The following is a 71,900-nucleotide window of genomic DNA, read 5'->3' as shown; positions in this document are numbered from 1 at the left end:
ATTTTGTATTAGTTAAGCTAAACGATTCAGATCTTTAGACTACAACCACCATAATTTAGTATCCTAACAGAAATGAGCCTATCTGGTCTTCACCATCTTGTGATTTGAAAAACTCATCAAACCTCTTTACTTTCAGAGTACGGCCTTTGCTCGGTCTCCTTGAACAATAAGCTTTATCTGGTCGGCGGTCAGACCACCATCATAGACTGCTACGATCCCGAGCGAGATGAGTGGAGACAGATGTGTGCGATGAAGGAGAGAAGGATGGAGTGTGGCGCAGCTGTTATAAATGGATGCATCTATGTAGCAGGTGGGTATTCATACTCTAAAGGGACGTATCTGCAGAATATAGAGAGGTATGACCCTGAGATAGACTGCTGGGAGATTGTGGGAAACCTCCCATCGGCTGCGCGCTCACACGGCTGCGTTTGTGTGTTCAGCGTGTGAAATCACAGCACAATCACTGTCTGTAGTGCCATGTCCAGTGGGGTCTAAAAGTCTGAGAAAAAATTTATTTAAACATGGATGTAGTGTTAACGCAGATGTTGTAAAGTGAAAAGGCAATACTTAAGTTTCCGAATGAATTCAGGGTTCCTACATATTTTCCATTTCAAAATTCCATACTTTTCCGGGTATGGATTTCTCCATGGATCTTTCCATACTATCTTTTTTCAGACCGTGAATGTATTTAAAATCCGGCTGCTAACATGTTGACTACATATGCTATTATGCTGCCAAATAATTGTCGGAATATTGTAGTCATGTACACTACCAGTCAAACGTTTTTGAACAGTAAGATTTGTAATGTTTATAAAAGAAGTTTCTTCTGCTCACCAAGCCTGGATTTATTTGATCTGAAGCACAGCAAAAACAGTAAAGTTCTGAAATATTTTTACTATTTAAAGTAACTGTTTTCTATTTGAATATATGTTAAAATGTAATTTATTCCTGTGATTTCAAAGCTGAATCTTTAGCATCATTACTCCACTCACATGATCCCTCAGAAATCATTCTAATAATAGCTGAGCAGATTTGTAACATTATAAATGTCTTTATTATCAGTTTTGATCAATTTAAAGCATCCTTGCTAAATAAGCTTTTGAATGGTATAGTGTATAATGCTACAAAATATTTTTATTTCAGATAAATACTGATCTTTGGATCTTTATATTCAAACAATCCTAAGAAAAAAAGTACTCCACTGTTTTAAATACTGATAATAATAATGAAAAATGTTTTTGAACAGCAAATCAGCATATTGGTATGATTTCTGACAGTGTCATGTGACACTGAAAATTTAGCTTTGATCACAGGAATAAATTACATTTTAAAATGCATTCAAATAGAAAGCAGCTATTTTAAATAGTAAAAATATTTCACAATATTACTGCTTTTGCTGTATTTTGAATCAAATAAATGCAGGGTTTGTGAAAAAAGAGAATTCTTTAAAAAAAAAAAAAAAAAATTAAAATCTTTAAAAGTGCACTTTAGCTCATACAAATGAATAGACACCAAACTCAAAATCTGCAGCATTTCATTAAAACTGAAATGACAAAATACAGGATTATTTCTATTTTAAATGCATATTGTAAATTAAACTAAATACAAAATTATAATATTGTCACTAAACATTGTCACTGATTACATGACAATGAGAAAATATTATTTTCAAAATAATGGCAGAATATGCTATCCAGTATAATGTTTGCTATACTACAGATTTACTGATTGAATCATTTATTATCACTCCATGTCCTCACCCACAATGTATTCATCCATATAATATTATTTTAGTTATTTTAGCATTATTTTAAACTTATAGTGTAATCATTTGTCAGTATTCATTTTTAAATACCCAAGCATTGTAAATCCGCTTTCACTTTTACTAAACTGCTCCAAACACCATAAAAAAGCACTCTGCTTATGACAAATTTTTTTTAGAAATCATCCATTTTATATTTTAGAAAACAAAATTGGGGCAATAGTATGAAAACACAATTTTTCCATGCTTATTCAGACATGGAAATTAGTAAAATCAAATTCCATTACTCCATAGGAACCCTGCAAATTTCTTATGTGGATCATGTGCCTCTTTAGATGGTAAGATGTCCGTACATTGCTCTTTGGATCATCTCAACTCATGCTGGAGAACATGGGCATCAGGTCTGCTCACATCAGCTCCAAACAGGAGACAAACCAATAAGAATTCTTCATTTTCAGTTCAATTTATCACTTGAATTTTTATCCTGAAAATCTCAGACTTTTGGATGCTGCTTATAATTCTAAACTGGTGAGTGTGATGTCAATATGATATAATATTTGTAAACACAGTTTATATGTTATTACTGCTAGACGATAAAGGGCTGTTTCTAAATATATACCGAACAGCACAATAGATTACAGCACTTCACTTTTTGCACAGTACCTTTTTGTAGAGTGTAATATTTTGAACTGTTTTGGTGTTTTAAATCAAGAGATTTATTTATTCCTTAATCAGTATTATTTATATTTATTCAGATTGATTTTGTATTTGTAATACTGTCGTGAACCGAGGTTTTACTATAAATGTGTGTCATGTTTAATTTATTGTTTTTAGTTGTGATGTTTTATTTACTGTGTATGCTGCCAAAAATGTGAAAAGCACAAATTTAAATAAAGTTCCAATGATGGTGTGTTTGTAAATCCTACATTGACGCAGGCATCCACACAAAAATGATACAGTATGTTCATTTATAAAATTTATTTTGAAGAACAGTGTATTTTTTATATACATAAAAACCCTTAAAATTTTGCAAAGCAACACAAAATCCTTTTTGCCCAACACGTTTACGTTGGAGTGAATCGAATGAAGTCCACTTGAATATCAACCTAAAAAATCAGGTGGAAAAACAATGTAAGCAATTTATCATTGCAAAGTCTGAAAAGTGTCTACATGTGTCCAGTGCAATATTTTTATAGCATTTTTTTATGAAACAGGTTTGTAGCAAAACATAGACTTACGGACTTCTTTTTGTGGAACTTATAAGATGCTGGCAGGTCGTATCTGAGCTCTGTGAGGGAGACAACAACAGTTGAGGATAAATGACATACTATAAGTTTATTACAACCTTTATGCTCTTGGTGTTTAAACAATAAAACCTACACCACTATTCAAAGGTTTTGGGTTGATAAGATTAATTTTTGTCTTTGAAGACAAAAATTGATGCTCATTGAGGCCGCATATATTTGATAAAATTGTAAAATATTATTACAATTTAAAATAGCTGTTTTTTATTTGAACATTTTTAAATTGTACTTTATTTCTGTGATGCAAAGCTGAATTTTCAGCATCATTACTCCAGTCTTCAGTGTCACATGACCCTTCAGAAATCATTGTAATATGCTGATTTGCTGCTCAAGAAACATTTATTTTTATTATCCATGCAGAACCAAACAGTTTTTGTGGAATTCTTTTTCAGGATTCTTTAATGAACAGAAAATTCAAAAGAACAGCATTTGTTATGAAATAGAAATCTTTTGTAAAATTATAAATGGTTTGATCAGTTGAATGCATTCTTGCTCAAAAAAAGCTTTAAGAGATATTTAAAAAATATTTCTTTCCCAATCTTTTGAACTATAGTGAAAGTAGATTAACTACATATTACCTGCAATGACTTCCATTTTCACTTTCCAATCATTTGCTTTCTTCTGAATGTGCTGTGTGAAAATGCAATTCAATTGTATGTTTTTCTTATGAATATAATTAAAATGTTGAAGCTATGAAATTATGACATAATATTGCAACTTACATCTCGTGTTGAAGTCTTGTGAAGGGAATACACTGCAGTGCTTGCCATGGAAATTGCTGTTCGCAGGAACTGCATGTCAATACCTAAAATTAAAGACATGGATATAGTAATGTGACTCAAGCTCAAGGCAAGCTGTGAAATATGGAAAACCTGTTCGACAACAGTTATTATTTCTGCAGATTGCAAATAAATGCATGAGATTATGTCAACAGCATAGCTTGTTGACTTTAAGATGACTCTTACCCTGGTTGTGCTTCGTGCCAAATGGCGGGTTCATGATGACCGTGTCAAACTTCTTGGCGTAAGTGGATCCAATAGAGCAAACATCACACTGGACCATATCAATGTTTGACAGTTCAAAATCCTCAACATTTCCTTTGAATATGTCCAAGGCGTCTTCATCGATGTCAAATCCGACACACAGTCTTCAAAGGAAAGATTACAGTTATGTTATTTCATATATATTTTTAAAACTAGAGTTATTCTACGCCATGGATGGAAAGATGGAGTTGGTATTACCCAGCATCAAGCACTGCAGCTCCTATAGACAGCACCCCACATCCACAGCCCAAGTCTGCAACTAGTTTATTCTGTATGTCATCAAATGTGTTGTGGATGGTGTATAACATACAGCCTACAGTGAGAAAAAACACATGGATGGGATCTTATGCCACATTTAAGTATATTAAAACAACAAGGCCACCCAAGGCAATCTGTCCCAGACAAAAGACTCCAATATTCAATAAAATTATGAATTAAATATTCATTAGCACATGAATGTGAAGCTTTCACATTATGTGCATATTTAATTCAGTAAGTGGCTTCAGTGAGCCTGTTTCTGCCACAGAATAAACATATGAAGGTAATAAAAATATTAAGATGAAAACAACTTTTAATCTCACAATTCTGATGTTATTTCTCATAATTAAAGGTTTATGTCTCGAAATTGAGTTCATTTAAGAATTGCGAGTTTCTAATTGCAGTTAAGTTTAAATCTTGCAATTTTGACTTAACATCTCAAAATTCGACCTTTTTTCTCAAATTGTCAATTTGTAACATAATTTTGACCTTATTTCTTACAATTTTGACTTTAAATCTCTCAATTCTTGCAAGTTTATAACAATTTAAAAAAAGACTATTTTGCGCAATTGCATGTTAAACAAAAAGTGAGTAAACTGTGAACTCAAAATTGCGAGATTTAAAGTGGAAATTGTGAGAAATAAGGTCAAAATTTTGTTATAAATTCAGAATTGCGAGTTTATAATTGCAGTTAGGTTTAAATCTCACAATTTTGACATAACATCTCGCAGCTTTACCTTTTTTTCTGAGAATTGTGAATTAATAACAATTTTTACCTTATTTCTCACAGTTTTGACTTTAAATCTCGCAATTCTTGTGAGTTCATAACAATTCTGACTATTTTGCACAATTGCATGTTAAACTATAAAAGTGAGTAAATTGTGAACTCAAAATTTGCGAGATTTAAAGTGGAAATTGTGAGAAATAAGGTCAAGATTTTGTTATAAATTCAGAATTGTGAGTTTATAATTGCAGTTAGGTTTAAATCTCACAATTTTGACATAACATCTCACAACTCTACCTTTTTTCTGGGAATTGTGAATTAATAACTTAATTTTGACCTTATTTCTCAGTTTCGACTTTAAATCTCGCAATTCTTGCGAGTTTATAACAATTCTGACTTTATTTTGGGCAACTGCAAGGTAAAGAAAAAGTGAGCAAAATGTGAACTCAAAAGATTTGAAGTCAAAATTTAAAGTCAGATTTAAAGTCAAAATAGTGAGAAATAAATTTGTTATAAATTCAGAATTGGCAGTTTATAATTGAAGTTAAGTTTAAATTTCGCAATTTTGACTCAACATCTTGCAATTCTACCTTTTTTTCGGAGAATTGTGCATTTATAACAAATCTGACTTTTTGCGCAATTGCAAGTTAAACATTAAAAAAGCAAGCAAAATGTGAGATTTAAAGGGGTCATTGGATGCCCATTTTCCACAAGTTGATATGATTCTTTAGGGTCTTAATGAAAAGTCTACAATATACTTTGGTCAAAAATTCTCAATGGTTGTGTAACACAACACCCTTTTTACCTTGCCAAAATCAGCTCTGCAAAAATCATCTCATTCTGGTCGACGCTGCTTTAAATGCAAATGTAACATTATTATACTCACTTGTGCTGTAAGTGAAGCTGGATCGCGAATGATTTGCACGAACATAGACGGATATATGTAGATGAGGAGGTGCATTCCATTCACAAACAAACGTAACCCACTGCATCTTCAGTGGCTCAGATGTCGGGAGTAAATGACGACCACTACGTTCCTTATTACATCCAGCAACACAACACCTCAATCGCTCAATCGGAGATATTCTTGTCTAACTTACATCCCTGCTCCGGCATTGAAACAAAGAGGGCGGACTGATCTGCTCTAAGGTAAGACAAAGGTAAGGTGTAATGCCACAACGACAGGCATCTGAGAATTGCTCGATTTGAAAAAGGGGATATTATTTTTACAGATTTAATTAAAAACCACTGCATGGATTTTTATCATTACAGGGTAGATTTGTACATACACTGCCAACACACATTAATGTTCAAACAACATGTAAAAGTGAACTTAGCATCCGATGACCCCTTTAAAGTTGAAATTGTGAGAAATAAGGTCAAAATTTTCTTATAAATGAGCAATTCTGAGAAAAGTCAAATTTGCGAGATTTAAACTTACCTGCAATTATAAACTTGCAATTCTGAATTTATAACATAATTCTGATCGTATTTCTCACTTCGACTTTAAATCTTGCAATTATTGTTAGTATATGACAAATCTGACTTTACTTTGAGCAAGTGCAAGTTAAACATAAAAAGTGAGCAAAATGTGAACTCAAAATTGTGAGATTTAAAAATGAAATTATGAGAAGTAAGCTCAAACTTTTGTTATAAATTTGCAATTCTGAAAAGAAGGTCAAATTGTGCGATTTAAACAAGGTAGGTAAAGAACTGTTTTAATTTCACAATTGAGAAAAAAAATCCAAAATCATGAAATATAAACAGAACTCTGAGAGAAAAAGTCAAATTGCAAGTTGTTGTTGTTTTAAAACCGAATTGTGAGATAAAAAGTTGCAATTACATTTTTTTTTATTCCATGGCAGAGGCTTTGCTTCCATTTGACATTTTACATAAAAATAGTTTTCTATTCTTAACAATTTTATGTCAAATGTTTTAAAACTTGTTAAAAACTTGTAAAAACGAGCCAAGAAAAATATAAGTTACGTCCTAGTCATTTGTCACACTAAAAACTAAACGTCAAGACAAGTGTACTGCATTGTGGGATACAGAAAATTGCGTACTGTGTATAGTATAGGCTACTACAGGAGTCGTAAGAATAGTACACAAGTATGCTAATGTGAATACATAAGCAGACCACATCCATAAGATCATTGTTGAGTCTATAAAAACAGTAAATAATGCTTACCTGCTATATGCGGACTGGTGGGATACTGCTCCAGGAGTATTTTGGGCTCCTCAAATCCATCCACCTGTTGAAGGCAGCTTTCTAGCTCTTTCAGCTTCATATTTACATCAGAATATCAATTATTCCTGCTCATATCAGTCTGAGTATGTATAGTTCATACTAATGTTCATCAGATGAGATACGTCAACTGACTCTCTCTTAATGGAAGCGCCGAATAATCATGATGTCTTGACTGATCTTACGACGTCTCGTGGGGATATAACGTTACAGGGATTTTCCTCAAGTGGAGAATCGCATATAAAAACATATAGTGCACTTACATGTGTTTTCCTCTTCTTCGTCTTCTACTTCTGCAACTCTTGACAGCAGAGACTATTAGCGCCATCTGCTGGCTGATTACTGCCATGGCATGACGTGGACCTACGTGTGTATGTTATGACTCCAACATCACATGTATATATATACACTACCGTTCAAAAGTTTGGGGTCAGTACATTTTTATTGTTTCTTTCTTTCTTTCTTTCTTTTTTTTTTTTTAAGAAATTAATACTTTTATTCACCAAGGATGTATTAAGTTAATAATTAAAAGTTTATTAAAAGTTCATAATAAATAATTTACATTGTTATAAAATATTTATATTTTTAATAAACACTGTACTTTTTAAACTTGTTATTCATGAAAGAATCCTGAAAAAAAAAATTCACAGGTTCCAAAAAATATTTGGCAGCACAACTGTTGATATTATCCAACATTGATCATTCTAATAATAAATCCGCATATTAGAATGATTTCTGAAGGATCATGTGACACTTAAGACTGGAGTAACAGCTGATAAAAATTCAGCTTTTCATCACAGGAATAAATTCTATTTTAAAGTATGTTAAAATAAAAAACATTATTTTATATTGTAAAAACATTTTGCAATATTACTGTTTTTTTTCTATATTTTTAATCAAATAAATGCAGCCTTGATGAGCATAAGAGACTTCTTTAAAGACTATTACAAGTCTTACTGACCCCAAACTTTTGAACGGTAGTGTGTATATATATATATATATATATACATTTCCAAACATTCTGTTTGCCATTAATTCTAATAATCTAGTGAGATTTTTGTTTGCACAAGGAGTCTGACAACAGCCAGTGCTCGACATTGAGATCTGATCTCATCATCATCCAGTCTTCCTGGAATGACATGAAGACACAGAACAAACTGAAACAGAGTAAATCCAGAAGAACTGTGGCAATGTCTCCAAGATGCTTTAAGAGACCTAAGAAAATTTTGCGCAAGTGCACCTAGGGCAAAAGCTGTTGTAAACGCAAAGAATGGTCGCACCAAATGTTGATTTCATTTAGTTAATAGAAGGTAACTGATAAAGAAAATGTATTTATGACAGCATCCTCATTTTACAGCATTTTTACACAAGTGCCTAAAACTTTTAACAGTGCTGCAGCTTTGCAGGTAGGTTTCTTGAAGCATCCTGGAGACTTTGTCACAGTTCTTCTGGATTTAGTCTGTCTGAGTTTGTTCTGTTTCTTCATGTAATTTCAGACAGACTGGATGATGATGAGATCAGATCTCTGTGCAGAGCACTCGCTGTTGTCAGACTCCTTGTGCAAACAAAAATCTCACTGGATTATTACAATTAATGGCAAAATGAATGTTTGGAAATGTAATCTGATATTTCCTACTGACACACTACAGCAAAAGACAGACTTTAACTGACTTTAAACCATTTTTTTAGCTGATGAAAATACTAGTGGCCTAAGACTTATATATATATATATATATATATATATATATATATATATGAACAAACCTCTGGGTTTAAATCGTTCAAAATATAGAAATACATTTTTTATATAATTTAAAAAATACTTTTTTTTACACACTCTCTCTTTTAGTAGTATATCAAATTAGTAGCATAACTTTATTTTGGATGTGTTTTTGTGTGTGCAAGATGTTGTCCCCTGTGAAGGAGGAAAACAACATGCCTCACTTCTCTTTGTAATTTCTCCTGTTTTGTCAAAGAGAAGTGTAGACATCAGTGAAATCTTGTCATTGCATTACCCAGAGCAGACTGATTTCTCAACAGTGTTTAATGTGAGAAACTGTTTTTCTGATGCAACTTTATTTGCACCTGTAAAGCAAAATGATCACAATAATTTATTTATTTTTCATGGTTTTTTAGAGAAAAATAACATGCGCTGAAACACACAACACAAAATTTATCAAGACATACCATTCAAAAGTTTGAGATTTTATTTGAAAGAAATTAATTCATTAGATCATGTGACACCAAAGACTGGAGTAATGATGCTAATAATGTAGATTTGATCACAGGAATTAATTACATTTTAAAATATATTTAAATAGAAAGCTGTTATTTTAAATAGTAAAAATATTTTACAGTATTACTGCCTTTGCTGTATTTTGGATCAAATAAATGCAGGCGTCTTATATATATATATATAGCACATATACACATATATACATAACATATATATAGCACAATCAACAGCTCACTGGTGTGGTCCTCGAGGGGTAAAATCTCCTGGTTGAGGAGAAGGACTGCTGATCATTTGCCTAGTGCTTTCAGAGCTATGAACAGATTCCACACGATACTTGAAAAACGTGTCTCTCCTCAACAGGCCTTTCTTAAAGAGCGATGTCAGGAGCTCGTTGCGGAATTTCTTCTGAGTAAAGGCATACAGGATGGGGTTTATCGCACAGTGAGAGAAAGACATCACCTGTGTGATGTGCAAGGCCACGTCTATTCTGTCTCTCTGCTCACACGTTTCCATCAACTGCTCGGCTCGCATCAGGTTGTCTATGAACTCTGTGACATTAATGGGCAACCAGCATATGATAAAAGCCAACACGATGCACAGGATCCACATGGCCTTTTGCTTTTGGCTGTTGCGCAAGTGGCACACTGTAGAGCCGTAGCAGTACATCATGATGGTGAATGGCAGGAAGAATCCCAAAGTGTGGTGGATAATTCGCAAACCTACCCTCCAGCTGTCAATGTTGTCTGCGGGCAGACTGTCATGGCATATGTGCAATGGTGTATCCTCTAAAAAATGATGTGGGAAAGCCTCACGGTGCAGTATAACTGGAATGGATAACATAATGGCGCATAGCCACACCATTGCACACACTATACCAACCAGATGCCGTTTTTGAGTGAGAAATTGGGTTGTTTTTACAATAGCCAGGTAGCGATTAACACTAATGCATGCCAGCAGAAAGACGCAGCAGTAAAATGTAGCTTCCTGCAAGCCTGAAACCAGCTTGCACATAACTGTGCTGAACATCCAATGGCCAGCGTGAAAGTAGGCGGCCCAGAAAGGGAGCGTCAAAGAAAAGAACAGGTCAGCGATGGCCAGGTGCATCAGGTAAATGTCAGTAGACGTCCTGCGGTTCTTCATGGAAAACACCACAAAGATCACCACTGTGTTTTCCAGCAAGCTCAGGGAAAAGATTATTATGTAAACTAAGACCAAAACCGTGCTGTTCATATACTGCATGCTGACTGGACAGGGAGTCACCAATTCAGGGTATGTGAAATCTGGAGTAGTAGCTTCCATATTAAAGATGTTTGACTGCCAACTGTGGGGGGAATTAAAATTTTATTTATTTATTTTTAATTTATTTATGTGCATTTTTAAATAGAGATGTGTACAAAATAGCTTGAATGCAAACAACCGACTACTAGTCAAAATTTTGGGCATATTGCAGCATATGTGAATTGCTATATGTAATTTAAGTATGACATAATTACAAATTAATTACAAAATTAAATAATTTGTAAAAGTTTAAACTACACAATTCTTATATACTTTGTTTTATGTCAAAGTACACTACCAGTCAAATGTTTTTGAACAGTAAGATTTTTAATGTATTCTGCAAAAACAGCAAAAACAGAAAATTTGGAAATATTTTTACTATTTCAAATAACTGTTTTCTATTTGAATGTATTTTAAAATGTAACTTATTCCTGTGATTTCAAATTTTCAGATTTTCAAATCCTGTGAATTTTTAGCATCATTACTCCAGTCACATGATCCTTCAGAAATCATTCTAATATTCTGATTTGTTGCTCAAAAAACATTTCTGACTCCAAGCTTTTAAATGGTATAGTGTATAATGTTACAAAAGCTTTTCATTTCAGAAAAAAGTTCACTTTTACATGTCGTTTGAACATTAATGTGTGTTGGCAGTGTATGTACAAATCTACCCTATAATGATAAAATAAATTCATGCAGTGGTTTTTAATTAATCTGTAAAAATAATATTGCCTATTTCAAATCGAGCCATGTCGATGCCTGTCGATAGCCACTCCCACGATAGTTGTTTTACCTCAGATCAGCTGTAACAGTTCGACCTCTTTGTTTCGATGCCGGAGCAGGGATGTAAGTTAGACAAGAATATCTCAGATTGAGCGATTGAGGTGTTGTGTTGCTGAATGTAATAATGAACATAGTGGTCATCATTTACTCCCGACATCTGAGCCGCTGAAGATGCAGTAGATTACCTTTGTTTGTGAAGGGAATGCACCTCCCGATCTACATATATCTGTCAATGTTCGCACTAATCATTTGTGATCCAGCTTCACTTACAGCAGAAGTGAGTATAAGGGTTTTTTAATGCATCTTTGCGATCGCCTTTCTTAATAAAGTGCTAGTTAGCAAGTTTAGCGGCTAAACGTGGTTAAATGCGGCTAAAGTAAACAGGCTCGTCTTTCCGCAGAGAGAAGAGAGGGGCGGGGCGAGCAGAGCTCATTTGCATTTAAAGCAGCCTCGACCAGAATGAGATGATTTTTGCAGAGCTGATTTTGGCAAGGTAAAAAGGGTGTTGTCTTACACAACTTTTGAGAATTTTTAACCAAAGTATATTATAGACGTTTCATTAAGACCCTAAAGAATCAACTTGTGGAAAATGGGCATCTGATGACCCCTTTAAAAATCTTACTGTTTAAAAACATTTGACTGACAGTGTATAAACAATATTCCCATTCTAAAAAAAGTCAAAATAACAATAAACAAGGTATGTCTAAACTTTTAACTGGTTGTATTGAAATGTGTAAATCTAAAAGTACACTTTAATAATTCAATGAAATATTTCAAATCAAGTCATACTGGCTAATCCGTTAATCTAAAAGCTAAACAAGCACTCAATGTATTGATAAAGATTTTATTCTCTTACCTTTTTGCTTTGTTGATTTTGCTGCAGATTAACAGCATTCAGATCTGCCTATCTGGGTTTAGGGACCACTCAAATTACTTGATACTTTCTCAGCTTTCTGGTATGATTCTGCTACTCTTTCTCTTTCCTTCCTGTGTGAATAATCGAAAAACTTGAGGTAGAGCATTATCTGGATATGATCAGTACCACAGTTGCACAACCATTAAAATGTAGCACGCATGGGAAGTACAGTATGCCTTATATTCTTATCATTTTTCATGTCATTTGTGTGCTTACCTACATTCATGAGTGGTATGCCTATATCTAAATGTATATGTCACGGAGGCGAGAACAGAGATGAATGATCGAGATATGTCCCCGTGTAGCGCAGCGGAAAACTCAAACGCGGATACACACGAGTGAGCAGGTTAACCACGCAGTTTGTTCTGAGAACGCTCCAACACGGAGTTGAGATTTCCACCAAGAAATCCGCGTTCCCACACGCACACAGACAGGTAGATAAACGCTCCGAAGAGCAGAGAGATTACTCACGTGAGCCGATGAAGAGTAGGGACCGGAGAATGAGTCTCGCATCGAAAACTCAATGTCTGGTGCTAGACAACACCTGCTTCCTGTTTAAATACCTGCGTGATGTTACTTCCGGGACCTCGTGACCTCACGTGATCTGGTACGTGTGACAGTACCCCCCCCTCCAGGACCGGCACCGGACGGTCCCGGGATGGAGGATACCCGACGACGGTAGTCCTGGATGAGAGCTGGATCCAAGATGAACCGCCCGGGAACCCAAGACCGCTCCTCCGGACCGTAACCTTCCCAGTCGACAAGGTACTGGGTGCCACGGCCACGGGGTCGCGAATCGAGGATTCGCCGGACGGTGTACGCAGGACCACCGTCAATGATCCGGGGCGGAGGTGGGGCGGTGACCTGGGGAGACAGAGGAGAGAAAAAGACATGTTTGAGTTGGGACTGATGGAATACAGGGTGGATCCGGAGGGAGGGGGGCAGCTGGAGCCTGAAGGTGACAGGGTTTAATCGATGAGTGATCTTGTAAGGTCCTATGAACCGAGCAGTGAGTTTCTTAGAGTCCGTCTTTAAGTTAATATTGCGGGTGGAAAGATAAACCCTGTCACCAACATGAAACAATCGTCCCGGAGGGTGCCGGTAGTTCAGCCCAAACGAGGTAGCGTGCCCAGGAGCGCTGATGCTCACCAGCAAAGCATCGGAGGAAACGCTCCAGCTGTTGGTTGGCCCGCTCCGTCTGGCCGTTAGTCTGCGGATGGTGCCCTGACGACAGACTGGAGGTGGTGCCGACCAGACGGCAGAAGGCCTGCCAGAACTTGGCCGTGAACTGGGGCCCTCTGTCCGAGACGATGTCTTTGGGGAACCCATGCAAGCGGACTACGTGTTCGAGTATGAGTTCCGCGGTGTCCTTGGCAGAGGGGAGTCCGGTGAGAGCCACCAGGTGCACAGCCTTCGAGAAACGATCCACAATGGTCAGGATGGTGTTCTTGCCTTGGGAGTCGGGGAGTCCAGTGACGAAATCGATGGAGATGTGGGACCAGGGTCGTTTGAGGACGGGGAGGGGCTGCAGCTCGCCGGTGGAGGGAGTGTTGGTGGTTTTGGAGCGAGCGCAGATGGTACATGCCTGGACGTACTCTTGTACGTCTCTCCTCAACGTCTTCCACCAAAACGCCCTGGTGATGAATGAGATGGTCCGCTGGACTCCCGGGTGTCCTGCCAGAGTGGAGTCGTGCCCCCATTGGAGTACTTCTTGACGTAAGGTGTTAGGTACGAAGAGACATCCAGTGGGAGTTTCCGGTGGTGGGGGATCCTGGCTGTGACTCTGGCGGACTCTCTCTTCTAACCCCCACCGGAGAGGTGCCAAGATGATGTGTGAAGGCAGGACAGGCGCGGCCTCCGAGGTGGTGACGTCTCGTTGGTGCTGACGGGAGATGGCATCCGCTTTGGTATTCTTCGAACCGGGCCGGTACGACAGTTGGAAGTTAAAGTGTTCGAAGAATAGGGCCCACCGCGCCTGCCTGGGGTTAAGCTGTTTGGTCTGGCGGATCACGGTGAGGTTCTGGTGGTCGTTCCAGACGGTGAATGGGTCGCCGCCGCCCTGGAGCCAGTGACGCCATTCCTCCAAAGCCCACTTGATGGCCAACAGTTCACGGTCCCCTACCCCGTAACGCTGCTGAGTGGGATTGAATTTTCTAGAGAAAAAACTACATGGATGCAGTTTACCGTCTGGACCACGTTGCGAGAGGATCGCTCCTACGCCCACATCGGAAGCGTCCACCTCAACAACGAAGGGTTTGTCCGGGTTGGGGTGGGTGAGGACTGGAGCGGTGGTGAACAGAGTGCACAGTGTCTTGAAGGCTTGGATGGCTTTGGGAGTGAGTTGAAAGTCTCCATGTGAAGGTTTGGTAAGAGCAGTGAGGGGTGCTGCAGTTGCACTGAAGCCCTGGATAAACCGCCTGTAGAAATTGGCGAACCCCAGAAAACGCTGCAACTGCTTAAGCGACGTGGGTAGGGGCCACGAGCGCACAGCTTCCAGCTTCTGGGGATCCATGGCCACACCCTGAGAGGAGATGACGAAGCCAAGGAATGTGGTGGAGTGCTGGTGAAAAGCACATTTCTCCAACTTGCAGTACAACTGGTGGGCCAGCAACCGCCGAAGCACTGCTCGGATATGCTGGGTGTGTTCCTCCAGCGTCTTCGAGTATATCAAGATGTCATCCAGATACGCATAGCACCATCTACCCAGCATGTCCCGGAGAACGTCGTTGATAAACTGTTGAAATGCTGACGGACTGTTGCACAGACCAAACGGCATAACGAGGGTCTCGTAGTGACCAGTGGGGGTTATGAAGGCCGTCTTCCACTCATCGCCCTCCCTGATGCGAACCAAGTTGTAAGCGCTCCGTAGGTCCAGCTTCGTGAAGAAGCGGGCACCAGAGAGGGCGTCCAGGGCGGTGTTGGTGAGTGGGAGTGGATGACGGTTCTTGATGGTGATCTGATTCAGCCCCCGATAATCGACACACGGACGAAGGCCCCCGTCCTTCTTTTTCACGAAGAAAAACCCCGCGGCCGCCGGGGAGCTGGAAGGACGGATAGTACCGGCCCGAAGTCCTTCAGCTACGTACTCCTCCATCGCCTGTTGTTCGGTGGCCGACAGGGAGTACAGGTGGCCGCGGGGGGGCACCGCGCCCGGCACGAGGTCAATGGCGAGGTCGTAGGGGCGATGAGGTGGCAGTTGGGCCGCACTGCGTTTGCTAAAGACCTCGGCCAGGTCACGGTACGGAGCGGGGATCTCCTCCAGGTCGACATCGGAGGCCTCGGACTCCCCTGAACACGTCCCAGCCTTAGCCCGGAGACAGAGCTCCTGACAGGTCGCCCCCCAGTGGACGATTTTGCCGCTGGTCCAGGACATGAAGGGGTCGTGTGTGATAAGCCAAGGGTGACCTAGAATGACAGGAGGTGAGGTAATCTTGGTTAGGTAGAGTTGAATCTTTTCTGAGTGGTTACCTATGATGAGTTGGATCTCCTTGGTGCGGTGAGTGACGGGGCTGAAGTTAAGGGGGTGACCGTCAATGGCTGTGATTTTTAAGGGCTGGGTTAACACCTCAGTCTCAATCCCCAGCTGGGCAGCATAAGCACGATCGATAAAGTTCCCAGCCGCACCTGAGTCAACAAATGCGGTGGTCACGATCCGTTGGTGGCCCATGAGGATTGATACCTGAAGGAGCAGCCGGGGTTCAGCGGGACAGGATTTTGTCGTCACAGGACCAGATAAAGACCTCCCCCTCTTTACCTGGTCTGGCCGTTTCCCGGACGAAGAGGGCAGATTGCACGATGGTGGTCTGGGGAGGCGCAATAGGCACATAAGCCCTCGCGGTAGCGTCTGGCCCTCTCTGCTGCCGACAGGGAGGTGCGTCCTATCTGCATGGGCTCCCCGGCTCCGGTTGAGTGGGCCTCTGAGGCGACAGGTGGAGGAGGAGTCGGCGCAGTGACAGCGTGGGTGACGTGGTGCTCCAGAAGGCGGTGACGGGTGGCAGAACCTGTGGACAGACGAGAAAAGTGTTTAGTGGAGTGACTCATGCGCTGATCCACCCGGAGGGCTAGCTGTATCATGCCCTCCAGGGTGGCGGGAAGCTCCCGCACAGCCAACTCGTCTTTAGGACGGATCGACAGTCCCTCATAGTAGGCTGTGCGGAGCGCGGCATCACTCCATTGTGTCTGGACAGCAAGGGTGCGAAAGTCCGTGGTGTATTTGCTGACACTGCGCTCTCCTTGCTTCAGGTGGTATAGACGAGAATCCACCTCCACCTCGCTCTCAGGGTGTTGGAAGGCGGCCCTGAGCTGGGTGGTAAATGCTGGATAGGAGTGGGCGGAGTCTCCGTCGGCCTTCAGGACCGCCGTAGCCCACTCGGCTGCCTGCCCGGTGAGAAGTGAGATGAGTAGCGCTATCCGGCTGCGGTCGGTAGGGTATCGTGAGGGCTGAAACTCAAATATCAAGGAGAGGTTAGTGAGGAACACTTCACACCGGGATCCGGATCCGTCCCATTTATCAGGAAGTGAAATTTTGGGTTGGTGGGCGGGGGCGGACTTGTTCCGCGGGGGCGATCTGTGCAGCAGCCAGGTCGTCATAGTCTGCTTGCAGAGTGGTGAGATCCGATTGGAGAGCCCCGCACTCCGCCCGGAGACCCGCGGTCTCGGCACAAAGCGCGTTGACCTCCGCCCGAAGTCCCACCATCTCCTGCTTCAGACCCATGATTTCCATGGACTGCTGCTGAATCACACCCCACAGCTGTTCAAAGTCCGCCGGGACCATTTCGGGACCAGACATTCTGTCACGGAGGCGAGAACAGAGATGAATGATCGAGATATGTCCCCGTGTAGCGCAGCGGAAAACTCAAACGCGGATACACACGAGTGAGCAGGTTAACCATGCAGTTTGTTCTGAGAACGCTCCAACACGGAGTTGAGATTTCCACCAAGAAATCCGCGTTCCCACACGCACACAGACAGGTAGATAAACGCTCCGAAGAGCAGAGAGATTACTCACGTGAGCCGATGAAGAGTAGGGACCGGAGAATGAGTCTCGCATCGAAAACTCAATGTCTGGTGCTAGACAACACCTGCTTCCTGTTTAAATACCTGCGTGATGTTACTTCCGGGACCTCGTGACCTCACGTGATCTGGTACGTGTGACAGTATAAATGAAAAGCATTCTGTTTAATTAATCTCTTTTTGATTCTCACACAGTAAAACAGTGCTTGTGGTAAAGAGTGTGCACCTTACGACTTTAATTGTTTATAAATCCGGATATGAGTGACAAGTTTTATAGATAAGGCCTGATTAATCGTTGCAAATGTATTTTGTGTTATGTGTATGAATTGTGGTGTAAACAAACAACAAGCAAGAAATTATGTTTTCATCGAAATTATGCTTTATGAAGACAACACACTTCTAGCATGACTGTCCAAATTAGTCGAGTTTAACGATGCCATTACCTTGAAACGATGAGTAGCTTTCAGTATTGCTATATATCTAACGTTAGCTGCTGCCATTACCTGAAAGAATCGTGGTCGAATATTGTCAATAATTAAATAAATGAGAAAGAAAGTATTCTTTAGTGAATTCATCTCATTAATGGTGATGGCGCTAAACGCATATCATAATGTAGGCTACACAATAACATACACGTGTTGATTTGTTTATTCTTGATGTGAATTTTTAATGATGATTTATGGTTAGTTTAATAATTATGGACACAAATAGATTAACCATGGAAAACTAAATGTATATTTATTGCATTATTATAACATCAATTAGGCCTAAACTACAAATCAAGGGGGTATGTAAAGAGTGTTTTCATGATGTGTCATCAATCAGCCATACTGGCAGCACTAAACATAAACAATGCCACTGAACTGAACGAAATTTGCATATTTTGCTAATTATTGCTGCTGAAAATGGTAAACTGTTTCACGTTTTAGGCTTTACTAATTAGTCGGACTGGGAAAAACCTTATTTATAACAAATCAAGGAGAAGAGTGCAAAAAACAAAAGGGCGTTTGGATGGCCACACTGAACCAGGATTTCCAGTGCAAGAATCTTGACAACATTTGTGTTTGTTCTTGTCATTTCCAGTCAGGAAGGTGAAATATTAGGCTAGTATGCTAATTAATACGGCTCGTATGTATCTTTACCACCTATTAACTTTATTTTGTCAAAACACTGCACCCTTTTCCACTTACTAAGTCCTTCTCTATATGATTTAGCAGCTTGCATGTTTTTTTCTGTGGTTTAGACAGCATAAATTACCACAACAATGTATTCAGTAATACATTAACCGTGCAATGCTGTTGTTTACATTTGAGTATTGCCAGTATGGCCGTGCATCCAGGTAACTAACCAAATCGTGATGTAAGTGCAAACCCTCTATAATACAAACTAAAGTCACTATGACTATTATTTATTATTTTGAGAGACAATTCCTGTGCTGGAGTCAACCCACTCCATTTTTTATAATCCACTTAAATCAGTGTCTGAAAACACGCTGTTTCAGATTTCCCCCTTCCCCCATAAGCCCCACCCAAGACTAGTAATGACCCACCCTATTTGCATTGACCGCGCCCTGATTGACATGCACATAATTTGGCATGTCTGTCCACCCTTTTCTTGGAAGAAAGCCACATAATTTCTGACATTTTGGCTGTGAGATTCTCCAGTTTTGTTTTTGATAGGCTATCTGAAGTGTGAGCTGTAAAGGCTCCACCTCTTTTTCCAGACAGCTCCACCCTCTTCTGGAAAAGGGGCGGAAGCAACAGCTCATTTGCATTTAAAGGTACATATGAAAATGGCGTGTTTTTGCTCAAATTCAAAAATTTTGACATGATAAAAGATCTGTGGGGTATTTTAAATTAAAACTTCACAGACACATTCTAGGGACACCAGAGAGTTATATATCATTGTAGAAAGAGGCATAATAGGTTCCTGTTTAATCTCAGGTCTGTTGACATTATGTTTCATTATCAAAAGTGCAATGATGCCTTTCTGAAGTCATTTTTAAAGCAATTTGTCTAAGTTTTCTATTTATTTTTTTTTTTCTGTCCATACAGGTGCGATATGTCACGTGTAGTCCAAGGAAGGCGATGCAGACGAAGGTAATCTGCAAAAGGCTTATATAATTATAAATCACACAATAGATGAAGAACAACAATTCAAGGCACCAAAAACACATGTGACTCTAAACAATAACCGACAGCAAACTGACCAGAAAGGAGACTTTAAATAAGGTAGTTAACAGGTGATGGGAGTTAACTAATGATGAACTAATGAGAACAGGAACATAATCAAATAAGGACCAACAGGAAATGGAAGGAACCAACACAAAAGGACTAAACCAATATAAAACCAGTGTGAAACAAAGCACAACAAAAGAGTTCATAATGTGACACTATAAAGTGTAAAAGCACTAGAAACTAAAACTAAGAATGCTATAAAAGTACATATATATGCAATATATGCTTGCATAATATATTGCACATCATCTGAAGCCATACGTCTTTGTCCTTTTTTGAGCCTCTGGTCACTGCATGCTTTCATTAAATAGGAAAGAAAGAAAGAGTGTGAGAAACATACCCCTGACCACCTTGTTTTTGTCTTCTTTTGACTTTATTGAAAACAAGATTGAGAAACCACATCCTACACCCTCCTGGAGAACCAAAACCAAAACAATAACAGAAAAACACAGGCTGGAAATAGATTATTAGTTCATACACCTTATTCTCCACTGATTGTTTGTTTACTACCTAAACTCTAACCCTTCTTTTAGTCTTTTTTATGTATTAAAATTGGGATATATATTGTTTAATTACACAGAAGGCACACTGATAATAGGTTGAATTGTGGTTGACACTGATAATGAAGATAAACCTGAGATTATGACCTGGAGACAGCATTAAGAATTACAGAAGAGTTTGTTTATGCAAAAATACAGAAGTGAACAGCATTATTTCAAAAGCACCTTTTCCTGTTTCCATTTCTCAAGACTTTGCAAACCAGATCGATGAATGACGTGTCACACGTAGAGGTGCAATTTTAACTCGGTTAACACCTAATCAAAACAGCCATACATTCATCAGATTGTATATATTTTTGATATAATTTCGAGAATAAAACCTAATACCACATTTACAGTTTACCTATATTTTGTATATCTGTTTGTGTGTGCATGATGTTGTAGTGTTTTTTAGAGCTGTTCCCGCTGAAGGAGGAAAACATGTTGCTTCACTTCTCTCTGTTTTGCTCTGTTGGAGAGGAAGTAGAGACGTTAGTGAAATCAGCCATGTCACTGCCTGACCTGGAGCAGACCGATTACTCAAACAGAGTTTAATGTACAAGTGTGAGTTTTCTAAAGCAACTTTATTTACACATGTGAAGCCAAAACATAAGTAGCTTTTTACATTATTTTAGAGTAAGAACAAAAATAGCATGTCCTGAAACAAGCAACTAATAAATCTATCCAAATGTTTGGGGTCAGAAAGATTTATATATATACACTTCCAGTTTTTTAATGCTTTTAAAGAAGGCATTTCTGTTCTTTTTACTATTTACCTGCTTTGTATATATTTTAAAATATAATTTATTCCTGTAATCAAAAGTAAATTTTCAGCATCATTACTTTTCAGGATTCTTTGATGCATAGAAAGATCCAAAGATCAGCATTTATCTGAAATGAACAGCTGTTTTATGTATGGAAATAATGCTTTTCTTATTATAGAAATAATACTTTTATTTAGCAAAGATGCTTGAAATTGATCAAAAGTGATCAGACATTTATAATGTTACAAAAGACTTCTGTTTCAGATAAGAAAAACCTGAAAAAATTCTACTCAGCTGTTTTCAAAAACATAATAATAATAATAAATGTTTTTTGACAATATTACAGTGATTTCTGAAGGATCATGTTACTGGACTAATGTTGCTAAAAATTCAGCTTTAAATTCACCGGAATAAAATATATTTTAAAATATATTCAAATAGAAAACAGTTATTTTGAATCGTAAAAATATTTCACAATTTTACTGTTTTTGCTGTACTTTGGCTCAAATAATTGCAGGCTTGTTGAGCAGAAGAGACTTCTTTAAAAAACATTACAAATCTGATAGTGATAGTGAATTTCTCTAGCAGCAAATCAGCATATTAGAATGATTTTTGACAGATCATGTGACAAGACTGGAGTAATGATAAATTCAGCTTTGCATCACAGGAATAAATTACAGTTTTAAACACATTTCACAATATTACTGTTGTACTGTATTTTTAATCAAGTAAATGCAGCCTACGTGAGCATAAGATGCTTTAAAACAGATTTAAAAATCTTACCAACCTCAGACTTAAAAAATAAAAAGAAATTACATGTAAAATAAAGATAAAAAAATATGCAAAACAGAAAATCTCTACGTTCTCCTACTACTCATTTCCGAAAAAAATCTGAAAGCTCTGCTGAGTGTTTATAACAGATCACTTGATAATGGACAAAGAGCGTTCAAAGCACAAGCTTGGCAGGTTGCCTCAAACCAAAGAAAAACCTTTCAAAGATCATTATCATCAGGAAGAGGTACAGCAAGTTACAGATACACACGCATACTCTTATCTATACATTTAACTCTAAACTTTCATAAAAACAGAACTTGGTTTACTTGGAAACGCTGTATTTTTATAACAGCGATGAGATAATCATTAGCATTTCTGGCTAAACTATTTCCTTACCAGAAGCAATAGCTTTATAAGAGGAAAACAGTTGATCACAGAGTCACTGACATCTGCCTAGTGCTTCCAGAGCTATAGACAGATCCCAATCGATATTTCGACACTGCGTCTCTCCCCAACAGGCCTTTCTTAAAGAGGGACGTCAGGAGCTGATTGCGGAATTTCTTCCCGATGAAGGCGTACAAGATGGGGTTTATCGCACAGTGGGAGAAAGCCAACGCCTGGGTGATGTACAAGGCCACGTCGATCCTGTCCCTCAGTCCACACGTTTCCATCACATGGCCGGCTCGCATCAGGTTGTCTATTAACTCTAGGATGTTCTTGGGCAGCCAGCAGATGATAAAAACCAACACAACAGACATGATAACCCGCATGGCCTTCTGCTTTTGGCTGTTTCGTGTGCGGCAAAGCGTGCACATGGTGAAACCGTAGCAGAACATCATAACAGCTAATGGACAGAAGAATCCCAAAGTGTGGTGGATAATCCGCAGACCCACCCTCCAGCTGTCGATGCTGTCTGCGGTCATATTGTCATGGCATATGTGAATATCTGAATCACCATGTGGGAAGGAATCACGGTGCAGTATAACTGGAATGGATAACATAATGGCGCATAGCCACACCACTGCACACACTATACCAACCAGATGCCGTTTATGGTTGAGATACTGGGTTGCTTTTACAATGGCCAGGTAGCGATCAACACTAATGCATGCTAGCAGAAAGACGCAGCAGAAAAACGTAGCTTCCTGCAAGCCTGAAATCAGCTTGCACATAACTGTGCCAAACATCCAATGTCCGGAGTGAAAGTAGGCGGCCCAGAATGGGAGCGTTAAAGAAAAGGACAGGTCGGCGATGGCCAGGTGCATCAGGTAAACGTCAGTAGACGTCCTGCGGTTCTCCATGCAAAACACCACGAAGATCACCACTGTGTTGCCCGTCAAGCTCAGACAGAAGACTGCGATATAGACTAAGACCAAAACCATGCTGTTCATATACTGCATGTTGTTTGGGCAGGGAGTCACCAAATCAATGTATAAGTAATCTGGAGTAGTAACTTCCATGTTTAAGACGTTTGACTTACAACTGTGGGGGAAAAACGTTATTAGAACCAGCTTATTTAGATACAACCAGGGCTGGAAATGGGGGACACGGGGGGACAGAGAGTGGGGAGTGAATTTAGAGGAGGGACGGCGTTTCAGTTCCAACTGGTTAGGTTTATTTAGAAATTAAAGTGATTTCTCTAAATTAACCATTCAAAAGACTACGAAAGTGATCCCAGTTCTGCATGTAACGGTTTAGCGCAATGTAGACTAAAAAACGTAGCAGAATATTTGTCTATGTTTCGCTGCGCAATAGCATCTTTTATCATTATACAGGCAGATTGCAGCTAATAGAAATGCTTCTCTATCGGTGGGCATCCTGCTCCTCAAAGCAAAAAGCAAAGCAAAAGTAAATATTAAGTGACTTACATTTTAGGAACACTGTTGTCTGATTGTGCTATATTTCGTCAACAAAAATAGTTCCGAACACAGTCACAAAGACTTTGACTTAATGCCACCTATTGGCGGTTTTAGTTTAAATTTCAAAGTATAAATTGAGTCATTTAAATCGTTTAATATTTCTATATTCAAAACTTTATATTTAAAACATTAATCTCAAAACACTGTTATTATGAAATGCATTAATGCCACCTCTGAATCTTGTCAAAAAATCTGTAAATATTCCTTAATGCCACATTTGGGCTCTTCTGTGCCATGCAAAAGTGAATTGTTGTATCTAATAATCTAAATTTTAATATCTAATTTTTTTTTTTTTTATTGTCACAAAAGATGCATTTGATAATTGGAAGGTTCATTTCTGTCATTATAAAGGGTTTTATAATTAAATACAACCGAAAGGACATCTAAAATTACCATTATTACAACCCCCCCCCACCCCTCCAGCTAGAGTCCCCCCAGTGAATTTTGAACATTTCCACCACTGGATACAACTGTAAATATATACATATAAATTCTCATATGTTATTTTCAAGTTTAATGACTATCTTAATGGCCTGATCATAGAAAATCCATGTTATTTTATATGTAGTGCTGACCTGAGATCAGATATTTCACATAAAGGATGTTTACAAGAGAAAATAATAGTTGAATTTATAAAAATGACCCTGTAGAAAAGTTTACACACACTTGATTCTTAATACTGTGTTGTTACCTGAATGATCCACAGCTGTATTTTTTTGTTTAGTGATAGTTGTTCATGAGTCCCTTGTTTGGCCTGAAAAGTTAAACTGCCTGCTGTTATCATTTTTTGTGTATCTGGACCCTTTCCAACAATGGCTGTATAATTTTAAGATCCATCTTTTCACACTGAGGACAACTGAGGGACTCATATGCAACTATTACAAAAGGTTCAAACACTCACTGATGCTTCGGAAGGAAACACATTGCATTAAGAGCCAGGGGGAATTTGAAGATCAAGGTAAATTGAACTTAGTAAACATCTGTGAAATATCTTATTCTGGTCAGTACTAAATTAAAAGAAACATGCTTCTTGTAGATTCTGTAAAAGCGTATGTAAACTTTTGACCTCAACTGTAAAAAATATTTCACATTAAATCATATTGGCTAATGCATTAATCTTTAAATTAATTAAAAGCTGAACAAACTCTCAATATATTGATCAAAATTGCATTTTCTTACCTTTTATTTCCTGTGATTTAACAGTGCTGAGGCAATCTAGAGTTCAGGGACCATTCAGTAAAATTGATACTGACAGACTGTTACTTTTCTGAAAATGACTAGTTTGATATCAATTGATTATCACTAGGCTACACCATCCCTTTCCTTCCTGTGTGAATAATCAAAAAAAAATGAGGTAGAGCAGAGATATCATCAACACACTCATTTCACAAGAGAGTCAACCAAAAACAGCTGCCCCTCACTGAAGATGAATTTGAAAATAGATTATTTGAGAAAAAATAAAGTGCATAGGCTATTTAGTATTAATATTAAGCTACTATTTATTTAAGAACAGTCTGTTTCATTGTCACATTTTGACTGGTACATTTGACAAACAAACTTCCCACCACAAAGATTGCATATCTGCAAGCTATGGTATGATGAAATATATATATTTTCATGTTTAAAGGGCTAGATAACTGATCATAGTTTAACTCTGTTTACACTTGGCATTAATATGCGATCACCGTGATCCGATCAAGCAGATCGGATCATCAGTCAATCGGGACACGGTGCGTTTACACTTGGCAACATCAGCTGACTTCTCTAGCTGGAAAACCGATCGGATCTGCGCAATATTTAAATAAGTCTGTAGAGGATGGCCCCGGTGCAAAGTCGACCCGAAGAGGTGGGTTTTCTTTTTCTTTTTTGCAGACGCGATGGTTGGATTGCGTTTACATTACACTGAGATCCGATCACAATGCATCCTCTACCTCTGGACCATGAAATTCGTTTACCCTTGTCTTTTCAGTGTGTATGTGAACAACATCCAGATACAGGTTGCATGTGAATGCTGAGTTTAAACGCAGCCTATTGCAGAAAAAAATCAGATTTTTTGCTCACATCTGACACAAATCGGAATTTGATGCACGCATGTAAACACAAAAATCCGTACGAGATCCGATTTTTTCGCATCCGATCTGAGCCGTTTCCAAATGTGGTTTTAAATCAGATACATATCCGATATCTGGACATCCGACCTATGTCTCAACACGCATATCCGATTCTCTGTGCCACGACGGATTGCGTTGAACATCATAATCTCCCTGGTGAAAAAACCAGCATATGCTGGTAGGTATGTTTTGATGCTGGGATGCTGGTTAGGTAGTGTCACGAATCTGGTCGGTGCTCTGCGGTCCGCTCACCACCAGAGGTCGCTCTCACCCCATCATTACATTCAGACTGTTGCTTTGCACCCCGGACTACTATTCCCATCACCCATCGCACCCATTACGTTGCCTCCGGTAGCCAATCAGGCTCACTATAAAAACCCTGGACTTTCCCCATGAAAATCACGGTTTGTTAGATTATTGTTTGTATTCCATAGTTAGCGTTTCTTAGTTCCTGGTTTTTGTTCTCCTGCCTGGTTTTCTCGTTTTTGACTGTCTAGCCGCCTGCCTTTGGATTTTCGCCTGTCTGACTATTCTCTCGGATCTCCCTTCACGGACGTTGTTCGCTCCCGATTGGACTTACGCCTGATTCACGGATTCCGATTGTGCTTAGCCTACGATATCCCTATCTGCTATGGTGTTTGACCCTGCCCGCTCGACCATGTATCTGTCTCGTCCCTTCAATAAAAGCTCGCATGTGGATCCGCTCGTCTCTCGTCAATCACTCCGTGTTACAGAACAAACCGTCACAACAGGATCCAGCAGCTTCACCCCGGACATTCAGATACAGACACTGACAGGATTCTATGCCGGATAAAGCAAGGACAACGTTCACTCGAGCAGTACACCCGTGAGTTCTTAGTTTTTGCAAATTATTCCACCCAACCGGACTGTATTATAATTGAGATTTTTTGCGACGGTGCAAACGAGCACTTAAGGGCTAGACTCAGACGCGAGGGTCCGCGCTCATCTCTGGCTGCCTTCTTGAACTTTGCTTTATTGTGTGTGGGCTCGCCGTGTACTGTGAGGGTCGCGAGGAAGGAACGCGACAACGCAGACAAAGCAGCCGCGCACCCCTCTCGCAGATTGGCGGTAACGCCGGATCACGACGCCGCAAACAGGTTTTCCGCCTGGATCGCTCGTGAAATGGCGGCCGTGACGGAGCGTGCTCAAGCTATGGCGGCGTCAGCAGAGCCTGCGCACAAGATGGCGGCCGCGCCGAACGCGTTAACGCGGTAGCGGCGACAACGGTGCCCGTTCACAAAATGGCGGCCGCGTCGGAGCGCGTCCACACAATGGCGGCGACGGCGGAGCCCGTTCACAAGATGGCGGCGAGAACAGAGCTCCGTCATGTCACAGCCGCCATACAAGAGCCATTTAAAGCTACAGCTGCATTTCCCGAGTCAAGTCAAGTCTCCAAGTCAAGTCAGATTGCAACTGTGTTTCCTGTGTCAAATCAAGCCAGAACTGCTGTTCCTGTGTTAAGTCAAGTTACAGCCACGCCAGAGCCACTGCACAAGATGGCTGCCACGCCAGAGCCACTGCACAAGATGGCTGCCACGCCAGAGCCACTGCACAAGATGGCTGCCACGCCAGGGCCACTGCACAAGATGGCTGCCACGCCAGGGCCACTGCACAAGATGGCTGCCACGCCAGAGCCACTGCACAAGATGGCTGCCACGCCAGAGTCACTGCACAAGATGGCCGCCATCTCCAAGCCACTCCACAAGATGGCTGCCATTCCAGAACCTGTGGTCAGTACCCGGACGCCACCTGTGGTCATGATGGCCCACGTGCTGGACACACCCCTAATGACAGTATGGGCAGCTAAAGTGGCGCTCCTTCATGTCTCGGCAGCTACCCCTGAGTCAAGTCAAGACACAGAGTCAAGCCAGGTCACAGCGGTGCCCCACGAGTCAAGCCAAGTCACAGCTGTTCCCCATGAGTCAAGCCAAGTCACACCTGTTCATCACGAGTCAAGTCACGTTACTGCTGTCGTCCCTGAGCCAAGTCACGTTACCGCTGTCGTCCCTGAGCCAAGTCACGTTACCGCTGTCGTCCCTGAGCCAAGTCGCGTTACCGCTGTCGTCCCTGAGCCAAGTCACGTTACAGCTGTTGTTCCTGAAGCAAGCCAGGCCTCAGCAGATCCTCGTGAGTCAAGCATAGTTGTCAGGTCCTGTCATAATGCAGTTTCAGCGTCCAGTCAAGCTTCAGCGTCCAGTCAAGCTTCCAAGTCCAGCAACGTCAAGGCGGTCGTACCTGCGTCAAGCAATGTCAGGGCTGATCTCCAAGAGTCAGAGTCCAGTCACGTCCCGCCTGACGGCCCAGAGTCCAGTCACGTCCCGCCTGACGGCCCAGAGTCCAGTCACGTCCCGCCTGACGGCCCAGACTCAAGCCACGTCCCGCCTGACGGCCCAGACTCAAGCCACGTCCCCCGCTGACGGCCCAGACTCAAGCCACGTCTCGTCCCAGACCGCCCAGACTCAAGCCACGTCTCGTCTGACCGCCCAGACTCAAGCCACGTCTCGTCTGACCGCCCAGACTCAAGCCACGTCTCGTCTGACCGCCCAGACTCAAGCCACGTCTCGTCTGACCACCCAGAGCTTTACCATGCCCCGTCTGATGGCCCAGAGCCAGGTCATGCCCAGTCCAACGACCCCAAGTCAAGTCACATCTCGTCTGACATCCCAAGACCATGGCCTATCGGGATAGCCAGCGCACTGGACCCACCACAACCTCCCGCTGCTGCTCTTCCTTTAATGGCGGTTGCCATCTGGTGTGTGTGGGCCGCACACTGTGCTCCAGAGGTCCCGTCTGGTCTCAAGTCTGCTCCAGAGGTCCCGTCTGGTCTCAGGTCTGCTCCAGAGGTCCCGTCTGGTCTCAAGTCTGCTCCAGAGGTCCCGTCTGACCACGAGACAGACCCAGAGGCCTCACCGGTGGGAGAAGCCGCGCCTATGCCTCCTGAGGTGTCAGCTTCGACTGTGGATCCTCCCATGGAGGCGGCGTCCCTCTACAGACTCTCTGCTTCTCCCCAAATTCTTTCTACCTCTTCTGTCTCTGCCGTTTCCAGATCCCAGGCCATAACGCAGTTTCCTGCTCCGCCCCAGCTCCCGCCTGGTCACAAGCCTGCTCCAGAGCGCCCGCCTAGTCACAAGCCAGCTCCAGAGTTTTCGCCTGGTCACAAGCCTGTTCCAGAGTGCCACTTGGTCGGAGAAGCTGCGCCAATACCTCCAGAGGTGTCAGCCATGGCTGTGGATCCTCCCTTGGAGGTGGCGTCCCCCTACAAGCTCTCTGCTTCTCTCCCTTCTCTGTTTGTCTCCTCTGTCTCTGCTTTCCCCAGGTCCCAGATCGTAAAGCGGGGTCCTGTTCCGCCCCGGAGGGCCGCTGCGCCTCCTGTTCCGCCCCGGAGGGCCGCTGCGCCTCCTGTTCCGCCCCGGAGGGCCGCTCCGCCTCCTGTTCCGCCCCGGAGGGCCACTCCGCCTCCTGTTCCGCCCCGGAGGGCCGCTCCGCCTTTTCCCCCTATTCTGTCTGCCTCCTCTGTCCCTGCTTTCCCCAGGTCCCAGACCGTGACGCGGATTCCTGTTTCGCCCCAGAGGGCTGCTCCGCTTCCTGTTCCGCCTCGGAGGGCTCATGCTCTGCCTCCGGCCCTGCCCTGGAGGGCTTCTGCTCCGCCTCCGCCCTGGAGGGCCCTTGCGCCTCCTGCTCCGCCTCCGGCCCCGCCTTGGAGGGCTCCTGCGTCTCCTGCTCCGCCTCCGGCCCTGCCCTGGAGGGTATCTGCTCTGTCGGTCCTGCCTCAATCACCGGGCCCTCCACATGGACCTGGCCCTCCAACCCTCGCCCTGTCTCCCTCCCTCCCCACCGCTCCCCTGGACCGTTGTTTCCTTCGAGCGTCTGGAAGCTGCTCCTTGGGGGGGGGCTATGTCACGAATCTGGTCGGTGCTCTGCGGTCCGCTCACCACCAGAGGTCGCTCTCACCCCATCATTACATTCAGACTGTTGCTTTGCACCCCAGACTACTATTCCCATCACCCATCGCACCCATTACGTTGCCTCCGGTAGCCAATCAGGCTCACTATAAAAACCCTGGACTTTCCCCATGAAAATCACGGTTTGTTAGATTATTGTTTGTATTCCATAGTTAGCGTTTCTTAGTTCCTGGTTTTTGTTCTCCTGCCTGGTTTTCTCGTTTTTGACTGTCTAGCCGCCTGCCTTTGGATTTTCGCCTGTCTGACTATTCTCTCGGATCTCCCTTCACGGACGTTGTTCGCTCCCGATTGGACTTACGCCTGATTCACGGATTCCGATTGTGCTTAGCCTACGATATCCCTATCTGCTATGGTGTTTGACCCTGCCCGCTCGACCATGTATCTGTCTCGTCCCTTCAATAAAAGCTCGCATGTGGATCCGCTCGTCTCTCGTCAATCACTCCGTGTTACAGGTAGGTTTTGATGCTGGTTTAAGATGCTCCTTTACTGGTTCATGCTGGTCCTTGACCAGCAACATGACCAGCAAAAACCAGCAAAGGACCAGCTTAAACCAGCTAAGACACGCCTCGGCAAAAACCAGACAGCAAATAATTAAACAAAGAAAGCGAAAGTGCTCGCATAGAAACTCAAAGCTAGTCTTGTTTACGCAAAACTGTTGTACCGTTTCCTTCTCGTCAAAGGAGTCGACTTGGTTTTAACACTCTTGCCTCCCTGGTGAAAAAAACAGCATATGCTGGTAGGTATGTTTTGATGCTGGTTTAAGCTGGTCCTTTGCTGGTTTTTGCTGGTCATGTTGCTGGTCAAGGACCAGCATGAACCAGCTAAGGACCAGCATAAACCAGCAAAGGACCAGCTTAGACCAGCATCAAAACCTACCTAACCAGCATCCCAGCATCAAAACATACCTACCAGCATATGCTGTTTTTTTCACCAGGGAGGCATATTTTGATGCTGGGATGCTGGTTAGGTATGTTTTAATGCTGGTTTAAGCTGGTCCTTTGCTGGTTTATGCTGGTCCTTAGCTGGTTTATGCTGGTCCTTGACCAGCTACATGACCAGCATAAACCAGCAAAGGACCAGCTTAAACCAACATCAAAACCTACCTAACCAGCATCCCAGCATCAAAACATACCTACCAGCATATGTTGGTTTTTTCACCAGGGAGGCATGTTTTGATGCTGGGATGCTGGTTAGGTATGTTTTAATGCTGGTTTAAGCTGGTCCTTTGCTGGTTTATGCTGGTCCTTAGTTGGTTTATGCTGGTCCTTGACCAGCTATATGACCAGCATAAACCAGCAAAGGACCAGCTTATACCAGCATCAAAACATACCTACCAGCATATGCTGGTTTTTTCACCAGGGCTGTCCTGCCTGGCTATCCTATGCACACTATTATTTATTATTATTATTTATTATTTACTTTCACTTTAGAACGAACACGTTCAGCAAGGAGTGTAGACTATTTTGATAAACATGACAGCTATCCACAAGTTTCCGGGGGGCGCTACTGTAAAAAAGAACGTGTGTACAACTTCCGGTGAGGTGGCGGACGTAGGATACCAATGGTATTTTGTGTGCTAATTAGCGGAGAGGCCAAGTGTTTTTAGACCATTGTTTACTTTGTAAAGATGCACACCTTTATGAGAGATGTCATTACGTTCTTATGGACAACATATGCTTTTCGAATTTGTGCTCCCACATCATTAGCAAGTTTGGATCGCTAAATCTTGAATGACTGTTAACTAGAGAAATGACATTTGAACCGAGACATCAGAGCTTGTGTTAAAGGGCATGCCAGATGAAGCCTCGATTCGAGGCTTGTTAACGTAGAAATCACTTTCGTAGAAGCCTCAGTTTCTGTCCAGTCATGTGCGCCATTCACTTTGGTGTCTTACTGTTCGACCCCCAGATCTTACTTTGCAAGTACATTTTCATTGGGACCTATTTAATAATTAAATTTTTAAATACCCAGTCATACAAGTAATATTTAGAATACAAATTATTTCAGGAAAATTAAATATATGCTATATGCAATTAATATATGTGTACATTATTCTTATATTGCATTATATTGATATTCGTACTGGCATTTAATGGCACTATTCAATGGGTAAATTAATTCATCAGAGTCAGAAAATCAACAAACAAACACACACACGGTTAGGCTTTTATTTGTGCATATAACATGGACCGATCTATGGAAATGCTTCTTCCGACGGAGCTTTTGGCTGCTTTATTTTTTACTAACCACCAGATCGCGCTTTTTTCGACAGCTTTGAATACTGTCCCGAAACAGTCAGAGGAAAGTCACAAAAATATATAATTTTTTCTCTTATTCCATGGAGTTTACCCGTTTACATCCACTTGCTACCAATGTTTTTCTGCAACCACAATGCGCGCGCAGCTGCAAATGACGTCACTGTGACGTCTACTCGAAATTGGTCTATAGCATTAACGTAACCAATAGGGTCTGGCTGCAGACATGCACCTGCACTCTCAGACAACTGCACTTCCGCAAGTGTCGTAATTTGCAGTCTATTTTATTTTTTTACTTTATTTTATATATTTATTATTTTTTTAACCAAATCTCTCAACATTTTACAACAGTAGCCAGGTGGTGAAGACAAGAGAAAAGAAACTAAATTACAATGTCACTCGCAATCGCCACCTGCACTCTCAGCTACCTGCGACATCAGTTGCAATCCACACAAATGGTGCGTGTTGCCAGTGGAGACAAGAAGCTGTGTTGGTTAAATGATTAAAACTAATTTAGCATAACATACAGGGTCCTGCAAGTCATCTGTAGGAGATAAAAACAAGACCGCAAATCTGTGGCCACAGAACAGCAGAATATGAACGAATATGAATATGAAGCAGAATATGAACGAGAGAATATGAAGTCTCTCCTTAAGCGTTTTCCTCCCGTAGAAAACCATTAACACTTAATATGGCTCAATGTATTAAGATGCAATTAAAAGATCAAATTCGATATACAGTGTATTAATATAATGTACAGGGGTTGGACAATGAAACTGAAACACTGGCCAATATAGTGTTTTAGGTTTCATGGCTATATTTATGCAGCCTGGTGGCCAGTCTTTACTGATCGCACATTCCACCAATAAGAGCAGAGTGTGAAGGTTGACTATGTGCACCCAATAGCTCAAACATTGTACCCTGAAGGTGGTGCCGTGTATTAGGAGGATAATGCACCAATACACACAGCAAGACTGGTGACAAGAGTGATTTGATGAACATGAAAGTAAAGTTAAACATCTCCCATGGCCTGCACAGTCACCAGATCTGAATATTATTGAGCCACTTTGGGGTGTTTTGGAGGAGCGAGTCAGGAAATGTTTTCATACACCAACATCACATAGTGACCTGGCCACTGTTCTGCGAAAGGAATGGCTCAAAATCCTTCTGGCTACTGTGCAGGACTTGTATTTGTCATTCCCAAGATGAAATAATGCTGTATTGGCTGCAAAAGGAGGCCAAACGGCATACTAATTGTGGTCTAAACCCAGGTGTTTCAGTTTCACTGTCCAACCCCTGTATATGTAGGCTATATAGTGTTTTCCTTCGCAAAACGTGGCATAATGTGGCATAACGGATTAAGATGATAAAGACTAAACTCAATATGCTTCTATTCATTATTAAAACAACTACAGGTGAGCCCAGAATAAACGCAACATTGCGTACACTCGCGTTTTCCCATAAAAAATAATCTCTACAGCTGTTTTTTATCGCTGTATTTTGTTTATATTGATTTTATATGGGAGGAAAACGTCTATTTAACGCATTGCGTTCTGGGCTCGTCTGCTTGCTTATACAGAGTTGGTCCTTTTAATATCACATAATGTCTTTCTTATGGCGCGTTCATATCTGTTGGTATATCATTTGACAACAGTAAGGTTTATATTGAATTTAGTCTTTATCATCTTAGTCCGTTTTGCCACATTAAGCGTTTGCTGGGCAAGTATAAAAGTGAAAGTTGCGCATTCATGGCCAAATTTGATCGTTTAAAGGCGCTTAATGTATCTTAATACATTAAGCGACATACATACAAGTGACGTCACTTCCGGAAGTGCAGTTGTCTGAGAGTGCAGGTGTCTGAGAGTGCAGGTGCATGTCTGCAGCCAGACCCTTCTCAACATAACACGAAAAGAGTTTAACCCTATTAAAGCATGGGATGAAATTCACAGTGAGTCTGGTAAATCATGAATTAGCTGTCATCATCAAAGCTCGTGCAGCCAGTCACGCTGGACAAACTGATGTAGAAAGCATTAAGGCCGTCCTTATGATGGCAGCATAAAAAGCTGTTTTCGCTTTCTTTGTTTAATCATTTGCTGTCGGGTATACTTTTGCCGACTTTGGAAAATATGAATAAGCAAAAGTCCATCCAGAATTCGAGGTTCAGCCGTTGTACTCATGGTCGTGAAAGCCAGTGGAATGATTTTATGCTGGAGATTAGTGTAAACATGGATATCGGATACGAGGCGTGTCTAAAGTGAATGTAAACATGCGGTCAGATTGATTGTTCCGTTGTGAAAAATCTTGTGAATTCGCACTCTATTGCTAGTCTGGGTTGCGGTAAAGTCTACAGTTTGTCCGGTCAGAACAATGATGTCTCACTCAGATAATCCAGATTGGTTTTATTAAATGTGCATAGATGTGTGGTTCTGAAAATATAGAATACAAACATAAGTATGAATATAAATATACAAAACACAATACAGTGTTAATAAAGCTTATTTGAAATGACTGTTCAATAGAGATGTAACAAACAATATCACAATCAATATCTTAAACTGAGTAAAAATGAATGTCCAGTACAAACGTATACAAAGTACGTGTGTGCGTTAAACTCTGCATGAACTCTTCATGTGAGCATCCCTGCTGCGCACGTGCTGCCACTGAAGATGTAAACAACTCTAGAGCGCATGCGCGCTACCTGAGATGGGGCCGTGCATCCTTGTTTATAAGGATTAAATATACATAAACTTAGCGTAAATGGCATAAATAATACTAATTAGCAGTGGTATCATAACAGCATAGTACAATCATATAAACAATACTGGAGTGTAAACATTTATACAGGCGGAATGGCGTTTGTCTATACAATCACTGAGAACGCTGAATAATTATGTTGTTACTTACGGTGTGATGCACGCACACGCACAATCGATGAAAACTCCTCCGATTTGGATTATTACGCTATACTTCAAACTGCAAACCATCTACAATATTTAACTGATCTACTTTTCCCGTTATCATCCACCTGCTCTCTTCTCTGTCACTTCGCAAACTCCGATGGAAAGTTCAGGAAGAGTCCATTTCGCGCTGGATGATGGGGGTGACTGGAAGAGTCCATGTGTTAAAGGGGAACACATTCTACACATTGTGTGTGTGTTAGGTGTATGTTCCAGTCTCTCCTCTCCTGGATACCTTACCTGGATCCTGTTTCTGGTTCTCCTCGCTTCCTTGGATTGTTTATCGGACTTGTGGCTGCCCATTTGCGTCCCCGTGCTACCCGGAGAGACTTGACTATATACTTGCTTCACGTGTTGCTCGCTATTTTCTGGAGTCTTATTATTATGACAGAACGATCTGACCACACAATGGATTCTGCGAGTGCACCGGATTTAGAAGAATTCATGTCTCTTAACAACGCACGCATGAATCAACAAGAGGAACGTTTGCTGGCTACGGGTCATGCCGTGCAAACATTGGTAGCACAGGTGTCCGAGCTCACCTCTCAGTTGCAACAAAGAAGATCGTCTGCTGCGCCACCCCCACTGCCGGTCCCTCCCCAGCATGCAAATACCGAACATCAGCCAGAGCCACACCTGCCCATGCCAGAGCCCTATGCTGGTGAGCCTAAACTTTGTAGAGGGTTTTTTAACTAAATGCTCAATGTTCTTTTCTCTGCAACCCAGAACTTTCGCTGCTGAGTTGTCGAAGGTGGCGTTGGTATTTACACTGTTGTCTGGACGTGCAGTGCCTTGGGGAACGGCAGTGTGGGAGAATGAACACCCTTGCTGTGCCTTGTTCCAAGCACTCTCCGAAGAGATGAGGCGAGTTTTCGATCATGCGGTTGTGGGCCGCGAGGCGGCGCGAATGCTGGCTGATCTTCGTCAAGGAAATAAGACAGTTTCAGATTATTCCACTGAGTTTCGCACGTTGGCGGCAGAGTGCAAATGGAACGAGGAGGCGCAGTGGGACATGTTCCTGCATGGGTTGGCTGACCGTATTCAGAGGGAAATATTCACCTTGGAGTTACCTGCTGATCTGGATGGACTCATTGATTTGGCGCTTCGAGTAGATGCACAGTTACAGTGGCGTGATCAGCTTGGCCACGACACTTTGGTGTCAGCGCTCCCTGCACGTCCAGTCACCAACTCCACGAATACGGTCAGGCCTGCATTCGACCAAGAACACATGCAGGTGGGTAGAGCTCGGCTTTCCCGGGGGCAGAGAGCGCGTCGGAGAGTGAAGGGACTATGTCTCTATTGTGGAGCTGCGGGCCATTTTCTGATGAATTGTCCGGTAAAAGGGGCAAGCTGGAGAAATCCTCATCCACAACTCTCCTCCCGGTTAGACTGCAATGGGTTGCCAAGTTCCACAACTGCCTGGCCTTGGTGGATTCTGGAGCAGAAGGTTATTTCATGGACTTTGATTTGGCTTGTCACCTTCACGTCCCCATTATTCCTCTCACTCACAAGATCTCTGTCAACGCACTCAATGGACAGACTCTTCCTGACATCACACACACCACCGGCCAGGTTACCCTCATTACTTCCGGAAATCATTCCGAGAAGATATCAGTCCTTCTCACCACATCTGGCTAGTTCATCACAACCCCACGGTGGACTGGGGCTGCAATTCAGTTTTGGCGTGGAGTGACTCCTGCTATGCTTCTTGTCTTGTGTCTGCTTGTTCGTCTGTGTCTTGTTCTTTGTTGCAGAATGAACCGGTGAACCTGTCTAACGTGCCCAAGCAGTACCTTGACCTGAAGGAAGTGTTCAGTAAGTCCAGCGCTGCTTCTCTTCCTCTGCACCGTCCCTATGACTGTGCTATAGATCTATTGCCAGGTACGTCTCCGCCTAAGGGCAAGTTATACTCACTGTCTGCTCCTGAGATTGAGGCCATGGAGAAATATATTTCTGATTCTCTAGCAGCCGGGTTCATTCGTCCTTCCTCTGTGGAAGAATGGGTCCCTGCGACCATGTATTGACTACCAAGGGCTGAACAACATCACGGTAAAGAATACCTATCCTTTGCCGTTGATGGCTTCAGCCTTCGAGCGGTTTCAGGGAGCCTCCATTTTCACCAAATTGGATTTACGCAATGCTTATCATTTGGTCCGCATTAGGAAGGGAGATGAATGGAAAACTGTGTTTAATACCCCCAGGGGCACTTTGAATATCAGGTTATGCCCTTCGGGCTGTCCAACTCCCCTGCGGTTTTTCAGGCACTCGTTAATGACGTGCTGAGAGATATGGCTGATCAGTTCATATATGTCTACCTGGATGACATATTGATATTTTCTTCTTCTCTCCAGGAACATGTTCAGCACGTCAGGCATTGTTTCAGCTCCAATAAGGCTAAAAAAGTAAAAAAAACTAATATGTATCTGGACGTGGCAACTTATTTGTTCCACTGACCTGCGTCAACATATATATATATATATATATATATATATATATATATATATCCACTTTATTCTTCAATGCGGAAATAAGCCTATGAGTGAGACTTGTAGACTATAAGGAAATAACGAGATGAAATAACAGTGTGCAGTAAACTGTAAAACTGTTTGCTCTACAAACTAGTGTGTTCATAATTAAGACAATACATTAAAATAATGTAAGATACACCAATTTGCAATATCAAGCAGCAAAATGTACAGCTACGAATAGCTGGAATAATTCCATCTGAGCCGCTAAGGACACTGTGGTTAAATTTAATTTTAGAAGGAAATGTCCCAGAAAAAATCTGTAAAGTCCCCTGTATGTTTAGGGATCAAAGCTTCAGTTCCAGACAAAGTAAGTATCATGACTTTGTTTTTCCAAATTGGCTTTCTGAAAGCACTTCATCGCACTCTGTAAGGCTGATGTTGCTAAAGCTGCCATTGTCTCTGTTTTCACTAATGCTGCCTTTACGTGCTACCAGAATGATTGTAAATAGGAATGTGGTAGTTAAAAATTGTATATGAAGGAAATCTGAAGCGACTGCTTGAATTTGTCGAGCTCATAATCACAAGTGTCACTTACAAAGTTTGTGATATCATGTGAAGGCACCATGAGACCGGCTATGTCATTATTTTATTATGCACAGTACAATCAGATGACTGACTTTGAAACCGGTTCCGGTTCGAACATATAAGGGTGAATACCGCTACTGAGAGTTTTTGACATTTTCAGTGAAATTGTCCTGTTTTGTTTTTGCCAGCTCTTGATGCTTTTGAAAAGGGGCCCGGAAGCAGCAGCTCATTTGCATTTAAAGGGACAAACACAAAACATTTTGGCTCATACCCAAAAGTGCAATTTTAAAGGGGTCCTATTATGCCCTATTACAAAGTCTTGATTTTGTTTTGGGGGTGTACTAGACATGCTTTTATGCTTGGTGGTTTGAAAAACGCATTAATTTTAACATAATTTACATTATTACAATACATTTCTCCCAGCCTGGCACATAAGGCTCAAATAGTTCCGGGTTAAATGAAGGTCCACCTTCTGAAAAACGAAATGTGTTGTGATTGGTTAGCTGTCCCATTGCGTTGTGATTGGCGAACAACTTAGACAGTATTTCAGTGCTGCCACGCCCCTTGCCAAAGAAGCAAGTTCCGTGTACAACTGTTAGCGCAAGCTAAAGCGATTCTCACTTAAATATGGACATTTTTCTTACAAAAACACATCGATTCACTACAGGACGCCTTTATTAACCCCCCGGAGCTGTGTGAGGCACTTTTTGTTATGGATAGATGCATATTATTGGACTTGTTTTGGACTGATGAGGAGAAACACCCATCTATGCCATTATAAAGCTTGGGAGTGCCAGGATAAATTTGTTATATAACTCTGATTGCATTCGTCTGAATGAAGGAAGTCATATACATCTAGGATGCATGGAGGGTGAGTAAATAATACACTATAGTAGTGTTGGGTCCTATCGTCAGCCTGCGAGATCGCCAATACATGATGTTATCGTGCTAATGTATTTAATTATTTACATACTTACTTTCATTGCCTGAAACCAGCTCCAGCATAAGGCTAAAAGCACAATAACATTATCAAAGAACATCATCACTGATTAGCCTAGCCTTTTCTAGTAAGTTTATGCATTTTAAAAAACACTCACTTTATAAGTGAAGCTAACGTTATCTACACTGTATCATGAACAAATCTCTTACCACACACTGCACATGTCTGCGGCGTGTTACGGCTCCAACACGGCCACCTCATCCCTACCCACCCCCAACAATTTGAATTTCCGTGGGCGGGATTTAATTGAATGATATTCTAATGGACCACGTTGTGACATCATTGGATGCGGAAAACAAACGTTGTAGTCCAAAGGAGCCGTTCATTTTAGTTCTTGAAAAGGGATTTTTTAAAAACAAAATATCTTCTTTTGGAGTGGACTTTGTGACTTTGTAGATCTTTTTTATGATTTTTTAATTTTTATTAAGATACACACCACACACTAACTAAAGTTCAAAAAGTGAAAAACCATAATAGCACCCCTTTAACAAGTGATCAACTACAACAACAACAATTAAGTTTATTTATTTACTTTTGAATTTTATTTTGAATTCACCCCTTCAGAAACCTTTTTTTTTTGGAAGAACCCAGGAAAACCCGGATACATGAGGAAGCATATTTATGGTTTAGACTTGGAAGAGTCATGTAAATTAATATAATCTTTAAAGGTAATGGGAATTTTAACAAAGAATATACATTTTACTTATGCCAAGCTCTAAAATATTTTATCAGAAACATGAGTTCAAAAATATGTTTACAAATTGGACTGAAGACTTGTGGATCTTAAAGAACATTCCACTTAAAAACATTTAAAAATCCTGAAATAAAACCATATAAATAAAAACTAAACTGTGCCCTAGAAAAGCTATATTTAAAATGAACTAAAAATAAAGTGTGATTAAAAGTAGGCTAATACTATCACATTCAGCAAATGTCACATATCACATGACGCAAAACACAGAAGTGCCGTCAACCGCACTTGTGCGACAGACGTGATCTGATGTGATCATTTTATTTTGCAACAGTGACTGGCTGACTGTTTATTAAAGAGACTTACAAACAGTGACAACATAACATTTTTTATTTTATAACTTACAAACGAGCATGAAAATCAAGCAGTACATCGAGAGGTTTTTCTGTCATTGCATCCATTCACAAACCATTACACCACAAAAACTTCGTAAGTACAAAAATAAAATATTCCTCTCAAGAACAACCTGAATCAAATGAAGAGTAGCTTTCAAGTACAATTTATGAAGGAAAAAAGTACAATGAATTTTGAAAAACCTACTGTATATTTAAAACATGCACATAGTCTCTTTAAATTAAAAGCTATTAGCTTACTGACCACATACAGACCAGCTGCCTTGACAAAAAAGGCTATAAAAAGCTTTTGGGTGTGTTTTGTGTGTATATCTCAGACGGATCTGGTCCATCCTTCAATATAAATCTATGGAGTTTCTCCATTTGTGTTATCATTCACTGATCGCTTTGAAAAATTCCTGGACACCTCTCCTCAAAAGGTTTCATTTATGTCCACAATGCAGGACTTACAAAGCAATGTTAAATATTTAAAGTGTTGTCACATTTACCTTTATCCAGCAAATTTTCTTAGGTCAAAATCCAGTTATTTCAATAGAAATCCATGCAATCAAAATATGCATGAATGATTTCCCCATGTAGTTTTGCAATGGGCTCAGAAGAATTGACCAACAGAAAGCTGCTTGTTTTGAAAAGCGACGTGTGTTGTGCGTCATACAGCACCACACAAGAAGTAACAAGCATTGCATTACAAATAACACAAGTTACATAATCAGATTACTTTCTCAAGTAACTAGTTGCATTACTTTAACATTTACAAGAAAAGTTATTTTTTCAAATAAGTAACACCATTTACTTTGTTTGCTCATTTATTCACTGACACCTCTCTAGTCCCCATGTTAAGAGAAACTGGCACTTCCTTCAGCATGAGGGTTGTTAATTTAACTTTTGGCCCTTAGTTGCCAATAAATTCAACTTTAGGGTTTTTTGTTATCAAAAAATAAATAAATAAGCCCAGCCCAGGTGACAAAAGTAACTCAAAAATAATGTAATGCATTACTTTCAATAAAAAGTTACGCAATGCAAAGTAATGCAATTAGTTACTTTTTCATCAAGTAATGCAATACTGTAATGCATTACTTTCAAAAGCAACTTTCCCCAACACTGTGTATAAGAAACAGTAAAAATTATTCATTAAACCTCTAGAAGCTCTACCAAGCAATAAAGTACTGCAGATACGTAGTTTTGTAGACCAAAAACTGCAAACGAGTTCAAACTTAAGCACTTCCAGTTCCATCGTCCCAAAGTCAATATATTTTTTTAATGTTATTTAAATAAATGTCTGAAATAAGCTCTGTAATTAACACAATTACGTATCTTGACATATTTTCATGTTTTATTCTCAACCTGATCTCATGACAAAAACGTACCTGTGGGAACTTTTTGCAAGACACAAAATATGTACCGCTATGTGCTCATGACATATTCAATGTGAAATGTCCACTAGGTGGCGCTAAATAAGTGTTCGGTTTTTGTCTCCGGAACAGAAAAACGTTACATTTTTTAAATAACGTTGGTTTTGTATGTGTCACCGCAGTTCTGACTTAAAAATGTTAAAAATGACGTTTTAAAATAACGTACCATCTGCATTACACCTAAACCTAAATGATAGTATGAACAAAAGCGAATGTGACGTAAAAACGCAATCGCAAGCATGCCGTTTTAGCTCGTTTTTTGTTTAGCTTTCATTGTGAGTAATGTTTTTCCCAGGGTTCGTATCCAAGGATTCCACATCCTACGTCCGATTCCATGCTGGTTGAGCAACCGAGTAAGCTTTGAAAGTGAAACTATGGAGCTGTAATCATAACTTTTGTATGAAAGCGTACAAGTACTCGCTGTTTTACCGCCTTTGTTGGAAACTGCAGTGATATGTACTGGTACCATAGACTGTAAAAAATATGGACGTAGTGTCTGTGACGTCACCCGTAGGTTTCTGAAGAGCATTTTTGAAGCTCTTAGTGGGCGGGAGTCGACTATCGCCATCTTGGAATCGCGTCACTGCATGTCACTCCCGGATAATCGAAAATGGGCAAAGAGGCGGGATCTGGGTGGAGCTGGTTGCTGAAACCACGCCCGCCGAGTGCGACGGTGGTGACAGCAGTGGCAATCCTGTCACTCAAGTGGCCACGCCCTAAATTATGTAGAACTTTAAGGCTTAATATAATTTAAACGGATGAGTTATAAAAAAAAATTCACCCCCCTCACAGTTGACATGAAGGGCAAAATTAGCTACATAGACCAAAACCACTTTTTGTACCAGTCTGTAAACATATTTTGTTCTGCTGTAAAGTTGGGCATTTTAACATGGGGAGTCTATGGGGTTGACTCCCTTTTGGAGCCAGTCTCTAGCGGCCAGTCGATGATTTGCAGTTTAAGTCACTTCCATGCTGGTTTCAATAGAGAGCGGGAGGTGGCCGCTTGACTGGTACGTATTTTGCGTCACATGAAAAAGTTCCCGCAGGTATGTTTTCGTCATGAGATCAGGTAGTTTATTCTACCAAATAAAATACATCAGTAAAACTCCCTTGTTGGCTGGATCACGAATGATTTGCGCGAACATAGATGCAATTAGGTAAATCTGGGTGTGCAAAAAAAATTTTTTTTTACTTCAATAGTGAATTTTGCATCCAATGACCCCTTTGAAATCACTAACCCACTGTATAAGCACTAGGAAAAAAAATATTTTAAACCTTTATTAGAGTACTGTAGCATATGCTGGTTAGGTATGTTTTGATGCTGGTTTAAGCTGGTCCTTTGCTGGTTTATGCTGGTCATGTTGCTGGTCAAGGACTGCAGTGATATGTACTTATTGGTACGTATTTTACAGCTTGCGAAAAGTGCCCACAGGTAGGTTTTTGTCATGAGATCAGTTTATTCTACAAAAATAAAATACATCTGTGAAACTCCCTTTTTTGGGTTGGAGCTAAACGGACTGGAAACAGGATTGGACACCCCTTGGTTTATAGCCCAAGTTTATCTTTACATATCAGAATTATAAACCTTTGCTGGTCACACAGCTTATTTTCTGCAATAATCCAATCACCGGATCATGGATTTTGCTCTTTCTGACCAATAGAGGGAGCCAATGCGTCATGCATTTAGCGCTTACAACAAAGTGTAGTTCTAGTTCAAGCAGGCAAGGAAAGGTGCACTAAATGTCTTGCAGTTCACATTGCTTGTGGTAGCTCACAGAAAGCTGGAAGTGGCTTCTGAGGTCAAAGAAGAAGACCTAGAAGAAGACCTGCTAGATCTGGAGAGGGAGAACCGCTCCAGAACTCCTTTTCTATGCAGCATCTGTATAAACCTTCTTCTGAACTTCTCTCCCACAAAGGCGTACAGCACCGGGTTCACGCAGCAATGCAGAAGGCCAAGGTTGTGAGTTGCGAACATGGCGACGTCCACCGATGTCCGTGTGAAACAGCTGAACTGAACCACTTTGGCTCTCAGGAGGGTGTCAACTATTGTGGAAACATGGAAAGGGGTCCAGCACAGAAGAAAGGCCACAACCACAGCTACGATGACCTTCATGGCTCTCTGTTTCTGGAAACCACGTGTACGCAAGAGCCGTGCCACTGTGATGCTGTAGCAGATCAACATGACCACCAGAGGGAAGAGGAACCCGAGTAGATGCCTCATGATTCGCGTGGCCAGTCGCCACTCGTCGGCGTGATTCATCTCAAAGCGCTCTGCGCAAACGGTCTTCTGGGAAACGTTCTCAAAAAACGCCTCGTTGTAGAACGAAGGCAAGGATAGCACCAATCCCAAAACCCACACCAATCCGCAGGCGACTCCGCTGCACAATCTCCTCTGAGTCTTTTTAGACTCCATAGCTCTTACAATAACCATGTAGCGATCCACGCTGATGCACACCAGGAACAAAACGCTGGTGTAGAAGTTCACTTCCTTCACCAGGCTAACCAACTTGCACGCGACGTCACCGAACAACCAACCGTGGATCACGGAAACTGCTGAAAAGGGCAAAATCAGAGCCAGTAGCGTGTCGGCCAGCATCAGGTTGAATAAGTAGACATCTGAGGAGGAAAGCGTGTGTCGGTTCGAGGTGATGACCCAGCCTACGATCAGATTCCCAGGAATAGCCAGCAGAAAGATGACCACGTAGAAGACACTGAATCCAATGTTGACGGCATTCGCCATTGTGATAGAGGAGCAAAGCAACGTCTTATCATCCACAACAAAATCAGTCAGGTTCTGGAGATCCGTGTAGTTGAACTCTTCATTGTAGAATTCACTGAATTCGTCAAAATGAAAAGAGCGGTTTGGATCTGTTGGAAAAGGACAAACAGAAGGTTTTAAGGCAATCTGTGCTAAAATAATGACATTTATTATTAATAATTAGAACAATTCTTCCAGAAAGTAGCTTAGTAGTTTAAAAGTGTACAGCATCAAACTAAAAATAAATAAATAAATATGAACGTTCATCATTTTTTTTATATATATATATATATATATATATGTGACCCTGGACTACAAAACCAGTCATAAGGGTCAAGTCTTCGAAATTGAGCTTTATACATCATCTGAAAGCTGAATAAATAAGCTTTCCATTGATGTATGGTTTGTTAGGATAGAAGGATATATTTGGCCGAGATACAATTATTTGAAAATCTGGAATCTGAGGGTGCAAAAAAATCTAAATATTGAGAAAATCACCTTTAAAGTTTCCAAATGAAGCTCTTACTAATGCGTATTACTAATCAAAAATCAAGTTTTGATATATTTAGAGTAAGAATTTTACTAAATATCTTCATGAAACATGATCTTTACTTAACTTCCTAATGATTTTTGGCATTAAAAAATCTATAATTTTTTACCCATACAATGTATTTTTGGCTATTGCTATAAATATACCCCAGCGACTTAAGACTGGTTTTGTGGTCCAGGGTCACGTATGTATATATGAAGAGTTTGGTTGCAAAACGCGATAAACGCCATTTTTTGACATTTGGATTTTATTATTGGAAATCACTGTTCAGATGTACCTTAATCTATGTGTGAAATGCTGCCATTAATAAAATTTAAGAATGTACATTTTAGGCCTACTATAAAATGTATTTTTTCACAAAACGCGATATCCGCCAGACCAGTTTCTTTACAAAGTGCGATATAACCAGGGTTCGAAATTAACACCCGCCAACCCGCCAAATGCGGGTTAAAAATCATTTTGGTGGGTATTGATAAAAACTTACCAGCCAGTTTGGCCGGTGATGCATGAGCCAATCATGCAAATCATGTCAGAGACGCTCTGGGTCGTTTGTCCCCTCCGTCCTACATTTCACATGAACACTACACTACGGGTGACGCTTTAGATACCTATTGGCAGCAGCGCGCAGATACTGTACGCTTCGGTTTGCGGGTCCAATCAACGACGACAAGAGCGCGAAAATACAAACAAGAAATAGGAAATAGCGGATGAGCAAAGAGGACTGAGCTGGACAGCGAAATAAGCTAAAATCAAAATGCTGCGGTGGTTAGGACAGACGTCAGGATCACGCGAGCGCAGCATCCCCTGGGAAGAGAGTCAATGCCGGTGAAGTGCTCCGAGTTTGCTCATTGATTTAACGATAATATCAAAACAAAAAAACATGTATTTTTAAAAAGAGGATTCAATAGGCTAACTAAAAACGTTTACCATTTAATTGTTTATACTGTAGGCGTTATACACGTAGGCTACGTTTATAGCGTTTTGCAAAAAAAAAAAAAAAGTTATATGTTATGTTATGTTGTGTATGTTCTGGCCAAAACTAACTCAGAATCTTATTATTATTAATCAATCTTTATATATACTATTCCATATATTTATGATGTATTGTTTTTTTAACCAATTTAAGATGTTTGACAATGTTAAGATAAATATGTTGCATTTTGGCATGGTTTTTGACTTATTTATGAACTATTTATGGACATAAAATTAAATAAAAAATATCCTGGATTTGAAAAATATTGTGTCCCTGGCCTTCACTGAGCTCAAGTAATAGTTTCATGTACAAAAATTGTGAATGAACTTGACTGTTGATGTCTTAAATAATAATGTCAAATAACCAACATTTCTCAAAATGGATATATCTCGTTTTGCAACGAAACTCTTCATATATATATATATATATATATATATATATATATATATATATATATATATAATTACTCAGTAATAAGTTTGTAATTAGTAATGTAATACAATAAGTTTGTTTTAATAATAAGTAATAGTCCATTTGTTTTTAGAATTAATGAATTTTGCAGTAAAAATTAGTTTTTAATTTCCTATAGCTAAGAAAATTAAAGTAAAAATGCACAAATAGATAGATAGATAGATCACACTGTAGGACTACATTAAATTAAAGGTGATTAACATTTTGAAGGAAATTTTTAAAAGAATAAATATAAATATTTAATTTAAAATATTGTTAATTGTTAAAATAATGTTAATCACCTTTCATTTAATATAGTCTTACAGTGTGTAAAATTAACGTTTAAAAAATACAAATATCTCCATTTATTTTAAAAGAATTAATATGTCTAAATTTAAAAATATTGATGTCCATAATTTTTGTAGTTATTTATTTTTAATATATTGTGTATTTTTAGTATATTGTGTATATTTTGTTTTTTTTTAATGTCCATTATTTTTTGTAGTTATTTACTTTTCATATATTGTGTTTTTAGTATCTTGTGTATATTTAGTTATTTATTATATATATATGTGTGTGAACCTGGATCACAAAAACAGTCTTAAGTATATTATATTTATACACAAGTATATTTGTAGCAATAGCCAAAAATACATAGTATGTGTCAAAATTATCAATTTTTCTTTTATGCCAAAAATCATTAGGATATTAAGTAGATCATGTTCCATGAAAATGTTTTATGAATTAATATTTCATAAATATATCAAAACTTAATTTTTGATTAGTAATATGCATTGTTAAGAACTTCATCTGAACAACTTTAAAGGCGATTTTCGTAATATTTTGATTTTTTGCACCCTGAGATTCCAGATTTTCAAATAGTTGTATCAAAAACCATACATCAGTGGAAAGCTTAATTATTCAGCTTTCAGGTGATGTACAAATCTCAATTTCAAAAAATTTGACTTACCAGTCATCGTAACTCCCATTTTTTTTTTTTTGATATGGCACCGTATGTGAGAATAATCCACAGGATGAAATGTCTGAGTTGTGTGCTGAAGGCTCCTTTATACCCTTTGAAGGGGTGTTGTTATATCCTGTTTGCCTAAGTCTAAAAGGTTACATCAAGTGTACAATCTCAACTAAGATGCCCTACTTTTTCTGTTTATTTCTCAAAGATTTATTCCCAGTTCTCAGGACGTGTCTGGAATAGTATTAGAAAGCATTTTTCCCTTTCATATGAGACTCAAGCTCAGGAGATACTCTTATGTATGTTTCTAAAATCTGAGGGAGATGCAGAAGATGAGGATGTTGGGTGATGTTGCTTTTATGTGGCTACAAGAAAGCAGAAGATCAAGAGATGTTTGCCAGGGGAATTTGAGACATGCTAATGGTCACAAGATCCTCACTCGTGTTTAGTCTAAGACATAAACATGATCAAAACACTAAAAGTGAAACTAAGAATCATGTGGCCTAAAATCATACTAAAATATGTATGATATAAAGTCATGAGGCTATAATAATAGAAATTCATAGACCTAATTTATATTCAAATACATTTTGGGTGTGAATAGTTTTGGTACATTGATGAGAATGTTCTTTACATTTAAACAATGGTAAAATTAATGTATAAACAATAATATTATAATAAATATAATAAAATATTAAAAAGATATATACAAAAACAATAACAAAACAAGCTAGTGAAGCTGTAAATTGAAATTTAAGAGTAAATATCAATACAAAATCAATACAAATGAATAAATTCATTATTATGTATATATTGTGTGCAAAAACACAAGTATAACATTTTTGAATTTTAAAATAATGAGTGGAATGTTTTTTTGAATGCAATGATTAGGATTTAAAAGAAACTACATTAAGATTACAGGCCTATCTGAGAAAAGAACTATAAAACATGTAGAAAAACCCGATATACGTAATATGGAAGTGATTTTTCAACATCGGAGGAAAGACGTGTCATGTGTGAAGAGATGCGAGGCCACACATCATTTACCCACATTTATCAAGGAAATTGTGCAACTCCATTCCACTGGGTTTGTCCTGAAGATGCTGTAAACAAGTGTGTTTCTCACATGAGGAGCAGCTAGTTTTATTTCATGATCTGTTTTTAAATGCAGGTGTTATTTGGGAAAAAAACTGTTTAATTACCAGAGGAGCTACCAGATTTGAGAAGAAAAAAAATTGGTAACTTATAAACATTAATGCGGTGTATGGGGTACAGAAAAAACAGTAATATTGTGAAATATTTTTACTATTTAAAATAGCTGCTTTCTATTTGAATATATTTTAGAATGTAATTTATTCCTGTGATCAAATCTACATTTTCAGCATCTTTCAGTGTCACATGATCCTTCAGAAATCATTCTAATGAGTACATTTTTTCAGTATTCTTTACTGAATAGAAAGATCCAAAAATCAGTATTTTTTTGTAAGTAAAAGCTTTTGTAACAGTATACAGAGTCAGTATGAATTTTTTAGGAAAGAAATTATTTTTTTATTTAGCAAGGATGCTTTAAATTGATCAAAATTGACGTTAAAGACATTTATAATATTACAAAAGATTTCTATTTCAAATAAATGCAGTTCTTCTGAACTTTCTATTAATCAAAGTAACCTGAAAAAAATTTGACTCAGCTGTTTTCAATGTAATAATAATAATAAAATGTTTTTGAGTAGCAAATCAGAATATTAGAATGATTTCTGAAGGATATGACTGGAGTAATGATGCTAAAAATTTGGAAATCACAGGAATAAATTACATTTCAATATATATTCAAATAGAAAACGGTTATTTTAAATAGTAAAAATATTTCAAAATGTCACTGTTTTTGCTGTACTTTGGATCAAATAAATGCAGACTTGATGAGCAGAAGAGGCGTCTTAAAAAAACACTCAAAATCTTACTGTTCAAAAATTTTGACTGGTAGTATATATAGAATATCATACTAACTTTAAGGATAATTTATTACATGCAGGGAAAGTCTATCAGAAATTAAACATTTTATTATTTATTCACCCCCATGTCGTCCCAAACCTATATGACTTTCTTTTTTTAGCAGAACACAAATATACGTTGACAAACTTCCATTGTATATTTCATCATATACTGAAAGTTAATAGAAACCAAAACTGTTTACCTACATTGTTCAAAATATCTTCTTTTATGTTTTGCAGAACTAAGAAAGTCATACAGGTTTAACAACATGATGGTGAGTACATAATGACAGAACTGTCATTTTTGGTGGACTATGCCTTAATAATTCTCATTAGAATGAAAATTCATATATATTCATATCTGAATGACCTATGCACATGGTTGTAGACATTAAATCTGTAATATTCAGAACAGTAATCACTTAAACATTTACAGTCTTGAATATTTGGTAACATATTTGAATGCAATATGTGTTACTGACTGAAGTGCTCAAATTCCGTTGGTCTAGCACGATGACCTATGATGTTAAAATAGACACCTTTGTAAAATCTAAAACAGCATGAATCTGATCCAGCCTCATTTCTGCTGTGTTCAGGACAGGAAGAAACACGTTTCTGTGTGAAGAATAAGAAGGAATGGAATGCAAGATGAAATATAATGTGGTTGTATTACCAAAGAATGTTATATAAGTTCAGCATGCATATTAAAATAGGTCATGCACAAGAAGAAAAAAGATAACACTTTAATATAAGGAACAATTCAATAGTTGCTTATTAGCATGCCTATTCATAACATATTGGCTATTTATTTGTACTTATAAAGCACATATTCTGCATGACCATATTCTATATCCCTAATCAATACCTAAACTACCTTACTAACTACTAATAAGCAGTAAATGAGTAGTTTATTGAGGCAGAAATCATAGTTAATGGTTTGTTAATAGCAAGAATTGGACCGTAAAATAAAGTGTGACTGAAAAAAAGTGGACTGGACTTCTAAGTCCAGTTGATATATTTAATGATAAAAGATCAAGAATGTTTGTAAACTGTAAATCAGAGACATTCTGTCCCCATTCCATACCATGGAAGTAGTACAAATATTTTATAGACAGAGCATGGAAAAGTGTCTTTCTGTAACGGTGTGAGTGAGACGAGAGGCGAGCGGATCCATCTGCAAGCTTTTATTAATACGACGGGGCAAAGACATGGTCGAAAAACAGGCAGGGTCAAAGCAACAACAAACAGGTATATTGGGAAGAGGCTCAAGAATAGTCCGTGAGGCTGGCGTGGGTCGATCAGTGGCGAACATAATCCATGACGTGAGACAGAAGAGTTATCCTTATAACAAGCTAGAGTCCAGTAGGCAGGCGGCGAGACAAACGAGATGGCCAGGCGAGAAAGCTAAACACGGGGAACTCGGAACTCAGGAACTCGGGAACTAGGGAACTAGGAACACTAACAATGATAAATCGCAACAACAATACTAAGCACAATACTCCGTGATCTGCATGGGGAAAGACCGGGGCTTTTATAGCGCCGTTGATTGGTCACAGGTGTTGACCCAATCAGCGTGCTGAATGACAGGGAATGTAGTCCGGGGTGTGGTGCAACAGTCTGAGTGTTGTGACAAGGTGAGAGCGACATCTGGTGGTGAGCGGACCGCAGGTCACTGACCAGATTCATGACATAGCCCCCCACCCTGAGCACCTGAGCCCTCCAGGGTGGAGCAGGAGGCGGAGCAGGAGGCGGAACAGGAGGCGCAGGAGCCCTCCAGGGCGGAGCAGGAGGCAGAGCAGGAGGCGCAGGAGCCCTCCAGAGTGGAGGAGGAGGCGCAGGGGCCCTCCAGGGCGGAGCAGGAGGCGCAGGGGCCCTCCAGGGCGGAGCAGGAGACAGAGCAGGAGGCACAGGAGCCCTCCAGGGCAGAGCAGGCACCCGCGTCATGGACTGGGACCTGGGGAGAACAGAGACAGAAGAGGCTGACAGAATAGGGAGAGAAGCAGAGAGTGCACAGGTTAACGCCACCTCCCTAGGAGGTTCTACAGCGGCCGCTGACACCTCAGGAGGCATTGGCGCAGCTTCTCTAACAGGAGAGGCCTCTGAAATGGACTTGAGATCAGACAGGACCTCTGGAGCAGACTTGAGACCAGACGGGACCTCTGGAGCAGACTTGAGACCAGACGGGACCTCAGGGGCAGACTTGTGAACAGACGTGACCTCTGGGGCGGACTTGTGAACAGACGTGACCTCTGGGGCAGACTTGTGAACAGACGAGACCTCAGGAGCAGACTTGTAAACAGACGTGACCTCAGGAGCACAGTGTGCAGACCACACACACCAAATGGCAACCGCCATGAAGGGAAGAGCAGCGGCGGGTGGCAGGACCTCTTTAATGGTGGTTTTAGAAGGTGTTGATGCCACTGGGATGTTTGTTGCCCTCACTGACACTAGTGGTGGGTCCAGCAAGCTGGCCATCATGATAGGCTGTGTCAAACGAGACGTGACTTGGCTCTGGATAGACAGGCGGGACGTGACTTGGCACTGGGCCGTCAGGCGGGACGTGACTTGGCTCTGGGTCGTCAGGCGGGACGTGACTTGGCTCTGGGCCGTCAGGCGGGACGTGACTTGGCAGATCAGCTGTGGCTTGACTTGGTTCGTGGAGATTAGCTGTGACTTGACTTGGTTCGTGGAGACCGGCTGAGGCCTGACTTGGCTCATGGAGGCCAGCTGTGGCTTGACTTGGCTTGTGAAGGGCAGCGGTGACTTGACCTGGCTCATGGAGGTCAGCGGTAAATTGACTTGGCTCATGGAGATCAGTAGTGACTTGACTTGACTCATGGAGATTAGTAGTGACCTGACTTGACTCATGGAGATTAGCGATGACTTGACTTGGTTCGTAGAGACCAGCTGGGACTTTACTTGACTCAGGAACGACAGCTCTGACTTGGCTTGACTCAGGAACCATGGCTGTGACTTTGCTTGACTTAGGAACCACGGCTGTGACTTTGCTTGACTCAGGAACCACAGCTGTGACTTTGCTTGACTTGGGAGATATAGCTGTAGCTTTACTTGACACAGGAACAACAGCTGTAACTTGACTGGACTTAGGAAGAGCGGCTCTGACTGGACTTGACACAGAAAACACAGCTTTAACTTGACTTGACCTTGGAAACATGGCTGTAACTTGACTCGACACTGGAAATACAACTGTGACTCGACTTGACAAAGGAAATACAGCTGTAGCTTGACTTGACTTAGGAAGAGCAGCTTTGACTTGCCTTGACACAGGAAGCACAGCTTTAACTCGACTTGACCCTGGAAATACAGTTGTAACTTGATTAGACACTGGAACAACAGCGGTTACTTGACTTGACACAGGAACGACTGCTGTAATCTTGCTTGACTCTGGAGTGGCAGCCATATCTTGACTAGGCTCAGGAACAGCAGCTGTAGCTTGACTAGACTTGGAAACTTGACTGGACTCAGGAAACACAGCTGCAACTTGACTGAACTCGGAAACTTGACTTGACTCGGGAAACACAGCTGCAACTTGACTTGACTTGGGAAACACAGCTGCAACTTGACTTGACTCGGGAAACGCAGCTGCAACTTGAGTTGACTCAGGAAACACAGCTGCAACTTGACTGGACTTGGAAACTTGACTTGACTCAGGAAACGCAGCTGCAACTTGGCCGCCATTTTGCGAGCGGGATGCGCGGCCGCCATTACCGCAATGTCGCGTTCCTCCTCCGCGACACCCACAGTAAACGGCGAGTCCACACACAACAGAGCAAAGTCCAAAAAATCAGCCAGTGATGAACGCGGACCCTCGCGTCTCAGTCTCGTTTTTAAAGGATCATTTATGCCATCACAGAATATTTTGATGATAATACAGTCCGGGAGGGTAGAATAATTTGAAATGGCCAAAAACTCACGGATATGCTGTTCTAGAGTACGTGGTCCTTGTTTCAGTCTGAATAAAATCCTGTTTGTGTCCATACCTGTTGAATGTCCGGGGGTAAAGCTGCTGGATCCTGTTGTGACGGAGTATTCTGTAACAGTGTGAGTGAGACGAGAGGCGAGCGGATCCATCTGCAAGCTTTTATTAATACGACGGGGCAAAGACATGGTCGAAAAACAGGCAGGGTCAAAACAACAACAAACAGGTATATTGGGAAGAGGCTCAAGAGTAGTCCGTGAGGCTGGCGTGGGTCGATCAGTGGCGAACATAATCCATGACGTGAGACAGAAGAGTAATCCTTATAACGAGCTAGAGTCCAGTAGGCAGGTGACGAGACAAACGAGACGAGATGGCCAGGCGAGAAAGCTAAACACGGGGAACTCGGAACTCGGGAACTAGGGAACTAGGAACACTAACAATGATAAATCGCAACAACAATACTAAGCACAATACTCCGTGATCTACATGGGGAAAGACCGGGGCTTTTATAGCGCCGCTGATTGGTCACAGGTGTTGACCCAATCAGCACGCTGAATGACGGGGAATGTAGTCCGGGGTGTGGTGCAACAGTCTGAGTGTTGTGACAAGGTGAGAGCGACATTTGGTGGTGAGCGGACCGCAGGTCACCGACCAGATTCATGACACTTTCTGAGTTTACAGTGTGAGTAAATAGCAGTGGTTTTCCACTGTGCCAATAAAAAGAAAGAGCTGAAAATTCTTCTCCGCAAACTCAGCCTCAGGCTATAATCAGTTTCATCACAGATCCACAGAAGCTGATGCATGTCTTGCCACTTCAATAAGAATAAAGACACCACCCATGAATGCCAATCAGCCAAATGAATAGGATTTTAATTAAAAAAATAAAGAGTAGGGACAAGATCCTAATTCTTAAATGAATACACTACCAGTCAAAGGTTTGTGAACAGTAAGATTTTAAAGAAGTCTCTTCTGCTCACCAAGCCTGCATCAAAAATTAAAATTCTGAAATATTTTTACTATTTAAAATAATTGTTTTCTATTTGAATATATTTTAAAATGCAATTTATTGCTTTGATTTCCAAACTGAATTTTTAGCATCATTACTCCAGTCACACGATTCTTTAGAAATCATTCTAATATTTTGATTTGCTGCTCAAAAAACATTTATTATTATTGGAAACAGCTGAGTAGAATTTTATCAGGTTTCTTCTAAAAATAGACATTTTTTGTAGAATTATAAATGTCTTTGATCAATTTAAAGCATCCATGCTAAATAACAGTTGAAAAATCGAAAAATAAAGTCAAAATTGCGATCCATAAAGTCTGTATACAATTCTGACTTTTTTTCTCAGATTTGTAAGATATAAACTCGCAATTGCGGATTATAAAGTCAGTATTGTGGAATATAGTCACAATTTTTACTTTTTTCTCGCAGTTCCGAGTTTACATCTTGCAATTCTGGCTTTTTTCTCAGAATTATGAGATATAAACTTGCAATTGTGTGTTATAAAGTCAGAATTGTGAGATATTAACTCAATTCTCAGAAATAAACATGCAATTATAAGAAATAAAGTGAGAATTGTGAGATATAAAGTCACAATTCTGACTTTTTTTCTCTCAAGTGCGAGTTCACATCTCACATTTATGACTTTTTTTCAGAATTATGAGATATAAACTCGCATTTTCATGTTATAAAGTCAGAATTCTGAGATATTAACTCAATTCTCAGAAATAAACATGCAGTTATAAGAAATAAAGTCAGAATTGCAAGATATAAAGTCACAGTTCTGACTTTTTTTCTCACAAGTATGTTTACATCTCGCTTTTCTGACTTTTTTCTCAGAATTATGAGATATAAACTCACAATTGCATGTTATTAAGTCAGAATTGTGAGATATTAACTCAATTCTCAGAAATAAACTCACAATTCTGATATAAAGGCACAATTCTGACATATCTCAGATTTGTGAGATAAAAACTCACAATTACGAATTATAAAGTCAGAATTGTAAGATATATAGTCAAAATTCTGACTTGTATCTCAGAATTGCTTGACATAAACTTGATAAAAACATGCAATTCTGACTTTTTTCTTGCAATTGCAAGTTTATATCTCATAGTTCTGACTAAATAACTTGCAGTTGCATGTTATAAAGTCACAATTGTGAGACAAACTCGCTATTCTGAGAAAAAAGTCACAATTGCGAGATTTATAAAAATAAACAGATAGACAATTAAATAAACAAATTATACTAACTCCAAGCTTCTGAATGGTATAGTGTGTAATTTTTTTTTTTTTTTTTTTATAAAAGCTTTTTATTTCATATAAATGCAGATATTTGGCTCTTTCTATTCATCAAAGAATCCTGAAAAAAATTACTCAGCTATTTAAAATATTGTATAAGTATTAGACAGTATAAGTATTAGCCTAGTATCAACAGCAATATGCAGACTCATAAAAAACCTGTGACTTCCAGGTCTAAAAAAGCCATGAAAATCACAAAACAGGCTTTTATATAAATTTAAAACATTTTATATGTTATAATATAAGCTATAATAAAACTGTTGTGCTAAAATATTTCATAAAGAAAGAACAAAGAGTAGAAAGCTCTCGTTGAACGTGCAATGTTTGTAAAACTCCTTATTTAGTCATGACGAATAACTTGAAACGTCATGGGAATTGTTTGGTCAAAAAATTGTGATTTGAAGAACAAATAATTATATATATATATAAAAAGATTTTTAAATCGCAAATCTCGATGTAAATATTAGTGTAAACAGCACGAATCCAGTGAAGTATTTTTGTTTAAATAACTAATACAAACGAACAGGCAGTGACGCGGGCAGCCCGCGGGTCTTTCGAGTCAATGCGGAAGCGGCCAGAGGTGTAGGAGCAGGAAAACCTAAACGATTGCAGTAGGATTGTAGAAAACCTGTATTTGCTCTTATATTTTTAATTCCACACAGCCATTAAACATTCATTTAAATCATCATGATTTTGTTGGAAATCAACAATCGGATCATAGAGGAGACTCTCAGCCTGAAATTCGACAGCGCTAGCAACGGGTAAGAGGAAGATCTTCCTGTCTGAGTCACAACTCGCATCAAACATCGCTCATCTAATGCATGCATGCTTTGACAACAGCCATATTTTTCTTGCAGTATATAAAATTACACGATAACACACGCTTCCGTGTTGGTTTGAATCTGTTTTGTCTGACAATTTGTTGATTGTCCATGTTCGAGTACTGAAGCATCCCGTATGGGGTGTGTCCAGGACAAGTCACGTAAAAAAAAAAAACATTATTTATGTGTGAATGTGGGATCAACGTGTCAAGTGATTGCTGAAACAAACTCGGGTGATTCTGACCACTGCACACGTCGCTGTCGGCTGACCCGATTTCTAGAAATGTTCAGTCCCAGTAAAGACTGCAGACACTTCCTGTTCATGCCTCCGCGTAAATGCATGTCGCTGCAAGAACGAGCAAATATCAGCCCTTCTTCTAGACCCGTCCACGCATGATGAAGAAACAGATTTTTAGGGAACTTTTTTCCCCAGTCATTCTTCTCCAGTATGTGGTCATCAGACAATACGAATAGAAGCAAATTCTGATTTGTTGTTGTTTGCAAAAGCAAATTGAATATGTTGCAAACTTTTACATTTAGCAAGGTAAATATTACATTCATAAACAAATGTGCGAAATCCATAGCAAAATGGTTTTTTGAATTTTTAGAAATGGAAGCTGATTGAAAAAATCTGTAATGCAAATAAATAACAAAAAGAAAGATATTCGATTAGATTTCGTGAAGGTTTTTTTCTTTTTATAGTTGCCTTGCTGTAGTCTTTGATTTAGTCCTGAGGAAGAAAGAAGATAATCTGAACTATTGTTTAGTTGTTTATATGCATGTTTTTATTTATTATTTAATTTTATTTTACATTTCTCTCTTAAATGCTGACTATGATTGCTGTTTTTTTCTCTTTTTTTTTTAAAATAATTTTCAATCTTTTCTTCAGTGCGTGTTTACTTTTTAGTTATTTTTCTTCAGTTAAAAAGTAAATGGCTCGTTATTGCGTTTAAAGCAATATTTCACCCACACCTTACAATTCATTGTCATTGTTTACATTTTACTGTGACACTTGATTCTGATTGGTCAGTTAGATATAGAAGTCGTTTCCGCCACTGAATAAAAAATAAAAAAAAGTATTTGGTACTTTTTATCTCACAATTCAGTTTTTTTTCTTGGAGTTACATGATATAAGTTCTGAATTATAAGATATAAACTCGCAGTTGCGTGTTATAAAGTCAGAATTGTGAGATATTAATTCAGTTCTCAGAAATAAACTTGCAATTCTGAGAAATAAAGTCAGATTTGTGATATATAAAGTCACAATTCTGACTTTTTTTCTCCGATTTGTGAGATATAAACTCAATTGCGAATTATAAAGTCAGAATTGCGAGATATAAATTCACAGTTCGGACTTTTTTCTCACAAGTATGAGTTTACATCTCACAATTTGGACGACTTTCTCAGAATTATGAGTTATAAACTAATTTTATGTTATAAAGTCAGAATTATAAGATATTAAGTTATTAACTCAATTCTCAGAAATAAACTCCCAATTCTGAGAAATAAAGTCAGATTTGCGATATATAAAGTCACAATTCTGACTATTTTCCTCAGAATTGTGAGATAAAAACTCAGTTGTGAATTATAAAGTCTTATAAAGAGATATAAAGTCATAATTCTAACTTTTTTTCAGGATTATTAGATATAAACTTGCGAATGCGTCTTATAAAGTCAGAATTGCAAGATAAAAACCCACATTTCTGACTTTTGTCTCACAACTGCGAGTTTATATCTCACAATTCTGACCTAACTCACAATTGCAAATTATAAAGTCAGAATTGCGAGATATAAAGTCACAGTTCGGACTTTTTTCTCACAAGTATGAGTTTACATCTCAATTTGGACGACTTTCTCAGAATTATGAGTTATAAACTTGCAATTTTATGTTGTAAAGTCAGAATTGTGAGATATTAACTCAATTCTCAGAATAGGGCTGCAACGATTAATCGCACAATGTCGTGAGGCGCGTTTAGTCAATGAAGCCGGTACTTTGATTAGTATCAATTCGATTTTGCGCGCGATTTGGCGTAGCTTGTCAGTGCTTTACGGCTCTGTGTATTACTTGCCGCTCCAGCTGAACGCACGTGATGGAGCTTTACTACTAATCAAAGTACCGGCTTCATTGACTAAACGCACCTCACGACATCGTGCGATTAATCGTTGCAGCCCTATCTCAGAAATAAACTCGCAATTCTGACAAATAAAGTCAGATTTGTGATATATAAAGTCACAATTCTGACTTTTTTTCTCTGATTTGTGAGATATAAACTCAATTGCTAGCTTTAAATCACAATTCTGACTTTTTTTTCAGAATTATGAGAAACTCGCAATTGCATGTTATAAAGTCAGAATTGTGAGATATTAACTCAATTCTCAGAAATAAACTCGCAATTCTGAGAAATAAAGTCAGATTTGCATTATGTAAAGTCACAATTCTGACTTTGCAATGTATAGAGTCACAATTCTGACTATTTTCCTCAGATTTGTGAGATATAAGCTCAATTGTGAATTATAAAGTCTTATAAAGAGATATAAAGTCATAATTCTAACTTTTTTGGGATTATTAGATATAAACTTGCGAATGTGTGTTATAAAGTCAGAATTGCAAGATAAAAACCCACATTTCTGTTTTTTTCCTCACAATTGCGAGTTTATATCTCACAATTCTGACCTAACTCACAATTGCGTGTTAAAAAGTCACAATTTCGAGACATAAACTTGCAATTCTGAGGAAAAAAGTTTGAATTGTGAGTTTATATCATGCAATTGTAAAAGAAAGTCAGAATTGTGAGATAAAATCAATTACCTTTTTTAAAAAAATGTATTAATGGCGAAAACGGGCTTCCATAAGTAGTGTAGAAGTAGCAAAATTAATAGTAGAGAGTTTCTCCATAGTGTTATCTTGTATTCTAAGTGGCAAGCAGATAGATACAGTTCTGCTTTGTCATACAGTACTTTGATTTTCCTATCATTGTGCCTTATTAGCCTATAGGGACGCATTTTATTTCCATATAGCAGACAACATTAATTCACAAAGTTCTTTTTTTTTTTTTTTTTTTCCAAGGAACAAGCCTGAAGCAGTAGACGTTACATTTGCAGGTAAGGTCATATTACAAATAACCTCAGTATGTGTTTTTTGTTGCTCGAACATTTAGTCTAAAAGATGACTGTTTAATTACTATGCATATATTTGCATGTAAAGAATGTTACAATAAGAGTATTGTTTATTTTATACTGATAAAAGCAAAATGATTGACGTGGGATCTCATTATGCCTTTGCTACAGACTTTGATGGTGTGCTTTACCACATCTCCAACCCCAATGGAGACAAAACTAAAGTAATGGTCAGCATCTCTCTCAAGTTCTTCAAGGAGCTTCAAGAGCACGGAGCCGATGAGGTACGAGAAATAATCGTAAAACCTGTCACAAAACGTTGCATTTGTCCATAAAATCAAAAGAATGATTCTAAAAATTAACTATATCTTTATACCAAATACACATTTATGTTCAAACGTTTGGGGTTGGTAAGATTTTTACAGATATTTTTGAAAGAAGTCTCTTATGTTCACCAAGTCTGCGTTTATTTGATCAAAAATGCAGTGATATTGTGGAAAAAAAAAAATTAAAACTGTTAGCTGTTTTCTATTTGAATATATGTAAATATGTAATTTATTTCTGTGATGCAAAGCTGATTTTTTAACATCATTACTCCAGTCTTCAGTGTCACATGATCCTTCAGAAATCATTTTAATATGCTGATTTGCTGCGTAAGAATGTTGAAAACCGTTGAGCTGCTTAATATTTTTGTGGAAACGATACATTTTTTTCAGAATGTTTTGATGAATAGAAAATTCAGAAGAGGGAAAATTCCATGCAAACGTGAACATTACCATGAAAATTTTTTTTAATATGGCTTTATATAGCACAGATGTCAACATTTGGTGGTTCAAATACCCTTGTGAGGTTTTTAAAGCATTTGTTTTTTTTTAGTACATAATTTTCCATAGTCTGGTAAGTGCTATTTTCAGGCTAGTCATAACAGTACATATTCCTCTTAAATAGACACACCAAAATTTAAACAATGATATACTCTGTGAAGAGCCATCACTTCTCTATTTGTTGGGTATTATTGCATATGGTTTGTGCATTTTAATTCACAGAAATCCTACAAAATATGTAGTCTTTCAAAAACGGTGTCCTTTTTTGTCACATCCATAACACATGATTGTTTCCCTTTTTAACACAGAAAAATCATGCATAGACTGATGTTTAGACTCTGTCAACAAGGGTTTATTAAAATATAAACAGGGATTCAGTATATTGGTAACGCATACATTCTCTAAGCATTTATATGTCACATCCATAATGCTGGATTTGCGCCAAGAACATTCTAAATAAAATCTTTTGTAACATTCTTACAACATTATTATTATGTCTTCACTGTCACTTTTGATCAATCAAATGCATCCTTGTGAAATAAAAATATTAATATCCCCAGACTCTGAACGTTAGTGTATTAGTAATACTTTTGATTTTAGGTGAAATGTGATCTAGACATGTTTTTGTGAGATTTCCTACTTTAAGCTGTAAGTTTAGACTAGTTGCATATACTTACTGAGCAATTCGATTAGTAGGATATAAGATTGCAGCTGGTTTTTGTGGCGTTCGTAGTGTGTATATTGTAATTCTCGCCTGTTTCGAAAATATAGTTCAGGTTTCCTGTGGATGTTTGTGCAACGTAAAGTTGCAGACTGGAATCTTTATTTCACACGTTCTTTTGGGTCATTCCTTCATACTGTTCTTGTCTTGTGATATGACATGATTCAGTCCAGGGTGATCACATTTAATCACCATGTAAGGGTCTAAAAGACGTGGTTTCTCTATGAAACAGGAAGTGTCTGTGACTCACTTTAAATAGAGGAAGTCACATGTTTTAAATAAAGAAACATGGCTTCCTTGTTTAGTAAACTTAGACTGTTAATATAGTGTTAAATCATCTGTTGATTGACAAACACTGTTGAATTATTATTTGCAGGCATATTTCAAAATCGATGCGTCTGCATCTGACTCAGTCCATAGAGAAAATGATGTAATTGTTTTAGGGCAAGATTTTCATGAGTCTTGAGGGTTTGTGGAGTTGAGGTTTATGGGTGGCCTTTTCCCTGCCAATGCAAATAAATATTCAAAGTCTGTTCCAGCCTCATTCAGGACTGCCAGTGTAAATCAAATGAATGCAAATTCGAGGAACATCCAGCAGGCCATCCACTTCCTGTCTGCTCTTGTCATGCACACAGATACAATCTCTGGATGAAAATGAATTCAAATGGCTTTGTCGTGTTTGTTGAATCCTGTCTCTATTCTGGACATTCGGGTTAAAACAGGTGATAAAAGACAAAATACAGGATGCTTAAAGCATGTTAAAAATGCCAGGAATGAAACAAGCCAGTGCCTGTTGTTTAATGCATGGATAGTTGACATGAAGTAGTTCTTTGGAAGTTAATGTGTCATGTAATGCGACATGCTATATAAGTGTGGGAACGTCTAAGCACCTCACAGTTCAATTCAGTTGTGATTCAGAGGGCTGCAATGCAATGATAAGATGATTATCGATGCATCCTAATGCATTTTTTTTCTCATTGTGTGACGTTTGGTGATTTCAAATCAAAGTATGAATTTACTTCCAGTATCTTCTATTAATAAAACAAACTAAAGAGATTTGTATTTGTTGTGTTTCAGTTGCTGAAGCGTGTTTATGGAAATTTCCTTGTGGCACCAGAAGACGGTAAGTCAAATAGTTGCACATTTCATTGTTTTTACTGTAAGAATTTTGGTTTGACAGTTTGCTGTTGTTCTTCTCTGAAGGGTACAATATTTCACTGCTCTATGACCTGGATGTTCTTCCACCCAATAAAGAGGAGGTGGTCCACCAGGCAGGCATCCTCAAGAGAAACTGCTTTGCTTCTGTCTTTGAGAAGTACTTTAAGTTCCAGGAGGAGGGTCGTGACGGAGAGAAAAGGGCTGTTGTCCATTACAGGGATGACGAGTCTATGTAAGCTACTTCAACTTTATTCATTATGGCTGCAACTAACAAGTATTTTGTTGATGTTAATTAAACATGAAAAAAGCAGAAATTAATTCTTTTACATTTAATTGAGAAAATATATCATTAAAAATGTGAAAATTCAACTTTAAGGAAAATGTAAATATATGAGTGTATGCCAAGTTTAAAACTTTTGCAATATAAATGGCAATATAAATTTATATAAGTATGACTTTAAATGTGTTTTCAAATATACATTGCCGTTCAAAAATTTGGGATTAGTAAGTCTTTTCTGCTCTTTAAGGCTGTGTTGATTTGATTAAAAATATAGAAAAAAAAGGGAAAATTATTGCCATTTAAAATAGTGGTTTTCTGTTTTAATCTACTTTAAAATAGAATTTATTCCTGTGATGCAGATCTGAATTTTCAGCATCAGTACTCCAGTCTTCAGTGTCACATGATCCTTCAGAAATCATTCTTATATGCTGATTTATCAGTGGTGGAAACAGTGCTTAATATTGAACCTGTGATACTTTTTTCAGGATTCTTTGATAAATAAAACTTTAAAAAGAAGAACATTTATTTAAAATAGAACTCTTTTGTAACATTATAGATTTTTAATGTTTTTTGAAAGAAGACTTTTCTGCTTATCAAGTCTGCGTTTTTTTTATTTTTTTTTTTATTAAAAATACAGAAAAAATTGTAATATTGTGAAATATTATTGCCATTTAAAATAGTAGTTTTCTATTTTAATATACTTTAAAATAGAATTTATTCCTGTGATGCAATGCTGAATTTTCAGCATCAGTACTCCAGTCCTCAGTGTCACATGATCCTTCAGAAATCATTCTAATATGCTGATTTATTATCATTGTTGGAAACAGTTGTTCTGCTTAATATTAGCATTTATTTAAAATAGAACTCTTTTTTTTAACAATATACTATACTGTTTAAAGTTTGGGGTCAGTAAATTCTTTCTTTCTTTCTTTCTTTCTTTGAAAGAAATTAGTACTTTTATTCAGTAAGGATGTGTTAAATTGATAAAAAGTGAATCCAGCTTGTATGTCTCACCTGCGTTTGTGTCTTTTTTCCATTGTTTTCAGGTATATCGAGGCTAAGAAAGACAGAGTAACTGTTGTGTTCAGCACAGTGTTCAAGGATGACGATGATGTCATCATCGGGAAAGTGTTCATGCAGGTTTGTTCATTTTATCCCGTTCTCGGGTTCAATCTTGACCATTTTTGTGCTGCCTCTTGATGTTGAAACACATGCCCTCTGGGTGTTTTGCAATCCAGCTGTTTTGTGTCACGGTTTCGCATTTCAATGACAACGTTAAACCACCATGCGTCAAGCCGTGTTGTCATTTCTGTGTTCACAGAATGAAATGCTGTCATTTAGACTGACCTCAAACTTATGAGCTCGTTGTTAGAGCTGTATGCTTTTCACATTTTGAGGCGTTTTATATCATTGTAATGTATGTACAGCAGTCCCAAAAACATTTGGACAAATAAGCCACAGTAGAAATTTGATAAATCTATTAGCATTATTTAAAAATGTGACCCTTGAAGTGGCACGGATATTTTGCAGCAGTAGTCAAAAATACATTGTATGGGTCAAAATAATTGATTTTTATTTTTTATGCCAAAAATCATTAGGATGTTAAGTAAAGATCATGTTTAATGCAGATATTTTGTATGTTTCCTACCGCAAATATATCAAAACTTAATTTTTGATTAGTAATATGCATTGCTTTCTATAATAATAGTAATATATATTTTGATTTCTTACACCCTCAGATTCCAGATTTTCAAATAGTTGTATCTCGGCCAAATATTGTCCTATTCTAACAAACTATAACATCAATGGAAAGCATATTTATTCAGCTTTCATGTATAAAGGTATACATATCAATTTCAAAATATTGACCCTTAGACTGGTTTTGTGGTCCAGGGTCACAAGTATCAATGCAAATGGTATTTATTTTAAATAAATATATAAGCAAGCACTCATTTCCAGACAAGTTTGTATCTAATACAATGACATTAAGACATTTCTACGCAATTGTTAATTGGCGTTTTATCTCAAAATGAAAAATAACGGTGACTATTATATCACAATTCAGAATTTTCTTCTCCAAAATGTGAGATCATATTTCTGAATATATATCACACAATTCAGACTTTTCATCTCACAATTCTGAAAAAAGGACTGAATTGAAAAAAAATGAATTGTAAGAAGAAAACTAAATGCCAGTTTTACCTTGTTTATTTTTATTCTGTGGCAGAAACAAAAAATCTGAATTGTGAGATATACAATCAAAATTGCAAGATGTAAACTTGGAATTCCGAAAAAGAAAGTCAGAATTCTGAGTTTATGTCTTGGAGTTCTGAGAATAAACTCTTATCAATTCAGAATTGCAAGGAAACAGTTGCAATGACCTTTTTTATTATTATTTTTTTATTCTGTGACAGATACAGGCTTCCATAGTTGGGTATTTTTATGTATTTAATAATGCAATTTATTTATTGTAGAAATGTTTGCTTTTTTATAATCCAGTGAATGAAATGCATTACAAATACAGGGCATTTCTAGTCTAATTTGACTGTTTTCACAAAATCCCTTGCACATAATGATGTCAGCAGTGCTAACCGCCTCCAGAACAGCTGTTATGTTTGTTAACAGTGGTGTTTTGGCAGTCACTATGCTGACAGGACAGACTGATGCCTGTGTTTCTCTATGTTCAGGAGTTTAAGGAGGGCAGGAGGGCCAGTCACACGGCTCCTCAGGTGCTGTTCAGTCATAGAGAACCTCCTCTGGAGTTGAAGGACACTGACGCCGCAGTGGGAGACAACATCGGCTACATCACTTTTGGTTTGTATCATGAGGTCACACACACGCAAACATTGATTTAGGATCTTTACTTGCAAACAGCACTGCAAGTACAGACTCTGGTTGAACACTATCATCAACCTCAGCTGCTAGTTAAATATACACTGTTGTCAGGTTCACTTGGTGGCGCCTTGTATGTTAATTTGGATGTTTAAAGGCCAGAACAAAGCGCTGCTGCTTACTTGTGACAGGTGCACTAGAGTATTTGCATTTGGGATTAAGAGAGCAAACACCCATCTTCTCTTCATGGCGGTTACACAAACCTCTTAATGAATAAAAAAAAAAAGCACCACACCCTTTTATTAAAGCCAACAGCATTTACCAGCTCTTCTCCACTTCAGCTTTTCATGCAACAAGGAAGTACTTACTACTTACTAAGTGCTTATTTCGTTCTGTTTTGTTTCTTCATTTCACTGGTACCAAGAAATGCAGAGCAGCAGTAACTGAAAATACTAATCTTTTAATGTTAACCTCTTACAGGTGATTTTATTTTTGGAAAAATGCATTTAGTTACTAAAATTGATCGTATACCTTTAATATTACACATAGGCATCAATTCTGGTTTAAATTTCATTGATTTATACAAGACGAGTTCATTTGCAAAAACAGAACTTCATCTTTAACAATTTTTAAAAATCATGTGTTTTCATTGTACATTCTAATTAATCAAACCGCACTTATTTTGATATAAAGTAAAAGTAGCTAAAAATACTAACACAACAAAACACAATAAAAACATAATTAAAAAACATGATTTTTGAAAATGTAAAAACTGAGTTATCTGGTTTTGCAAGTAAACTCTTCATATTATCCCTCTATGAAAAGCAACTACACTGCAAAGTAGACTTCTTAGTAAGGTATTTTTTTTTTGCTTTGTTTTCCATGTAAATATTTAACAGTTTTTAAAACAGGATACATTTACTTGAGAAGCAACACTAAATAAGATATTAAGATATTAATGTTTTCATCAAATTTGTCTTTAATATAAGTGTATTTTGTCTTTTTGTACTGACAGGTAATATACTTTTAAGTATAAACAAGTTAAAAGTGGAAGAATCTGTAAGACAAAATACACTTGCATTAAAGATACAAGTTATTAAAACAAGTCTGAATCTTATGCAGTGTTACTTAAGTAATGTTATCTTTTTTCAGGGATTTAAAGACAAATTACACTTAGAATATTATTGCAGCTATAATTCATATTATTTATAATAATATGTAATATCAAAAATTTTGTTACACAAAAAATGTTTGCAATATAGTTAACTAAAAACTTAATATTTGATTTTGTTGTAGTAATAAATATCATTCAAATATTATAAATTAATAATAAATATAATTTTAGGTACTATTAGATACCTACTTTAGTTGCTGTAAAAAAGTAATTTATATATTTGATATATATTAATAATATATTTTTTCTTTTTTTAATTTGTTTTCTTTCTTTCTTTGTTTGTTTGTTAGCGAAAACAGTTATAAAAAGTTATTTTTTCATTGTGTTAGTTAGCTGAATTTATTTTTTTACTTAAACTAAACAACCCAACTAGGACTAGTATCTGTAAATATTGCGCTGCAAAAATACCATTTAAATGTGAATCCTGCATGTTCTGTGTGTCTCTGTTTTAATGAATGGAGCAGACCAGCCGTTTTTATTTACTACACACACTGAAGCACGCGTGACGCTCGCTGTGATTTCAGCTTCTGTCATCTCCCTAAATGAGGACATAAATACTTGAACAATATCTGCTGAGAGTCACTTCATGAGCATTTGACTGTTCAATTTTTAGGAAAACTAGTGTTATATCATATACGCACAGAAATGTAAAGGTAGACTCGACGGGTTCGTCAAGGTTTAATCGGAATACATTGTGCCAGATATATAGTACTACTATTTATACTACTACTAAAATGAAACAAACGTTATTTTTTAGGGTATAATCACACAACACTTCTTCCATGTTTTAATTTTAGTAGTAAATTCCCCTTTGAAAAAAAAAGTTTGCTTAATTTTCAATAATTGAAAGATTAATTAAATTAATGTTTTATGCCTTCATTTGATAACCAGAACCATTTAAATACACAACACAGAATTTCTGAGGGTAAAAAAAACATTCATAAGGCTATTTTAAGAATAAATTCGAATAAATTAAGTATGCGTTCCAATAATTAGACATGCTAAAATACAGAATTTGATTTTAATTAATTAGACATGCTCTTTGATTAAAAAAAATTAATTTAACCATAAAAAAGGAAAAAAACGAAATCCAGAAAAAATAAACAGATTTCATAGGGCCCTATACATATATATATATATATATATATATATATATATAATCAAATTCTGTATTTTAGCATGTCTAATTATTTGAATGCATACTTAATTTATTCAGATTTATTCTATATAGATATACAGATAGATAGATGGATAGATAGACATATACATACATATATACACGCAGACACACACTACCATTCAGATGTTTTTCTTTTTTTGAAAGAAATTAATACTTTTATTAAACAAGGATGTGTCACAGTTTGCAAAAAAAAAAAAAATTAAGCAGCAAAACTGCTTCCAATATTAATAAATCAGCAAATTAGAATGATTTTTGAAAGGGTCATGTGACACTGAAGTTTGAGTAATGATGCTGAAAATTCTGCTTTGCATTGCAGAAATAAACAATATTTTAAAGTATATTAAAATAGAAACCAATATTTTAAATTGGAATAATATTTCACAATATTACAGTTTTTTTTCTGTATTTTTGATCAAATAAATACAGACTTAATGAGCAAAAGAGACTGTTTAATCCCAAACTTTATATATGTTACCCAAATTACAGTGAATTTCTTATATCTCAAATATAAATATTGAAATCATTTCCCAACAGTGCTGTTCCCTCGACACACCAACGCCAACACCAGAGACAACACCATCAACCTCATCCACACCTTCCGGGACTATCTGCACTACCACATAAAGTGCTCCAAGGTGAGAGACCCTCCTCAGAAACGCCTCTTTGCCCAACATCAACTCTTTGTGTTTATGAAGGGACAAAGGAGGCCCTTAAGTTTGTAAGATCTTTGTAATGTGCTTTTTAGTTTGCATACTTGTCATTCAACCGTTCGGCCCTTTGTACAGTCAGATGAAACATTTGTCAGCATTAAGAAAAGTGCTATAAAGTTAATGTCTAATCTGGGGAATGTAGATCTTTTCGAATCTCATAGGTGTGTCTTATCTTATTTTAGGCTTACATCCACACTCGCATGAGGGCCAAGACCTCGGACTTCCTCAAGGTACTCAACCGCGCTCGCCCGGACGCTGAGAAGAAAGAGATGAAAACAATTTCGTAAGTTGCTGTTTCACAATCTTTAGTATTTCACACCTTATATGAAACCGCACACAGGTATTTAAATCTTTCTCATGGGCTTTTTTCCAGTAGAGGCGGTTGATTTGTGCTGATTTTGGAACATATCTCTTGGTTTTATTTGACACCAGAGGCGTGTGGTTGCAAAAGATTTATTTTGTGATAGTATGTGTGAGAATCTTCATTAATTACGCTGAGGTGTTGCGCCATCCGCTGTCTCTTAAAGGTCGATCATAACAGAGCAGATTACCATGTACTTTTCAAAAATACTTTGGATGGTTGTTGTTTGAGCTTGTTTAAACTGAAACTTGGCCAAATGCTGCACATACTTCTGCTCTGGTATCAAAGGCCATTTTTTGTCTAGAAGACTAGAAATAGATTTTTATCAGTAACATAGACATCTTTTCAAATAGACTTACCATGACCTCTGATGAATTTGTTTCATTGATGTTAGTGTCCTTTCCACTTGGAAAAAACCTTTAGTGACCTCCTAGTGAAAGTCAACATTACACATAATTCTAAAGAAAGATCCACCATTTGGAGAAGTTGCTGTTGCCATTAAAAAAAGAGCTCAGCAGCAGCCACCAAATCCCATGATGCACTAGAGTAAGATCTATGTGTTTTTTTTAGTTTTTTTTATTTAAAGAAGTCTCTTCTGCTCACCGAGTCGATTTAATCCAAAGTACAGCAAAAACAGTAAATTTTGAAAGATTTTTACTATTTAAAATAACTGCTTTTTATTTGAATATATTTTAAAATGTAATTTATTCCTGTGATCAAAGCTACATTTTCAGCATCATTTTTCCAGTCTTCAGTGTGACATGATTCTTCAAAAATCATTCTCATATGCTGATCTTTGGATCTTTCTAAAAATGTTCTCAACTGTTTTAAATATTGATAATAATAAAAATGTTTCTTAAAAAATGTTTCTTAATGCTGTTTATTATTATCAATATTTAAAACAGTTGAGTACATTTTACACATTACACATCCAAAGATCAGCATTTATCTCAAATAAATCATTATAAATAAAGTATTATAGAAATGATCACTTTTGATCAATTTAAAACGTCCTTGCTAAATAAAAGTATTAAAGACATTTATAATGTTATAAAATATTTCAATTTCAGGTAAATGCTGTTCTTCTGAACTTTCTATTCTTCAAAGAAATCTGTTTACAACAATAATAATGATAAATGTTTTTTAAGCAGCAAATCAGAATATTAGAATGATTTCTGAAGGATCATGTGACTGGAGTAATGATGCTAAAATTCAGCTTTGAAGTCACAGGAATAAATTACATTTTAAAATATATTCAAATGTTAAATTTGTTATTTTAAATAGTAAACATATTTAAAAATTCTACTGTTTTGCTGTACTTTGGATCAAATAAATGCAGGTTTGGTGGGCAGAAGAGAATTCTTTAAAAAAAAAAACATTAAAAATCTTACTGTTCAAAAACTTTTGACTGGTAGTGTACTTCTATTATCCTTCATAAAGGACAAAAGTTATGCAGTTTTGGCTTTTCTTTTTTTTTTTTTTTTTTTGAATTCAGAATTAAATTAGCTCTTTGAAGATTTTTCTTTTTAATGTCTCTGGAAAAATGCATTAGAATTTTATTTTATTTTATTTTGCATAACCAAGCTGCTGGTCACTGCTTGTAATTTAGTACTTATAAATTCAGAAACTAGTTGTTTTTCTCAGTAAGTTAATATTTGCACAGTAAAAATGACTTCCTTAGTCAAAGAATTCACAATGACTGGAGCGTTAAATGCCTCTGTGTCATCAGGCTTTAAAGATGTCTGGGTAATGCTTTTCAGGAAGTTTTCATTTGTTACCAGTTAATGCATTAGGTATTTTATGCTGACAGTGAGCCAATGAGACAACTTTTACAGCATTTAGTATTAATTAATATAGGTTAACATTTATTTCCACATAATGTTTATTACTGATTTATGTTCATTCATAGTAAATTAGCTACATCATTATATGCAGAAGTAGAAAAAAGGTCCCATTATGTGACATTTCTTAATGCATTGAACAATGAACAATGCATTTGTTACAGTATTTAATAATGTTTGTTAGTGTAATTAATAAAAATACCACTATGCATTGCTAGTCAGCAAAATATTAAGAACAAATCCAACTTTCGTTTTTAAAAATGTATTAGCAAATATTGAGATTTAACATTAAGGTCATTCAATTTTTATATATAATATATAATACAGGCATTCATTTATTCATGCATGCATGCACACTTCTTGGTTTTCTTGGCATCATGTGTCTGTAGTACATTTTTTGCAATATTAAGTGTACAGTGAATATTTGTTCCACTGTTTTGACCTGTGAATATGAATGTAACCCTCTCATGATCTGTCCAGGGGCAAGACCTTCTCCCGTTAAGGACATGATGTGCAATCACGAGACCAGCATCCGTGGACTCCATCATACACCTCTGGCCAGTGATGTCGATCTGTAATTTGCACCTCAACAGGGAGACGAATAAATTCCTTGCTTTGCATTTATAGAATAAATGTTATTTGTATGTCGGATAAACGGTTTTTTGATACGCTCTTATGTTTCATTTCGTAGCTCTGTTGTCTGACAGTGTTTTATTGACATTAGTCATGCAGTATTTTCCCTTCCTCTTTCCTTTTGCCTTCTTTGTTTCGCCAAATGCATCAATATTGGACATCATGAAATGGTCATGAATAAACCCGTCTTCTATACAAGAGATTCTTTGTCTGTTTTTTGGGCTAAAATCACTGTATGCATGCAAAAGTTTGGGGTCGGTATGATTTTTATTAATAATTTTCAAGTAATTTATGCATCAAAAATACAGTAAAAACAGTAACATTGTTTAATGTTATTACAGTTTGAAATAACAGTTTTCTATTGTAATATATTTTAAAACGTAATTTATTCCCATGATGCAAAGTAATGCAACATTACTCCAGCCTTCAATGTCACTGAACCTTCAGAAATCATTCTCATATGCTGATTTGCTGCTTAAAAAAAAAAAAAAAACGGTTGTGCTGAACAGAATTTATTTGACATAGAAATCTTTTGCAATATTAGAAATGTATTACTGTCATTTTTTCTTCATGAATGTATTATTTTCTTTCAAAAACAAACATTCTGACTGAACACAAACTTTTGATTGGTAACATACATTATA

The 71,900-nt window shown here is 38.4% G+C and overlaps 6 protein-coding genes across 7 annotated transcripts in view; 2 read left to right on the top strand and 4 right to left on the bottom strand.

Annotated features, from left to right (window-relative positions):
• The window catches only part of klhl23 (kelch-like family member 23), a 7,735-nt gene extending 6,255 nt beyond the window's left edge, over nucleotides 1-1,480 (top strand). Inside the window, exon 4 of the mRNA XM_051119902.1 lies at nucleotides 137-1,480. Coding sequence (XP_050975859.1) covers nucleotides 137-447 — 311 coding nt within the window. The 3' untranslated portion in view covers nucleotides 448-1,480. The remainder of the gene's footprint in view (nucleotides 1-136) is intronic.
• Nucleotides 1,481-2,725: 1,245 nt separating this feature from the next.
• mettl5 (methyltransferase 5, N6-adenosine) lies at nucleotides 2,726-7,662 on the bottom strand. Of its 2 annotated transcripts, XM_051119904.1 has the most exons (8): nucleotides 7,600-7,662; nucleotides 7,280-7,373; nucleotides 4,308-4,422; nucleotides 4,032-4,213; nucleotides 3,789-3,871; nucleotides 3,645-3,696; nucleotides 3,001-3,050; nucleotides 2,726-2,868 (listed from the first exon to the last, which is right to left on the bottom strand). In XM_051119904.1, the coding sequence occupies exons 3-8, from the start codon at nucleotides 4,415-4,417 to the stop codon at nucleotides 2,827-2,829; spliced, it is 519 nt and encodes a 172-aa protein (XP_050975861.1). In that variant the 5' UTR covers nucleotides 4,418-4,422; nucleotides 7,280-7,373; nucleotides 7,600-7,662; the 3' UTR covers nucleotides 2,726-2,826. The 2 variants fall into 2 exon arrangements, with proteins under 2 accessions (XP_050975861.1, XP_050975860.1); XM_051119903.1 differs by having other exon boundaries at nucleotides 7,280-7,648.
• A 2,012-nt stretch (nucleotides 7,663-9,674) lies between these two features.
• On the bottom strand, nucleotides 9,675-13,664 carry LOC127171165 (C-X-C chemokine receptor type 1-like). The gene is made up of 2 exons (XM_051119639.1): nucleotides 12,490-13,664; nucleotides 9,675-10,893 (listed from the first exon to the last, which is right to left on the bottom strand). Exons 1-2 carry the CDS (start codon nucleotides 12,525-12,527, stop codon nucleotides 9,804-9,806), a joined length of 1,128 nt encoding a protein of 375 aa, XP_050975596.1. The 5' UTR covers nucleotides 12,528-13,664; the 3' UTR covers nucleotides 9,675-9,803.
• Nucleotides 13,665-20,180: 6,516 nt separating this feature from the next.
• LOC127170499 (C-X-C chemokine receptor type 1) lies at nucleotides 20,181-25,068 on the bottom strand. The gene is made up of 2 exons (XM_051118488.1): nucleotides 24,975-25,068; nucleotides 20,181-23,358 (listed from the first exon to the last, which is right to left on the bottom strand). Exon 2 carries the CDS (start codon nucleotides 23,334-23,336, stop codon nucleotides 22,308-22,310), a length of 1,029 nt encoding a protein of 342 aa, XP_050974445.1. The 5' UTR covers nucleotides 23,337-23,358; nucleotides 24,975-25,068; the 3' UTR covers nucleotides 20,181-22,307.
• A 15,149-nt stretch (nucleotides 25,069-40,217) lies between these two features.
• On the bottom strand, nucleotides 40,218-47,712 carry LOC127171243 (C-X-C chemokine receptor type 1). Its single transcript, XM_051119763.1, has 2 exons — nucleotides 47,372-47,712; nucleotides 40,218-44,538 (listed from the first exon to the last, which is right to left on the bottom strand). The coding sequence occupies exons 1-2, from the start codon at nucleotides 47,388-47,390 to the stop codon at nucleotides 43,442-43,444; spliced, it is 1,116 nt and encodes a 371-aa protein (XP_050975720.1). The 5' UTR covers nucleotides 47,391-47,712; the 3' UTR covers nucleotides 40,218-43,441.
• An 8,433-nt stretch (nucleotides 47,713-56,145) lies between these two features.
• arpc2 (actin related protein 2/3 complex, subunit 2) lies at nucleotides 56,146-71,456 on the top strand. The gene is made up of 10 exons (XM_051119658.1): nucleotides 56,146-56,365; nucleotides 59,493-59,527; nucleotides 59,714-59,826; nucleotides 62,165-62,210; nucleotides 62,291-62,477; nucleotides 63,572-63,665; nucleotides 65,213-65,339; nucleotides 68,246-68,346; nucleotides 68,604-68,704; nucleotides 71,104-71,456. The coding sequence occupies exons 1-10, from the start codon at nucleotides 56,292-56,294 to the stop codon at nucleotides 71,123-71,125; spliced, it is 900 nt and encodes a 299-aa protein (XP_050975615.1). The 5' UTR covers nucleotides 56,146-56,291; the 3' UTR covers nucleotides 71,126-71,456.
• Nucleotides 71,457-71,900: the final 444 nt, after the last annotated feature.

This window comes from Labeo rohita, chromosome 9 (genome assembly GCF_022985175.1).
Source record: "Labeo rohita strain BAU-BD-2019 chromosome 9, IGBB_LRoh.1.0, whole genome shotgun sequence".
In the NCBI taxonomy this organism is placed as follows: domain Eukaryota; kingdom Metazoa; phylum Chordata; class Actinopteri; order Cypriniformes; family Cyprinidae; genus Labeo; species Labeo rohita.
The sequence above is the reverse complement of the archived record's forward strand: the minus strand, read 5'-3'. Positions and strand labels throughout refer to the sequence as shown.

Excerpts from the sequence above, each read along its gene's own strand:
- mettl5 (XM_051119903.1), bottom strand. The coding sequence starts at position 7,379 with ATGAAGCTGAAAGAGCTAGAAAGCTGCCTTCAACAGGTGGATGGATTT. Across the intron at positions 4,423-7,279 it reads CACCAGTCCGCATATAGCAG|GCTGTATGTTATACACCATC; the intron begins GTAAGCATTATT and ends TTCTCACTGTAG. Across the intron at positions 4,214-4,307 it reads GCTGCAGTGCTTGATGCTGG|ACTGTGTGTCGGATTTGACA; the intron begins GTAATACCAACT and ends TTTCCTTTGAAG.
- LOC127170499 (XM_051118488.1), bottom strand. The coding sequence starts at position 23,336 with ATGGAAGTTACTACTCCAGATTACTTATACATTGATTTGGTGACTCCC.
- arpc2 (XM_051119658.1), top strand. The coding sequence starts at position 56,292 with ATGATTTTGTTGGAAATCAACAATCGGATCATAGAGGAGACTCTCAGC. Across the intron at positions 63,666-65,212 it reads TCGGGAAAGTGTTCATGCAG|GAGTTTAAGGAGGGCAGGAG; the intron begins GTTTGTTCATTT and ends CTCTATGTTCAG. Across the intron at positions 68,705-71,103 it reads AAAGAGATGAAAACAATTTC|GGGCAAGACCTTCTCCCGTT; the intron begins GTAAGTTGCTGT and ends TGATCTGTCCAG.
- LOC127171165 (XM_051119639.1), bottom strand. The coding sequence starts at position 12,527 with ATGCTGTTAATCTGCAGCAAAATCAACAAAGCAAAAAG. Across the intron at positions 10,894-12,489 it reads AAAATCAACAAAGCAAAAAG|TTGGCAGTCAAACATCTTTA; the intron begins GTAAGAGAATAA and ends TTCCCCCCACAG.